Here is a 72,089-nt window from a genome sequence, read left to right as displayed (position 1 = left end):
TTCAACAATTGATTAAATATCTCAAGGGATACTTCACATTACATCATCATATGCATATATGATCTTCCATGAGTCCCAAAAATCAAGATAATGTCAAGCTAGTAAGATGGTTCATGGTGGTTGATCAGAGAAAGTCAACTAGTCAAAACTGGGGTTCCCTAGACCCTATCTCCTACAATGTTTGTTATATGAAAATTATTCCAAGATAAAAGTTACTCATAATGACATTCCAAACAACTTTAGTGTTGAGGTCAAGAGCTAGTTTTTTTAGAAAGTCATTGTTTATGGTGAAATATTATAGGTCATTTTGTTTGAACCCTAGTTTGGAGGTCAACTTCCCAAGACCATAACTTGCTAATGTTTTATGAGTTGGAATCCATTCAAACTGCATGATCAAATTCAATATGTCTAATTCAACTTTTATGTTTGGAGGAAGTGAAAATTCAACTTTCAAATGCATGTGCCAAGAGGAAACATTATAGGTCACTCTGGACCAATACCATTGAACAAGTGATTTTCCTCAACTTCTAAAGTGCATAACTCCTTCATGACAAATCCAAATGAGGTTAAATTTGTGACTAAATTTAAGAGGTTTGAAATAGCTACAACTTTTATGAATGAAAGTTTCTCATTTGAAGTCCATAGAAAAAGTTATTCAAGGTGGAAGAAGTGAATATTTGACTTGGGACTTAGAAAATTTTCAAATATGTTTGATTTTCCAAACTTCCACCTCGAAATTCGTTATGATCCAAGCTTAAAATGAAAAAGTATTCAACATAAAAGTTGCTCCCCTTGATCTCAACTTTCCAAAAAGTCCAATATCATCCCATTTGGATCAAAATTAAAGGACTTGCACATGGGTGCAATGTGAAGTACCATTTGGAAGAATGTCATGATCCAATTCAATTCAACAATGCATGGCTTAATGCAACACCTTAAGCATGACATGTACAGACTTTTGGACCCTTACCAATCATTCTTTAGGCTCTATACACGCCCATGCAAGCATGCACACTTGAATTTATATTTTTGGCATTTGAATGGAAGTGTGTAGAAATCAATTGCATTGGCTATAAATAGAGAGGCAGTGTGATTAGAACTTCATCAATACCTTGCCCAAGCTTTGCTAGACTGATTCAAACCCCCACTGCCATAGAATTTCTAAAGATTTCTCTTGAAATCGAGCTTGAACTTCATCTTATGTTTGGAAGTTCAAACTCTAGAAATTCACTTCCCTTTTTATCTCATTTGGTTCCTGCAAGAAAGAAGAAGAGAAAGCAATCAAATCTAGATCAAGATCAAGTGGAATTGGATCAACTCGAAGGTGATTTTTCAGAAACTTCTTCTCTTCGATTCTCTCTCAATTATCCACCATTCTTTATGATTTTTGGTTGTCTGAAGTCCTATCAATGTAGGCAAGAAGATTAAGTAGCTTTGAGGTCAAATCGAAGTAACTCAGTTCATGATCCTCAAAATTCAAATCCCTGTATCTTTTTATATACTTGGAATTGGACAAAGTTGAGGTCAGATTCGAGCTCCTGAGTATTTTTTCTTTAAATCCATGTCCTTGTTTTTCATTTTGGTGATGGTTGATGGTGGACCAGTCCGGTGAGGTCCACTGGAGAAGAAAACCGGAGCCCTAGCTCCGGTGATGTGTTGTCATGCATCTCAGCCATAGGATCCAACTGAATTGTTTTAATCTTGTGTGTTGGTTTTGATTACCACGTGTGTGGGACAATTGACTGAAGAGCATGTGGAACGCATGTTTCCATTCATCTGATCTGCCACCTCAATTAATGAGGGAGATCAGATGACTTTTTTTTTAATTTCTGAATATTTCATTTAATCCATTATTTTTAATTAATTCATATTAATTTCATTTTTAATCCAAAAAATATGGGACTTTCACAAAAAAAAATTCAAATATTTTGCTCTTTCAGTTTCTGAATTAAAATTATTTTTTGGATTAATTTTGATATTTTTCATGAATTAATTGTTTTTGTGCATATTTTTAATTGTTTAAAAATACTTCTAACTTTTCAAAAATTATGAAATTTTTTGTTCAAGATCCTTTGACCTTGTTTGACCTATGATAAATATCTTGGCCATTTATTTGGTGTTTTGAAGAGGTTTTATGTTTTTGATCAAACATAATTTAATTTAAATGCATTTTAATTTGATTTTTAATTGATTAATTGTGTAGAAATTATGTTGAGCCATTTTTATTGACTTGTGAAGTTTGACTATGTGTTTGGGCCTTGGTCAAGGTTGATTTGACTTTTGTTGGATTAAAATCATTGGATTTAGGGGATTGATGAAATGTACATTTCATCTCCCAAAATGAATGAATGATTTTAATTTGATAAAATTCCTTCCATGACCAATTTGTGTTTATCTCATCTCCCCTCCCTTTTCATCTTCAATCCCATTCTATCTCATCTCTTCCATTGACCAATGAAGTCTCAATATCCTAAGGCTAATTGGTTCATCAATAATTTCATGTTAGATGAACCAATACAAGTATGGATGAGATTAGGTTCATCCTTTGATCATTTTATTTTTGTGTGTGGTATGTTTTAGGAGTATGGTTCATTATACCATATCTCTAACATGCATTAACACCAAAAAACTTATTGTCTGGCCTCAGATAGTTGTGACTTCTACGTAAGTCCAATTACGATTGCTTAACATAGCGCTAAATTTTGACCCAAAGGCATAACATTCTAGTAAGTGAGATTGTAAGTCTCCCCCCTTTCATGATATTGTGTGAAAACTTGGCCTTTTTTCCTTCCTTTGGAAGATGTCTTGGTTCAAGGATCTATGCTTGTGAATAGAGGGTTGAGTGTTCTCCAAAGAATGACTTAATCAATTGAAAAACAAAACTCCACTAACTTCTAATCAACTAACATTTGACTAACTTTTATTATTATTGCTTTTAATTTCAAGTCATTTACTTTATGCAATTTAAATTCAAGTCATTTACCATTCCATTTGCCATTTTACATATCATTTAACTAGTTTATGTTTATGCCATTTTCACTTTGCTCACTTGAGCCATATATTGTGATTGTATATATTTGTTTGAGTATATTGTTTGTGTTTATGGTCTTAGGACCTTAAAATACCTAATAAACAACAAAACCCCTAAAAAATATTTGTGGGGACTGTTGGATTTGATATGAGCCTTGGACTTAGAATTAGGCAACATCCCTTATGCAAAAGGACTTGGCAAATGCCAACATTTCTGAAACCAAGCTATTGTGATTTGAGCTTTCATCTGATACAAGTATTGGGATCCACTTGAGTTCATTTGCTACATGGTCTTGATGCAAATGTTACTTTGAACCTGTGTCTAATGTCTTATTCTGAGCCATTCAAGGAGTATGTCATCTGATACATAGGAAGATGAAGAAGAAGACTGTGAAGTTGCTTGCTTGGGTGTGGCTATCTTTATTTGATGCCTTGCTATTCATATTGCTACTTGTTTATTGATATTTATTGATTTTAAAATCCAAAGGAAAAAGTGGGTTTCTATATGACATTTTTGTCTGTTGGATTGCATCCCATTGGTCAGATCTTTTCAACTCTTAACTTTTAATTTTATGCTTAGGATTATCCTCTTCATCTCCTCCCATTTCTTAAATTTCAAATCTCTCCCCACTTTCAAAAATCTTCTTTGCTTGTGATTTCTAAACTTAGATTTTATTGAAAATTAGAAACCTTTGCCTTATGTCATTGCATTTTTAAACTCTTTTCTTAAACCAGACTTGTAAATAAACTTAACCATATTGACTTAAAATTTCAAAAGACAAAAAGAACTAACACTCATTCAAACTCTTTTAGGCCCTTTGTGCCTCTTTTTAAATTTAAATTTTGTTAAAAGCAATTCACTCATTTTGAAATTGATACTACGAACTACGAGGTTTTGATCCCTCATTTTTATGTTGGTACGTAGGCACAAGTCTGAAGGTCTTGTTAAACACAAAAATATAATTAATGAATTCTTTTCTCATCCCCACACTCTATTTATCGCAAACATCATTTTATACCAAAACACATATACACACATAAAAAAGGGCTCCCTAGGAGTACCTAGGACACTTTGGGTGCTAACACCTTCTCTCTATGTAACCAACCCCCTTACCTGTAATCTCTGGCATTTTATTAGTTTTGATTTGAAAACTTCTTATCTTTGGGTTTTGTTCGTACTTTTCCCTTTTCCTTTGGAAACAATAAAAGTGCGGTGGTGACTCTGGTTTTATTGACGTTAAGTTTATCCATAGCTTAACGGTCATGAATGTACCGCTACAGTGGCCAATGTCTTTGAAATGTTCAAGAGGATTAAATATAACTCTCGATGAGTTAGAAAGGTAGTAAAAAGCAATGACAAGCGAAAACATAGTGAAAGTAAAGCAATAAAGTAAAGACAACTTTGTAAGTTTAAATGACTGATGAATATAAATGGAGGCAAAGGTACATTTTTTATATGGATATGACTCTTTTCTCGTAAACGTTTTGGTACTTCAAGTGTACTCCTACTGCAAATGCTAAAAATGCCATCCCACAAATGATCCCTAACACTTATTTAAATACTAATAAAAAGTAACCGTCAGGGGGTTACGAACATATCTTGAGATGACATGTGTCGACCCACTTCTCTCATGTACGTAGATAACCGCCCACGTTTTTGGCCGCCCATGACCACTCTCTCCATGGAGACCCTTCGACTTCGACCGGAACTCTTGGTGTCGACCCATGGATTGTCCAGCTTCTTGTCGATCTCCTATTCCGACGGGTTCCCTAGTCGAGTGAGTTTGCCTTCTCTGGCAGAAATTTGTCAGCTAGTAATATCAAGATCGTTTTTCCATGTTACTTTCCTCTCCTTTGATGTGACATTCCGCTCGGGTGATAACCTCGTCCACATGGCATGTCAGCTTTTGTGCTAAAGATTCATTGAATTGCCCGACTTTGAGGTCGTACTGAAATGCTCCGACGAACATTTCATGATTCAGATGGGATACCTTAATTGTTTCTTCATTGAATATTTCCATATATTCTCAGATAGATTTCGTGTGCCCTTGTTGGACGTTAAATAAACTGGTAGTCAGCACTTTCATATGCTTACTTTCCGAAAAGTGATGTACCATAATCTTGGTTAAGTCCTAGTAGTTGATGATCGAGAACCCGGGTAGACTCATATATCACCACAAAGCACCCTCTTTAAAGTTTCTAACCATGAGCTCGCACTTAAGTGACTCAAAAGCCCCTACTATTTCCATTTGGTTATTTATGGCAATAATATGCTCATATGGATCAATTTTACCATTGAAAGATACTAATGATGGTGGCTTGAAGTTCTTCAGGACTTGATCATCCCAGATAGCTTTGGATATGAGCTGAGATTCTAGAGGCTCCTCCTTTGTATCCCCATCATGAAGACTTTGTGTTTGCAATACTTGGACACTATCTTGCAAGGCTTCATGTTGTTGACGAAGTGCTTCCACAACCACGAGCAATTGAGTCATATCTGGTGGCAATGGTGGATCGCTTCGACTGGGAGATGATCCTGATACCGTCTAGCTAAAGTATTAACGCTTATGATAATGCTTTTGTATGGCCTGGGCAAGTTTTACCTAGGCCCCACGGTGGGCGCTAAATGTTCTTTCTGAAAAACACTAACTTCCTTGTTTTCAGTTAAGGAGAGACTAAAATGATTTGTTGGAGTGTTTGTTATGTGTTTCTGTCTCATGTTTTTCTGTCATTCACCCTTCAAACATTCTCCTATTTATAGGTCTCCATCTCCTTCTCTCCCCCTTTGCTTGACTATATGTATTCTTCATAAATACATCTGGCCATAATGTACGTCGTCCTTATAATTGTCATGTAACGTCCGCCTCTTCACTAATTATAACTCCCATGTCATAATGTATCATCCTATAAACGTTTCTTATGATCCTTCAAATGAAATTTTAGCCTTATTATCGGATCCAACTTGCGCTAACTGGACCATCCCCGACTTATAGGAAGTTGGATCCGTCTTGCCTACTCTGGATCATTCCCAGCTTATAGAAAATCGGTTCCGACTAGTAGATGTGAACACGACCATCCGACCTATTAGCTTTATCATACTCGACTGTCACACTAACTCGGCTTCATAGAATTCATGTACATAATAGTATTCTCCAATCTTACTCCTCGGTTGGTTAAACTAAATTTTTGGGATGTACATTAACAATTCGATAAAGGGTGGTCGGATGCAAGTGGATATTCAAGAAAAATGAAAGTATTTTTTTATTGAATAACCAATGTATAAAGAAATATTTATGGAAAATGGTTTTACTAAGGTGGAGGAAATTTATTACGATGAAATATTTTAACTTGTGGTAAAGCATCGATACCATTGCCCTGGGATTTACGTCAACTCATACAAAGATTTCTTCAAAAGACGTGTGTTAGACATGTACTCTCCAAAACCCTTTAGTTACTCCATGTAGATTGTGTTTTCAAGGTCTCCATGTAAGAAAGTCATTTTGACATCTAATTGTTCCAAATCAAGATTATATTAATTCATATAAGTCATTGCCTACCTATTTCAATATGATGATGTTATCTTGATGGCAAGCTCTAAAAAAGAAAAGATCGATAAGCTTAAAGAGACTTTGAATGGAGAATTTGAGATGAAAGATATTGGTGAGGCTAAGAGGATCCTAAGGATTTATATCACGAGAAACCGTGAAAGATTTAATTTTTTTATCTCAATTTAATTATTTGAAGAAAATAGTTGAGTGATTTAGAATTCTTGATGTTAAAATCCCCAACAATCTTTTTGGTTATCACACTAAGATTTCGGTTATACAATGTCTTCAAATGGAGATGAGAAGAAGATGATGAAGATTAATCCATATGCTAGTGGATTTAGAACAATCATGTATGGGACAAGTAGTTGTATACCTGACTTAACATATTCCATTAGCATTGTACATCGGTTTATGATGTTCGAGTTTATTGGGAAGTTTTGAAGTGGGTGTTAAGGTATTTGAATGGATCCATAAAGGAATGTTTGAGGCATACGAAGATAGCCAAAGGGAAAGACACTTTGGAGCATGTTTTTGGTATACAAACTATGTGAGAAACATGGACACTAAAAAATTCTTTTCGGATTTTGTATTTACGTTGTTTGGATTATCTATAAGTTGGAAATCAAATCACTAATCATTATTTGTTTTATCTAACACTAAAATGGAGTATATTTTCGTAGTTGAAGGGGTCAAGAAAGCAATATGGTTAAGAGGTGTGACTGGAGATTTAGGATTCACTCAAGTATGTATGAAAATATATTGTGATAGTCAAAGAGAAATTTATATGACTAATAATTAAGTTGTATTATGAGACGACAAAGCATACACATTCTTTTGCACTTAATTAAAGATATAATCTAATCGAAGAATATCGTGGCGGAGAACTTTTTTTCTGGAAGACAATATGACGAATGTGCTCACCAAGTACCTAGGTTAAGGTTGAAGCATTGATTGAACTTGATCAATTTTATCGAATTGTGAATCAAACTTGGAGTGAGCAACAATATGGTTGATGATTAAATTGACATCAACACCGATTTGAAAGAAAAATGGAGACTTGTGGAATTTTTAAAAAAAATCCATTTTCATTGAATAAGTTAAAGTATTTGGTTTCGCAAAAATGCTAGGTGTTTCTTATAGACACTCTCGAAATATGTGTCAAAAATATTTGTCTTTTTAGAGAGAGAAACTTAGAGACACAAGAGAAGTATTCTTAGAGGGTTATAGTCCTAAGAATTGAGATATCTTTGGAGGTTATGTAAGGGTTGAAAAATACTTTTAAATATTTTAGGATTGAGTGATTCATGTATTGGAAGGATGTGGATATTAATCTCTAATAAGTAGAAATTAGGTGATATTTTTATAAATTTTTTGAACATTTTTATAATTCATTTGTAATTTCTTTTTAAAACTCTTGAATGGTAGTGGATCGAGAAGTTATTCTCTCTTCAAAGTAATCCATTGTATATCAAACTTGATAAATAATTTCTTGTTGTTGTTTCTTTATCTTGTTATTCTTATTATGGTTTTGCTTTCAGATTATTTGATAGATTAATTTTGTTTGAGTCTCTTCAGTGTGACTGGTTTTATTCTTTGTCTTATACATCATACTTTTAAGTATGCTTGATCTTCTATTTTCATAATAAATTAATTTGTACTGTTGAATGGTTAAATATGACTTTAAAATAAAAGTCCAATTTAACATGTAAAGGATATCTATTTAACACGACATTAAAACATTGACGTGTAAAAAAATTGAAGTTATTTTTTTTTGATAAGCAAAGTTAAGTTAAAGAATTGTGATGTAACTTTGCCTACTTTTGTACTAAGTTGTCTATATTAGATGGTTTTGCAAGTTATCTATATTAAAGAGTTTTGCTAAATTGTCTATTAAAGATACAAGTGTGAGAATTTATTATTGAATAATATAATATAACTTTTTTTTGTATCATACTCCTTTTATTTTTTATTATAATTAAATTTTAAATTTTTTAAATTTATTAAATAATTAATATATTTATTCTATATAGTCTCAAATTTCAATACATTATTTATTTAATAAATATAAAAGTTTATAATAAAAATAGAGGGAATATAATATGTTGACTTTTAAATGTTGAGTACACAGTTTTTAAAACAAATATTATATATTTTCTTTTTTACTTGCAATATAAAAACACAAATTAGCATTAGCCGATATTTAATAACTCACCTAATTAATAATATATGGGTATCATAGCAAAAAAAATCATGATAAAAGAAATGCAGTAAAAGAGAATATATATATATATATATATATATATATATATATATATATATATATATATATATATGTATGTGTGTGTGTGTCTATGTGAGAGAGAATGTGTGAAATGTTTAACATCTCACATAATTTTGTAGATAAGTAGACATATACTAGTGGTTTGGAACAAGACCTCAGCAACTGTGTATAGTACCACTAGCAAGAACATGTGTGGTTTTGTTGCTAGCCTTTGCTGAAATCACGGAGGTGCATGTCGTTAAAAATTCTAATGAAACAGCACAAAAATTGAAATCATAGGTTAAGATGGGTCCTAGACTGAGGAAGAGGAATTTTGTACATATTGTCTTCAAGTATGAAATGTGTAGTTCTAATGTCTCCCTCGTGCACTACAAAAACTTTATGCAAAGACATGATAAGTAGCCAAAAGAAAACTAGACTAGATGTTTCGTAATTTCTTTCACGTGGAAATATTTTAAAATCAAAGACTAATTACATCAAAAATAGTAATATTATTTATAAGGTTTAAATGCATTTTTATCCCTATTTTTTAATGGTTTGATTTTAGCTCTTTAAATTTTAATTGCTTAGTTTTTGTCTTTTGAGTTTGCCTAATTTGTATTTTATAGTCTCCAATGATATAGATTAGATGTCGTCTGCATCACATTAAAAAAAATTAAGTTAACATTGACGTGGCATAATAAAAGGCAAATGTGGCCCAAAAAAACTTTATAGACAAGTAGTTTGAAATTCTATTATTCTGATGGAAAGATGTCGAACACAATTATTAATTGAAATATTTAGGCATTATGCTTAAAGAAATGTGTGTCATGATATGCATATGATGTAAATGTCATGATGAATGAATGAATTTATTGTTTTATGGACAAAATTGGGGTATGACAAAGACTTGTATAAATTGGGCGTAACAATTATTAATATTTATGAGAGTATCAATGACTTGGATATTATTTAGTTTAGAGCCTTGCACTTGACTTAATTTTATCATTGTCCACGTGTTTCTTTTTTTGGTTGTTTGCGAATTGTTGTAACTCCAAGGCTTGCTCTTTTTACCCTGCAATACAAAGTTTGTTCGCCTTGGTGGGATCACCGGTGTTCCTTAGTTGCTATGTGTTGCCTGCTTGGGTGTTATAACCCTAATCGCATGCTTTATGAGAGAAATAATGCATTTTATTATAATGAAGTGGTTGAGATGCTCCTCGAACTTATATGCCTTTATTATTTGCGACTTAATGCATTGACTGTTGTTTAGCTAGCATTTTTTGTTGCTATATTTGGCGTTCGTTTTAGTAGCGTATTGGTTCAGGCACTATATTTAGCGAGGTGATTCTTGGAATTGGCGAGACCGGCACAAAGTGATCGTATATTTGTATCGCGTTTTGTCTCATAGAGGGTCGTTCCTCAGGCAAGTGTAGGATCCTTGTCCCTGCCCCCGAGGCTTAGATTAGATCGAGGTGGACATCTCCGGGTTCCACCGCCCAACGTCATTGGATTGGCTAGATCTGAGGGGGGGGGGTGCACAAAAATGAATGTAATCTTTGTGTAGTTGCATGTCTCTAATACATTCATGAGGAGCACCCAAATACATTTATTTTATTGCTTGTCTTAACTCTTTCATTTTGATTTACTTTCGATTATTGAGCCTTCTTCATGATTGCACCTCTCTGGATCAAGTATTGAAATGATTCGTTTGTAGCATGCATAAACCATTGGTTAGGTTTGAACTTGATCATGATGCTTTTAATCAATTGCATGAGTCAGTGGAATAAGATCCATATATGTTTTTGATTCAAGTTAGGTGGAAAGAAAAATCTCAAAGTCTTTTGAAAATTATGAAAAATTTAGATTTTGTGTGTTTGATTCGAATCAAGCAGATATCCTTATTCGAATCACTTTGAACATAGGCAAACTATAAATTTTCAAACACTTTGATACAAATCAAATTTTACACATGATTCGAATAAGCCAACTCTAGGTCACCTTTACTAGAATTGTTTCGAACCAAACTTTACACCTAATTCGAATTAGGAAAAAAAATTCACATTTTTCAGTTGGCTCAACTTGATTGATTTGAATCAGAATTAACACATGATTCGAATCACAAAGTCTTTGATTCAAATTAAACTTTGTTCTTGATTCAAATCAACTAAAAAATGGGTCAAAACTCTATTTTTCTTTTATTCCACTTCACTTGTTCAGTTGATTCAAATAATGAAATGTTCTTGATTCGAATCTAACTAACTTTTTAACCATATTTGTGTGTAATCTCAAGCACATATAAAACCTTTTTGTCACAATTTTTCATGTAACGAATCAACAAATCCATAATAATTTTTGTGTAATTTTGTGAAAAGTCAACACCCTATGTTTTTTGAAAGTTCAAAGTTCTTGCCACAAAATTCTTACATTTTCAACTTCAGTTTGACTCAAGATCTTGACAATGAGATATTTGTAGTTGATTGAAGGATATACACCCTTGAAACTAATCATTCTTGAAGATTTGATTGAGATTTTCAGGTAGCTTGCAAGATTGAGGTTGTTGTCACTAATGCTGGAAAAATTCTAGTAAAAAGAAGGAGGTTCTTCTCTCTAGATTGCCTTGGTAGTGATTGTGTGGAAGGCAAGGATAAGGCATAGTTCTTCTTAAATATTCAGACAATTCAGCTCAAGGAATCGATAGGATCAATAGGTTGATTGCTACACATGAAGGCTTGAAGCATATTGGTGATATTGGAATATTCAAGAAGTATTAATCGAGTAAAGATTATGCATAAGAGTTTGACATTATGCTATATAGAAGTCAAGATTATGATAGGAAAATTTTATAATTCTCAACATTATTATGGATTGGTGATTGTATGAACTCTTGAAAATATTTGTCAAATAAAAAGGAACAATGTAGGTTCCAATGAGAAACTATTGAATAATGCACGTAGGAAAAGCGGGGACGAACGCCGAAGCACTATAAATCTCGGTGTTATCTCTCTCCATACTCTTGCATTGAATTTTCGTAGGATTTGTATGCTTAGGTATTTCAATTATAGCGTAGCTTATCATTTATTCAATTAACAATGATTTATTGCGTAAGATTACATTTTGCTATAATCGGTATGAATTGGTGATTAAATTTTGATAAATAATTGAGGTTAGAATTCATTGATATTGAATCGTTGTATAAACACACCTTGTAGAGTATACAATTGAATTAATTGAATACCTTTGTATACCATCATAAAACCATTTATGGTATTTGTGAATCGATTTAGTGTTAATGTGATCAAGTTTTAAAAAGTATTATTTTCATATTTTCGCTATAAACCTTTCGCGTGCACTTGTGAAAAATCTCTTAAATTCAGTTTTTGAAAAAGCGGTTTAATTTTTCAATAAGGGTTTATTCACCTTCTCTCAAGCGTTTTTCTACTTCTATATTCTCATCCAATAGTTTGGCTATGCAAAAATGCATGTAATCTTTGACTATGCAGAAATACGTGTAATCTTTAAGCAGAAATACGTGTAATCTTTTTTATTCATGGCTTGAGTGCTCTAAAGGAAGGAGAGACAAGGAAGCATATAACAAAAGGAAGAAGAAGATGCATAAATATTTATACTAATAATAAAGTGGTTCCGTTATAAGAAACAATAGAATGACTAGATTAATAGACTTTAAGTAGTAATCATATTGTGTACTGGTGATATCTTGAGTCTTGGTACTTGTCCTTCCTTAGAGCTCTAAGAGGTGGTCTTCTCTTATTTATGGTATCTCCTTCAGTCGAACGATACATCAGAGCATCCTACATTATCTTTGTCTGCGACGTATCGTTGGATGGTCGGTTCCATCAGGGATGTAGCTTGAGGATGGTCGTTGAAACCTTAGGACTATATAATTGCTTTTGTCGAATGTCTGGTGAGGCACTTTATGATTATCGGGACAAGATGTTCCGACTCCCATCTTACTATGGAGTGGATATCTACCTCATGCAGTCAACAAATGACCGACAATCCACTTATAGGCAATCCCGCCTGGTGGCCAACTCCCTCTGGACCCATGAGGATAGTCGGATGTGGATGACATTCTTTTAGAGACCCGCCTTTTCAACGTTCCTTGATAGGGAATCCGGCCCGGTAGTCCCCTCTAGACCAAAGAGGATGGTCGGGTGTAGACGATGTTCCTTGAGAGACCCGCCTCTCCTACCTTTGTCGTTGGAACTTAAATTGTTCTTCTCATCCAGTGTGTCCTTTGGAACAACGATGCCTGGGGGGATATGAGATTAGTGCCAATCGGTCTCCTTGTAACCAGAGTTTAGGGTACCTTTCCCCTGGATGTATTCATTGAACCTCTACTAATCGACTGACCCAAGCGATAAAGAAATGATGCAATAAGATTTACTGTGACCTTTTGGATCTGGCATGAGGAAACTTTTCGTTCATCAGAAGAAGATTCTTTGGTACCCTTAGGAGTTGCTTCAGTATTGTATATGTGCCCAACATTAATTATGAACTCGCCGTATCTCCTATGACATTAAATATTAACTCGTCGTATCTCCGACATCGCCGCTGTAAGTACCATATTAGTGGCGGGAAGTATAGGAGACATTATATAGGTTGATGAGCCGTGAATCTCTATCATGGTATTCAGTGAAATAACCTTAAGGTTTTGGTGTAGATATAGATCTAGATCAGTGGTAATCTTTTTTCTTGCTTCACGGAGTTCTTGAGGGAATCAAAGATTTTGAATTTCAAAGGATCCTGAAATGATGGCTTATTGGATCTACTGTGACATATCTATGTGTTTGCTTCTGAACATTCTTGATTCGGTGATCTATAGAGGCTATGAATTGGTAAATTGGAGATTGGATCTGAAATCATAGAAATCGCATGAATCGGAAGTTGATTCCAACAAAAGACTCCATTGTCTCGTTCAGGAACCATATATAGATCTAGTTGGAGAACTGATGATCTTGAACTGGTGTTGCTGATCTCCATCACAACGGCATAGAGTGAACCTGTATGGTTAACACTCAAACACCCAAGTCAGTATAAGATTCAAAATGAGTATATTGAAAAGTGGATATCAAAGAAAATTCATCTTTTCATGAACTGATTTATACCTTGGGTCAAATGGAGTGAATTTGAGATGAATTTGGCCATAGTCAATTGGGCGTTTTGCCGACCCAAAGTAGCTAGTAATACATTTAGGGAAATACTCTTTCCATCCTTAGGGGTACGCCTCATGCCTCTGGAAACCCAAAAATCCCATTCATGAGTTCGGAGATGCATCTCCGGACATACTCAAAATTACACAAGTCTTCGTAATTTCTAAAAGCCACCCCATTTTGAATAAATTTTTGTTCGGAGATACATCTTTGAATATTATTTGGGGTTCGTACTCATTTATGGTATTTTTATTTAATGAGTTTGTTTAATTAACAACTCAGTGATGTTTTTAGAGATGCATATCCGGAAATGTCAAACAGGAAATTGGATAAAACACCATCTTGCATGATCTTCTTGCTCTTTGTGTTAGTAGTTTGACAACATTTGATCAATTGATATGCTTCCCATAAACATGACATCTTATAACAAATGCTTAATATATAGTATGTATTAATTTAACATGATATGATTTCTCCGAAACATTTTTTCCACTTCGAAGTAGGCCACCTCAAAATCCACCCAGACGCATCATGTGTATTGTGTGACTTTCGAAAACACGACATTTTATTTAAGTTTATTTGAAATCGAGATGTGTTATACAAAAGACATTACCAGAGTGGACGACACATTTCACCAAAGCTGCTTAAACTTGGTTGAATCACTTTCTGAAAAGGATGAAAAAGTTCACCAAGTTGAGTGACATTGAAAGGGGAGCAAATAAGGAAAGGTCAAATAAGGAACCACCTGTAGATTTATGTAGTGACACCTATTTTGATACATTTTAGTTTTAATCTAACAATGCAACTTGTTTTTTTTGTATGTCCTGATGAAAGGATATGATTTATAAGTTCCAAATTAATCTCCAACTAATATAAAAAGGGATCTCCCAATCCACTTTATTTACAAAAATCGGAATGAATACATATCCACATCTTGCATTTGTGTATTTGAATAGCGTAAATCCTTCACTTCAATTTAGGATCTCCGAGGATATACTTCTATTCGATTTGAAAACCAAACTGAATATTCTCCTGAGGTATCCAGAAAATCAAAAAGTTATTAAGCTTGAGTATCGTTCACCCTCAATTGACAACGATGTGAAGATACGTTTCACCATGCTTGAATTGAAGACAACTGATTATTTAAAGGTGACATGGATCATATTTTACCGTTACTCAACAAAGGGTTTGATTGAAGTGGATACAAAGATTTCAAGATCGACATAAGATATTATAGGGATGTTGCAACTGTCACGGTGGGAAAAATACTCGAGCGTAAGGGACGCTCAAAATATAAACAAAACAGAGTCGCCACCAAACTTTATTTATTCCCAAAGAGGGAAAGGGAAAATATCGATAAAACCCATGAAAAACAAAAAGAAATGGCCATCGCAACTAAATCGGGTTCAGGAGTCGGTTATGCAAGGGGAAGTTATTAACACCCCCCACGTCCATCGTACTCGATGGGACCCATTTAGTTAGTTTTGTGTTAGAGTGTTAGCATGATATTATTTGTGATCTTCTACTTATTGGGCGAGAAAAGAGAAATAAAGAAAGGAAAGACTTAGGGGTGTTTTAATATTAATGTGCCAGACAAGATTTTGCAATCCGGATCCTACGTATCTTCAGGTGTTATGAAGAACTCAAGGCATATGTGGTTCTACCCAAAGAGAACTATTGGATGGATTGCTTTTAAAGAGAGTGATGCTTGGATCACATTTGAGCGATTAAACATTTACTTGCTGCTCACTCTTGGAGGCTGAAGTCTTTGTTTGTTTCGCATCAAAATAGATGTTACATACTCTTTTCTGAAAATGTTTTCGGAGTCGCACAATGGGCGAAAAACAAGTTTGATGAGTTTGAGTTTATTTTAAGCGGAGACAAGCATCCAAACAGGGAGCTCTATTGTAGTACTCAGATGCTCAAAAAGGAAGAGGCCTAAGCCTAATCACTCTCTTTTCATCCAAAATTTTGTTATGAAAATGTGTGGTAAATTAGGTCAAAGTTCATTAACGGAAGACGATTAATCAGACATAGAGCTCTACAACAGTGTCCAAATAATCGGGAAAGAGAAGGTCGATACCCAATCAATATTTTTCTTCTATAAGAGAAATGACTTAATTCTAGTAATTGTTGTATTTTAATATGGAAGACGGATGTTTGAACATTGAGCTCTACAACAGTATCCTAACATCCGAAATAGAGAAAGTCTAAACTTAATCAGTTTCTTCCATTTTTATTGTGAAAAGCTTTTGAAAATAGGGAGACGACTTGACATTGGATCAAGCGTTTGAAGTTGACTTTATGAAAATAGTTTGGATGTGGCAGGGGCAGGAAAATATAGGTTTGATTTGTTTTGAATATGTTTTAAAATTTAAGACGATTTTTCAAACAGGGAGCTCTACTGCAGTGTTCAGATAATCAGAGACTGAGGAAGGTCTAAACCCAATCAATCTTTTTCCTTCCAATCTATTATTTAAGAAAATAGTTTTTTGAAAGAGAAAACAACTTGACGTTGGATCAAGTGTTTGATTTGACTTTGGTTTAGAAAGTGGTTTGTGCAATGGTTTGAAATTGAAATTGATTGAAATTATGGTGAAACATTAGGGAAATTTTTTACATGTGCAATACGAAACGGTTTAAGACGAATGATCAGATAGTCGCATTACCATGACGCTAAAAACATCGCATTAGATCAATTAATCAACGCGCAAAGGAAAATAATTAACCAGTCCTTTAATGGACAAAACAATAGCTAACTAAATTCTAAGACGAAAGATTAACCGATTACGGGATTAATTACTCGACAAATAAAATCAAGATGATACAAAATACAAAATAAATAAATAAAATAGAAATAAGGCAACAAGGGTGTAAAATCAAATAATAAGGTATGATTTAGCAAGATGCTCTAACCCAAAGCAATAGGCCCAATTGACAAATGTGATTCAATTAAAACAAAACAAAACATAATAGTTAACTTAAATAAACACAATCAGGAAGAAAAAATAATAATAAAAAAAATTAATGGGATTGAAATAGGCGTTGGTTTTTTTTGGGTGAGTGAGTTTTGGTCTTTTTTCAAATTTCTTTACCCACCAATCAGGCCGAGACACGTGACAACCAATTTAATTAACAATTAAAAAAACAATACAAAACTTATGAAGAGAGAGAACTTAGAAATCTTCTTTTAAAACTACTCATCCATTTCCATCGTATACATATCTCTATTTTTTACCATGAAAATAAAAACAAATTTATCCCCACCAATCATCATAATAAAAATATCACACAATTTTTTTTAAAATCCACTACAATGAAATCATAATAAATTATAAAAAAGAAGTGATTACCGATAATGGAAATGGTGGTGGTGAGGTGCTCCCGAAGCGGCGTCGCCGGCGGGAATGCTCGAAGAAATTGAAAAGATGCAGTCGCGCAAGAATAAGCGGAGGTTGCGGCTGGGTCGTTGGCGGTGAGTGAATTTTCGATTTTGATTTCCTGTTTGTGTGTGTTGGAAAGGAAGAACACGGCGAAGGAAGCTCGAAGAGGTGGTTGAATGCCGATGAAATTGGTGGGAACACGCAGCCAGTTTCTGGCGTGACCAAGGTTAATGGAGAAGTGTTTTGTCTCTGTGTGGTGAGAGAGATGAATCTTTAATTGCAGATTTTTCTTTTTGATAAGTTTTTTGAGAGCTTTAAGATATATGTGTCAATGATAAGAGTGAGGTTTGTTGGATTTATGTGAGAGTTGTCACAGCCTCTTGTGTTGAAGAAAAAAATAGAAAAGAGATTTTAATGGTTGGAATTTTTGGTTTATGGTGTAGTTGGTGTTGATAGTAATGGTTTTGATAGTGATGGTGAGAGTTCTTATTATAAAAATAAAAAAAGATTATGGAATTGTTGTTGATGGTTTGAGCATGAATGGTGATGCTACAGTAGTCTTAATGAAGGTGCAAGGTTGTTGGTTGTCACACTATGATGGAGTTTATATATGATTGATATAGAAGAAGATGAATAGTGAAGCATGCGGTGTTTATGATATATAGAAGTAATGGAGAACATGAAGTATGTTCATGGTGTAAGAGGTTCAGTTAATTCAAAAATAAGATAGTATATGGGTTATTTATGTTGTGCTTGGGATGTGATTTTTCATCTCTACTACTCATTTTCACATCAGAGAAAAAAAATGAGTTATGGAAGGAGTGTGTTATATTTTTGTGTGGACTAAAGTTGGAGGCGTGTCCTATTTGTGGTGGTAGAAACTTGGGGACGCATAGAGGTGCATGGCTGGAGGAAGAAAGATATTTTTACTTGTTTTTTTTATAATTAAAACTTAATTCTTACATTTTCAAAAAAAATCTAAAAAATAATAAATAATAAATACAAAAATTTTAAAGATAAAATAAAATTATATATAAAACACATGATTAATTCTAAATAATCTTATTAATAAAATTGGCTAAAAAAATAAAAATAATCGGATAAAAAATAACAAAAATCGGGTGTCAAAATGTTTGAAAAAATAAACTGAATGCACCAAACTTATCAACGCGAAATAAACTTCTCAGAAACATACAAGTTTCAATCAGATTTTGAAATAAAAAATGATCGGTTAAAAGACTCAGACTGATTAAAATACGACCGAAAAAGTAGGCGAAAAATTAAAATGAGCACACCAAATTAAACTACACGAACCGTAGATTAATAAAACTGGCGTCTGCAAGCTCAATTTTAAAATTTCCCGCCCGATAATTCGACCTACAGTTGAGAAACGATTTCACCGTTCTGTCTGTAGATCCGAAAAATTAACTCGAGCAACATTTTAACTATTATGCGAAACAAAATGCATGTTGTGACAAGTATAAAATGTAAACGACTTTTAAATGCATTGAACCATGGATGGACAATTAGATGCAACTGAATCACTCTTGGACCATTTGCTTCTAATTCTTAAACACAAACAAAATCCTACAAAGATTCAGATGACGACAACTCTTGATTGTCACCCTCTGAACCTCTAAAACATGATGCAACAAAAATAAGCAATGTATTGAGGTTGAGAAATCAATTATTTTGACTTCTTAATCAACAGACGACTGAACGAATGTCATCGAAACCAGATAAAGTACCAGAGCTCCTGACTTTTCATCTAAATCCTGATGAGTACTTTTAACTTATGAAATACATGACAAAATGGATAGATTATACTATGTTGATACGAGTGAAAAAACACAGGGTAAAATTTAGGGTATGACAACTACCTCTATTTAAACATCTTTAACTAGAGGATTTAAAGAACTCTTGTCTTCAAATCATCATGGTGAAAGATAGTTTAAATACCAAACATACCCAAATTTTGCCCTTCTATGCAAAAGAATGATATGCTTGTTTATTACAAATGAATGTACACAGGTTAAGAAATACCCTTGATTTCTTAATCAGCAGATGATAATGCAAATGAGTGTAACGATATTTAGGATATGCTCTTGATTTCTTAATCGTCAAGCGACAGGGATGCAATGAAGGTTAAGAAGTACTCTTGACTCCTAAAAAAATGAATGCAAATAAATTAACAAATACTCTCGATTTCTCAACTATATGAATAACAAATGATATGGATGTTAAGAAGTACCCTTGACTCCTTAGAGATGAATGAATTAAGAAATACTCTTGATCTCTTAATCATCATATGGCTGAATGAAAATGCAGATGAATTAAGAAATACTCTTTATTTCTTAATCATCAGATGACAAATGATATGAGAAATGCTCTTGATTTCTCAGATGCTATGCAGGTTAAGAAGTACTCTTGACTTCTTAAATATGAAATGGTATGAGTTAAGAGATACTCTTGATTTCTTAATCATGAATGTAAATGAACTAAGAAATACTCTTGATTCCTTAGATGCTATGCAAGTTAAGAAGTACTCTCGACTTCTTAAATATGAAATGGTATGAATTAAGAAATACTCTTGATTTCTTAATCGTGAATGTAAATAAACTGAGAAATGCTCTCAATTTCTCATATGATGTGAAAATGAGTTAAGGAATACTCTTGATTTCTTAATCATGAATGTAAAAGAATTGAGAAATACTCTTGATTTCTCAGATGATATGAAGATGAGTTAAGAAATACTCTTGATTTCTTAATCACGAATGTAAATGAATTGAGAAATACTCTTGATTTCTTATATGATATGCCGATGAGTTAAGAAATACTCTTGATTTCTTATATGATATGCCGATGAGTTAAGAAATACTCTTGATTTCTTAATCAGGAATGTAAACGAATTGAGAAATACTCTTGATTTCTCATATGATATGTCGATGAGTAAAGAAATACTCATGATTTCTTAATCATTAATTTAAATGAATTGAGAAATACTCTTGATTCCTCATATGATATGCAGATGAGTTAAGAAATACTCTTGATTTCTTAATCATGAATGTAAATGAATTGAGAAATACTCTTGATTTCTCATATGATATGTCGATGAGTTAAGAAATATTCTTGATTTCTTAAACATTAATGTAAATGAGTTGATAAATACTCTTGATTTCTCATATGATATGCCGATGAGTTAAGAAATACTCTTGATTTCTTAATCATGAACGTAAATGATTTGAGAAATACTCTTGATTTCTCATATGATATACCGATGAGTTAATAGATACTCTTGATTTCTTAATCATGAATGTAAATGTACTGAGAAATGCTCTTGATTTCTCAGATGATATGCCAACAAGTTAAAAATACTCTTGATTTTTTAATCACGAGAATGCAAATCAGTTAAGAAATACTCTTGATTACCTAATCATGAATGTAAATGAATTAAGAAACACTCTTTGATTTCTCAATCATGAATGTAAATGAAATATGTATGAGTTAAGAAATACTCTTGATTTCTTAATCATGAAAATAAAAATGAAATATGTATGAGTTAAGAAATGATCTTGATTTCCTAATTATGAATGCGGATGAATTAAGAAATACTCTTGATTCCTTAATCATGAATGTACATGTACTGAGAAATGCTCTTGATTTCTCAGATGATATGCAAATAACTAGGTTTGGATAATCATACTCAGCTGTTCTTGACTGACTGTAGATCTTTGGGATGGACTTGTTACAAAGTAAGTATTTGACTGTTCTTCAGACGTTCTTCGTTGAAGGCAGAAACTCCTGGGGGGACAAATGATCATATTCAGTCGCTCTTGGCTAAAGATGTCATATTCAGTAACTCTTGGCTGAACTATTGCATTCAACTGCTCTTGGTTAAAGCAAAACTGCATAAAATAAAATAGTGTTCAACTGCTCTTGACTGAAACCATTGCATTCAACTGCTCTTGGTTGAAGCAAAACTGGGAGATAAAAATAGTGTTCAGCTGCTCTTGGCTGAAACTACTGCATAAAATAAAATGGTGTCCAACTGCTCTTAGCTGAAACCACTGCATTCAACTGCTCTTGGTTTATGCAAACTGCATAAAATAAAATAGTGTTCAGTTGCTCTTGATTGAAAATAATGAATTCAATTGCTCTTGGTTGAAGCAAAATGCTGGGAAATTAACATAAGACTTTCTTTAGGGAATAACTGCACATTCAGTTACTCTTGGCTGACAGAAGACTCCTCTCGAGAATGAGAAGATCCCGAAGATTTATTGGGGATGGAAATTTAATGTTATCCAAAAGGCTTAGCATTACTCTCAACTATCAGACTGGCAGGTCCAATTTAATGCTTCTTCGAAGAGTAGATCAGCATGGAACACTAACTCTGTCGGGGATTGATTAAAGTAACCTGTTGGGGAATACAAGAGACTCTCTGGGAAATAAACGCATATAAGACTCACCAAAGATATACTGAGAAATAGTAGAGCTTGTTTATCATAAAACTCTTGTCCATTAGACTCACTGGGGGGATCACTAACTTATGAAGAGATGTTCATCTTAGACAGCTACTTCAAAGAGACTTGTTGAAGATAATGTTGTTGGGGATACCTTTCTCAAGGAATCCTGCTGGTATGAAACTCGGTTGGGGAGTTCATGAAGTTTTATCGGAGAAAATAAAATACACGGGAAACTTTGTAGGGAAATATCTACTGGGGAAACCAAGCAGAAATTCTGGTTACACCAGAGTTCCAACGGAAGAAAACCAATCACCTTGCTGGGGAAGAAACTCGTCTTAAGAATCATTACCAACAATGATTGTATTCTGAAAGTACTATAGTACTGAAGAAGATAATTGTTCTACTCTTGAGAACACCTCTTGCATCTTGGTCTGCTGAGGATTACACTGAACTTTCTTGAGAGGTTGCTGAACACGACTGAGGTTTATGCATGTATTCTTTATGCATGATATGCAAAATGAATGTGAATGCATGAATATACTAGTTCATGCATTTTGTGGGTATCGATATCTGATTCCCCGACACCACGTCTTGAATAGCACTGACACCACGAACGAATTTTGCAAAAACTCTGATTTCTGCTTTGTCGTCAAACGAGCTTCAATGAGGACTTCTTGCTTCTAGAAGAAAATCCCTTTCAAAATTGCTTTATATCAAGATGATAAATGAGATGCTTCACACTTTGTGAACTTATTGTGCCCCAGTTTGTTAGTCCTTTGAAGAAAAACTTTCCATGAAAAAGGGAATGACAATTGTTTTCCAAAATATGACTGTAAGACGGCTTGCCCCAGTATTTTGAATTATACAATGGTATGCCCCTGATTGGATAACTTTGGAGTGGAGAGCTTCATTGTACTCTGGAAGTGGCTTTCCCTAGTATAAGCTTTGGAGAGACCTTGCATCTCGAAGTGATTGCCCCATATTCACTGAATCCTAGAGCGACTTGCACTAAGCTGACTACTCTCTGGAAGAATTTCCTTGATGCTAAAATGTCGATTTGAAAATTAAATTATTTATTCAAAAAATGGTAATTTCAACGCAATGCTCATGAAAATTTTGAAATCAATAAATATTGAAATGAAAGGTGATATATAGTGAACAAATCACTAATTTATTCAAAGTGCAACAGACAACAAGATATGATACCAATACAGATGATTTAACAAATATCTAGGAGTCAAGTTAATGCAACCTTGCTAAGTATGCTTTCAAAAGAAACCTTGCTTCAATTAGGTCTTTTGAAGGTTGTAACGTGGCATGGTCACGATTTTGAACAAAAGGATATGAGGCTCAAATTTTAATTTTATCCCACCCCTTCTTCATGATGATCTCCAATCTTAAATTTAGTTAATTTGACAAACGCATTCAACTTCCAAGAGTGTTTGAAAGTGTGAACCTACTGGCTTAAGAATTAATGATGATTATTCATTTGAGGTGGCAGTCACCTGTCTTTGGTAATCATATAAATTTGATTTTGTTCAGGAATTTTGGGTGACCCTTTGGTTCTTGATTTGATGGTCATCCACCTTCATTTTCTATTTCTTTTCTCTTTTTTCATCTTTTCCCTAACTTTTGCCTGGACAGGTTCTTTTGAACTCTCAGTCCACCGGGATTCCCAAATTTTTGCCTAAGTCACCTTCTTGGTATTTAAATTAGCGGGCTCTTTGTCTTTTTTTTTCTTTTTCTACTGACTATGACTGCCATGTCATTTGTTATTGAGGAATAACCACAATATCTTTGGATTTTAATGTCTTCTTTGACACTTCTTGATGTGTAAAGAAAAGCACATGGTTACACCCCTTTAGGTGTTTGGAATGATTCTCTTGAAATTTGAATGCATAGCCAAATTAATTGAAAACTACCCTACCCCAGGTTCAAAATAAAGGTTTTTTTTTAGAAAGAAACACCAAATTCTAGTCTCAAAGGGGTTGACGAGGGATTAAATTCCTTATATCTCCAGTGTTTGGGAGTTGAAACAATGCTTTACATCATCAACAAAGTTACGTTTGAAAGCATACTTGTCAGCAATTTCAGGTATTTTAATTTCATCATCCTCCCTCAAAATTTTGCTGAAACAAAGGTTTGATAAATAAAGGTGAATGGGAGAAATATTTTTTTTGTTTTTGATATAAAAAAATGAGTGAATACGACATGATTAATTCAGAAAATGCATCATCATTTCATTAATATTATCATTTAAAGAAAACAATACTTAAAAGCAAATACACATTCAACATGCAAAGGAAAATACAAATGAAAAACGACAGTACCAAATGATTGCTACTGTTGAGGATGAGCTTTCTCGCTTGATTCATTGTAGGGTTGTCCTTCTTCATAGTTGGTTCATCTGATTATTTATCAAGCCAACATCTTCTAATAACACAAACTAGATTTGATCCCCTAGGTCCATGATCCTTTGAAAGCTTCTTTGAATTGCGATACGGGTGTCAGGAAATCAAGTGCGGGTTATGGACAAAGGATGGAATGAGTTTTTTTGTGAATGTGTGCATATGCATGTTTGATGCATGCAAACTCGATAACCTTTTATGCTCATATTATGCATGTTATGGTAATTAAATGCTCATGTTTATGTATGCACATTTGAGTACATGATCATTAAACATTCTGATTAATCGTTTCATTGAGGAAAAGTTCCAGGAAAAGGGAATCCAACCACAGGTAGGCTCTAGGCTTTAAAAGTGTAGAGTCATGGACCCTATTTAAGAATACCATCATCAGAATGACTAATCGTAAGACAATAATATCTTAAAGAGGATCTATTCTAGGTGAGGTCTTTGTATTAACCCAATGAGTCCTAAGTCTCGTAGGTAAACACTACACAACCATCAACTCCATGATTCTAGACATGGTTCTCAGAGTCATGGATCCCATCTGACGATATTACCATCAGAACGACTGCTCGTAAGACAACAATATCCTCAAAAGGATCTATTTTGAATGAGGTTTTCGCATCAACCCAATGAGTCCTAAGTCTTGTAGGTCAACACTACACAACGATCGGTCCTAAAATCCATATGTTCAAGGTTCTACAAAAGGTGCTCAGAATCATAGATCGAGGTCGAAAGAATCATCGCCAAAATGACTAATTGTAAGACAGTAATACTTTTAAGGGATCTCATCTGAGTGAGGTTCTTGCATCAACCTAACGAGTCCGATGTCTCACAGGTCAATACTATGCAACCACCATCCTAACTTAAGTTTTTCTCATAGCTCGAGTATAAAGCTTTTCCTCACATAATGCCAATAATCAGAGAGTTCTAATGATACCATATATCAATAATACAACAATTGGAAATACAGATAATAAAGGCATATATATATATATAGATAAAACAAATAAGAAGTAAATAAACAGATAAAAGAAAAAACTCAAACACAAAATAAACTAAATTAGGGTTGACTCGCTTAGGAACATATCCGTCCCCAACAGAGTCGCCAGTTGTCACGGTGCGAAAAATACCCGAGTGTAAGAGACGCTTGAAATATAAACAAAATAGAGTCGCTATCGAACTTTATTTATTACCAAAGAAGGGAAAATATCGATAAAACCCATGAAAAACAAAAAGAAATGGTCGTCGCAACCAAATCGGGTTCGGGAGTCGGTTATGCAAGGGGAATGTATTAGTACCCCTCACGTCCATCATACTCGATGTGACCCATTTAGTTAGTTTTGGGTTAGAGTGTTAGCGTGATATTATTTGTGATCTTCTACTTCTTGGGCGAGAAAAGAGAAATAAAGAAAGGAAAGACTTAGGGGTGTTTTAATATTATGTGCCTGACAAGATTTTGCAATCCTGCTCCTACGTATCTTTAGGTGCTATGAAGAACTCAAGGCATACGTAGTTCTACCCAAAGAGAACTATTGGATGGATTTCTTTTAAAGAGAGTGATGCTTGGATCACATTTGAGAGATTAACCCTTTACTTGCTGCTCACTCTTGGAGGCTGAAGTCTTTGTTTGTTTCACATCAAAATAGATGTTACATACTCTTTTCTGAAAATGTTTTCGGAGTCGCACAATGGGCGGAAAACAAGTTTGATGAGTTTGAGTTGATTTTAAGCGGAGACAAGCATCCAAGTAGGGAGCTCTACTGCAGTACTCAGATGCTCAAAAAGGAAAAGGTCTAAGCCTAATCACTCTCTTTTCATCCAAAATTTTATTATGAAAATGTGTGGTAAATTAGGTCAAAGTTCATTAACGGAAGACGATTAATCAGACATAGAGCTCTACAATAGTGTCTAAATAATCGGGAAAGAGAAGGTCGATACCCAATCAATCTTTTTCTTCTATAAGAGAAATGACATAATTCTAGTAATTGTTGTATTTTAATATGGAAGACGGATATTTGAACATTGAGCTCTACAACAGTATCCTAACATCCGAAATAGAGAAAGTCTAAACGTAATCAGTTTCTTCCATTTTTATTGTGAAAAGCTTTTGAAAATAGGGGGACGATTTGACGTTGGATCAAGAGTTTGAAGTTTACTTTATGAAAATAGTTTGGATGTGGCGGGGGCAGGAAAATATAGGTTTGATTTGTTTTGAATATGTTTTAAAATTTAAGACGATTATTCAAATAGGGAGCTCTACAGCAGTGTTCAAATAATCTGAGACTGAGGAAGGTCTAAACCCAATCAGTCTTTTTCCTTCCAATCTATTATTTAAGAAAATAGTTTTTTGAAAGCGAAAACAACTTGACGTTGGATCAAATGTTTGATTTGACTTTGGTTTAGAAAGTGGTTTGTGCAATGGTTTGAAATTGAAATTGATTGAATCATGGTGAAATATTAGGGAAATTATTTACATGTGCAATACGAAAGGGTTTAAGATGAATGATCAGATAGTCGCATTACCACGACGCTAAAAACATCGCATTAGATCAAATTAATCAACGCGCAAAGGAAAATAATTAACTAGTCCTTTAATGGACAAAAAAATAGCTAATTAAATTCTAAGACGAAAGATTAATCGATTACGGGATTAATTACTCGACAAATAAAATCAAGATGATACAAAATACAAAATAAATAAATAAAATAGAAATAAGGCAACAAGGGTGTAAAATTAAATAATAAGGTGTGATTTAGCAATATGCTCTAACCCAAAGCAATAGGCCCAATTGACAAATGTGGTTCAATTAAAACAAAACAAAACATAATAGTTAACTTAAATAAACACAATCAGCAAGAAAATATAATAATAATAAAATCTGATGGGATTGAAATAAGCGTTGTTTTTTTTTTGGGTGAATGAGTTTTGGTCTTTTTTTCAAATTTCTTTACCTACCAATAAGGCCGAGACACGTGACAACCAATTTAATTAACAATTAAAAAAACAATACAAAACTTATGAAGAGAGAGAACTTATAAATCTTCTTTTAAAACTACTCATCCCTTTCCATCGGATACATATCTCTATTTTTTACCATGAAAATAAAAACAAATTTATCCACACCAAGCATCATAATAAAAATATCACACAATTTTTTTAAAAATCCACTTCAATGAAATCATAATAAATTATAAAAAAGAAGTGATTACCGATAATGGAAATGGTGGTGGTGAGGTGCTTCCGAAGCGTCGTCGCCGGCGGGAATGGCGAAAGAAATTGAAAAGATGTAGTCGTGCGAGAATAAGTGGAGGTTGCGGTTGGATCGTTGGCGGTGAGTGAATTTTCGATTTTGATTTCCTGTTTGTGTGTGTTGGAAAGGAAGAACACGATGAAGGAAGCTCGAAGAGGTGGTTGAATGGCGATGAAATTTGTGGGAACACGCGGCCAGTTTCTGGCGTGACCAAGGTTAATGGAGAAGTGGTTTGGCTCTGTGTGGTGAGAGAGATGAATCTTTATTTGCAGATTTTTCTTTTTGATAAGTTTTTTGAGAGCTTTAAGATATATGTGTCAATGATAAGAGTGAGGTTTGTTGGATTTATGTGAGAGTTGTCACAGCCTCTTGTGTTGAAAAAAAATAGAAAAGAGATTTTAATGGTTGGAATTTTTGGTTTATGGTGTAGTTGGTGTTGATAGTAATGGTTTTGATAGTGATGGTGAGAGTTCTTATTATAAAAATAAAAAAAGGTTATGGAATTGTTGTTGATGGTTTGAGCATGAATGGTGATGCTATGGTAGTCTTAATGAAGGTGCAAGGTTGTTGGTTGTTGTTGGTTGTCTCACTGTGATGGAGTTTATATATGATTGATATAGAAGAAGATGAATAGTGAAGTATGTGGTGTGTATGATATATAGAAGTAATGGAGAACATGAAGTTTGTTCATGGTGTAAGAGGTTATGTTAATTCAAAAATAAGATAGTATATGGGTTATTTATGTTGTGCTTGGGATGTGATTTTTCATCTCTACTACTCATTTTCACATCCGAGAAAAAAAATGAGTTATGGAAGGAGTGTGTTATATTTTTGTGTGGACTAAAGTTGGAGGCGTGTCCTATTTGTGGTGGTAGAAACTTGGGGATGCGTAGAGGTGCATGGGTGGAGGAAGAAAGATATTTTTACTCGTTTTTTTTATAATTAAAACTTAATTCTTACATTTTCAAAAAAAAACTAAAATATAAAAAATAATAAATAATAAATACAAAAATTTTAAAGATAAAATAAAATTATATATAAAACACATGATTAATTCTAAATAATCTTATTAATAAAATTGGCTTAAAAAAATAAATATAATCGGATAAAAAATAACAAAAATCGGGCGTCAAAATGCCCGAAAAAATAAACTGAATGCACCAAACTTATCAACGCGAAATAAACTTCTCAGAAACATACAAGTTTCAATCAGATTTTGAAATAAAAAATGATCGGTTAAAAGGCTCAGACTGATTAAAATACGACCGAAAAAGCAGGCGAAAAATTAAAATGAGCACACCAAATTAAACTACGCGAACCGTAGATTAATAAAACTGGCGTCTGCAAGCTCAATTTTAAAATTTTCCGCCCGATAATTCGACCTACAGTTGAGAAACGATTCCACCGGTCTGTCTGTAGATCCAAAAAATTAACTCGAGCGACATTTTAACTATTATGCGAAACAAAATGCATGTTGTGACAAGTATAAAATGTAATCGACTTTTAAATGCATTGAACCATGGATGGACAATTAGATGCAACTGAATCACTCTTGGACCATTTGCTTCTAATTTTTAAACACAAACAAAATCATACAAAGATTCAGATGGCGACAACTCTTGATTGTCATCCTCTGAACCTCTAAAACATGATGCAACAGAAATAAACAATGTACTGAGGTTGAGAAATCAATTATTTTGACTTCTTAATCAACAGACGACTGAACGAATGTCATCGAAACCAAATAAAGTACCAGAGCTCCTGACTTTTCATCTAAATCCTGATGAGTTGGCATGACAACATAACCCGTACCCGCGGGTACCCACCCGTACCTGCCCCGAAGTTGACGGGGAAAACCCGCTTTGATTGGGTTTGGGTTCAAGTATGGGTTTTCCCCGATTATAAAATATGAGGATGGGTCGGGTAATAGGGACACTAGTACCCGTCCCATTTATTTCATTATGTACATTATTATTTATTTTTGATAATTTAGAATATTAAATATGTGGCCAATGTTTTGATATTTTAATTTGAATATACTATTTAAAATATTTGAAATGTATGTATGGAATTTTTTTAGATTGTTTTATTTTATTATTTGTAATGTAATTTTATTTTGGAAAAAATGAATATTTCTATTAGAAAAATTGACTTCACTAAATAAATGATGGCGGGGTGGGGATACTTGAACCCGTTTGGGACGGGTTTGGGTTTTGATTCTCCATCCCCGTTTGGGTTTGGGGCGGGGAACGAGGATTGTTTGGGGATTCAAGTTTGGGTTTGGGGAGGTAAAAACCGTCCCCGACCCGCCTCGTTGCCATGCCTACTGATGAGTGCTTTTAACTTATGAAATACACGACAAAATGGATAAATTATACTATGTTGATGCGAGTGAAAAAACTCAGAGTAAAATTTAGGGTATGACAGCAACGTCCTGAACCACTCGTTTATAATTAAATGTAATGTTAAATCTATGTTAACGTTAACGATTATCTACATAATGTTTATTTTGATGTTAGTTTATGTTCTTTTACCATTATTCTGCGATTGCTTATGGTTGTTTCTGGTTTGAACTAACAAAACATATTCTAGAGATGCATCTCTAGAACATTAATGGTTGATATAGAGATGCATCTCCAGAACATTAATGGTTGATATAGAGATGCATATCCTAATTAATCAAATATGTAAAATAAGACGTCTCATCAATTTGTGTTGAGAAATGTGTAAAAAAGATGCGTCCGAAGATTTTTTTGGTGGATCCCACATTCACTTCTTTCTTTCTAATATTTTTTATAGCTTTCAAACAATGTAAATTTTCTTGAAACTTGTGTTTTCTCTTCTCTAAGAGCATTATTATCGGGTGTTTTGAACTGTTCTTACACATTTTTCAAAGCCACCGTGTCAGCAAACCTTGGATAGTTACCTTGCAAAATTGTTCTTTCATACGCCAAAATTATTGCAGTAAATAATGTGTCATATCTCTCTTTTATTTTAAAAAAATTAAAATTAAAAAATAAAACATAAATATAATTTATTTGAAAATAGTAATGTTTGATATTTTATTACAATATATAGGTAAATGAATCCATTTTATTATATATTTAGTCTAATTTAAACTATATATTTTTTTTTTTTAAAAGTCAAGACATTTAATTTGATTGATTAATAATCTTCAATAATGATAATTATTTATTTTAAATTTATTTTGATTTATTTTAAATATACTTGAAAAATGATATATTCAAATTATTTTATTTTATTTATATATTTTTATATAATAATGTAAAATATGAAAATTTGATGTATAATGGAACTCATTCCAATAATTTTTTTAAATAACCTACTTTTTTAATTAAAACTTTAAAATAATTATTTTTTCAAAATATTTACTAAAATAACCATGTTTCAAAAAACATCTAACCTATACGTCAATTGCATTGGCGCATCCAATGAAAATGTTAGTCATTTGCGCCACATACACTGACACATCCATGGCCAAGGCACCATTAGGAGTGACGCATGCATGTGTAGTCGCCACATGCAATGACGCGTGCATAATCCACTCTATGTGTGTGTCAATGCATGTGACTATTGCTCCACCATCCATCTATAAATATAGAGCTTCACCTCCTATAATTTTTTACACAACTTCTTATCCTTTCCCCCCATTCTTCTTCATTCTCCTTTAATTTTCTTTAAAATGTCTTCATATTCATACTTGTGTCCTTATATTCACAAGAGAAATGCCGATTTAATTTTTTCAGCAATGCAACCTGCGATGAAGATTCGACTTTGAAATGTAGATACGTTCAAACATCTTAACAGGACTTTGAACCGTTGGTTAGATGGAGAAATTTCAGATGGTGAAAGGATTAGAAGAATTCAATGGCTGGATATGACGTTCAACCAAAATGGAGAAGTTCGTTTTTGGGTCAATATTAAAATTGACAGAGACGTTCACATGATGATATATACTTCTCACAAAATTGTTTTGATGATTGTAATCGCTTAGTTATGGTGTTTATGTGTTGTATTTGTTTGTGATGTTATTTTATTTGTTGTAGTTTCTTGTGTCGTTGTTTAATTATTGTATTTGTTCAGCTTATCATATGAAATAAATGTTGTTTTTAATATCAAGAAAAAGAGTTACAATTAAAATTACCTTATTGTGCTTGTTCCTACACTGGGACATTTAGTACGATTATGTCCGGGATGACGATATGAACTACATAATCTAACCATTTTTTTCGTCGTATCCATTTCGGTTAGAATACGAATGCTGTTTGGGCGGCCCTTTTTCTTTCTTCGTATTATTTCATTGTGTTAGAAAATGTCTCCTTGATATGCAGACCAGTAATCCTCTCTTGCTACCACTGAAAAGCTAATTTTGTAAACATTGCAAAGGTTTATGACTTTGTAAACGTCAGATAGTAAGTTGGAAGGATCATGTCGAACCTTTGAACATGCCGCTATGACATGGGGGCAGAGCATACGAAAGGCTTGGAACTTTTCATAGTCACACCAACCTCTATCTAGTTCCACTCGATAGTGTCCCCTTGGTATGCCTTCATTGTGATCCATTGAATCAACAACATAGTACGAACCTTTAGTACGGTCAAACACCGTGACCACATGTGTGTTAACTTTGACAGCTTCCTCTTTAATGAATTTCATTGAAGCATCACTGAACAATTGCCCAGATTGTAACACTGAAAACCATTTGGAACGTCTGATTTCAAACAGCAGCCCTAGCCTAAAATTGGTTGCTTGCACTAAAGCGATTATACGTAGGTTTCAGATGCCTTTGAAGACAAAGTTCATTGATTCCACAAGATTCGTTGTCATGTGGCCCCATCGTTGACTGTTTTCGTATGCCCTAGTCCACTTCTCCAATGGAATATTGTCGATCCACCTTACTGCATATGCATTTGACAATCTAATGTCTTCAAGGTAGTGTTTGAAATAAGGTTCTGTTAATGCATACCCTGCATTGACAACCTTCTTCCGTAATATTTTGTCTTTGATCTCCCGCACGAAATTTTGGGCGATATGTCTAATGCAATAGACATGCGTCGAATGAGGATCCTGCCAGTCATTATCAATGTTTTTATAGGCACTCTCTATTGAAGGGTGTCTGTCTGAGATCAAACATAAGTTTGGTTGAAGAGAAACGTGCAATCAGAGGTTTTTTAGGAAAAAACTCCACCCCCACCAGTCTCCCCTTCACATAGTGCAAAGACGATTGAAAAAATGTTGTTGTTTCCATCTTGTGCCACTTCCATAAGTAGCATTCATTTATATTTTCTGTACAACCATGTACCATAAGTTTGTATAATAGGTTTACAAAAAGCAAAACCTTTGATGCATAGTTGATACGCCCAGAAGAGTTGGTGGAATATGCCATTACCACTAGCACATGTCCTGTCTGGGGTATACGCCGACAACATTTCCAAATTGACAATAGTCCCTGGAGCATAATACTTAAGTGCCACCAAGTATTTTGGAAGTTCTTTGTATGACTCCTCCCAATTGCCAAACACTTTTTCAACTGCCTTAGTCCTAGTTATCCATGCCTTTCTGTATGATGGTGTATAGTTGTATTATGTAATAATATGCAAGATTATTTTACTCACCTTTAACGACGGATTACCGCTAATGACAGACAAAATTTCATCGCATATTAATTAAGAACTTAGTTTGTGATGGTATTGCATTGGGTTCATGATTAAGCATGTGTGAACTGGACCCATAGAACCAATCTCCCAAGAATCACTCCTCTTCCGGTAAGATGCTGACAACCGGAACAAGCAAAGCTTATTTCAACAATAAATCTTATACCTCATTGCATTAGTTCGATCAACCATATAATTATGTAATAATTCCATGTGATGCTTTGTAATGGCTCTGACACTGTCTTCTTTTGTGAGAAATTTGTCTCCTTCTTTCAATGATCCTTGAATTTGCACATAAGGATTGTAAGATATATTTGACGAAGGTTCATCTGTACCCATTTTCAAGCTTGTCATGTGTTGAGGTGGACAATATACATGACTAGCTGGTAGTGTCTCTTGCTGATGGTCGACGGTTTCATCGTTCACCATTTCATCAACCAATAACTCATCTTCTTCTTCTTCCTCGTCAACAACATCAACTTTAGCTTGTTTGTCGTCATCAATTTCACAAAACACTTGTGACGGATCAACAAACTGAGACAATTGATTTTGTTGTGTTAATATATATAACTCAATATCATTGAAACAAGATTGTTCATGACTGAGAAACATATGGTGAACATTGTCATCATCTCGAATCTTCAACTGATAAGAATTTACTTGGTTGTCTATAAAAAACATAGGATTTTTGTGGATGATTTGTCCCACCTAACTACACTGCAAAAGAGATGTGTCGTCATTGAAGGAGTCGACAACAACATGTCTTAAACGAACCAGTCATACATGGTGTTAGACCAACTCAACATTATATGGCATGGTTTAGGTCGGTTACAACACCACCGTTTGTGTATGAGCCAAGGTATTTGATTGATCCATGCAAACGAGCTTCATCATCAAACGCCTAACAACAAATCCCCGCCCAAGAACAATGTCAACCCACCCAAACTCAACGACCGACCTCACACCATCATCCTACCATATACACCCAACCACCAACCACCCAAGCTCCCAACCAATTCATGCCACACACCCAAACTCAAAACCAGGAACCAAACCCTAACCACCAATAACCATACGCAACCACCATATCTGTCTATAGCCCAGATGATTCATATGATTCAATCTCATGCCATCGTAGCCCTCCACTTATGAATACCCAAACATCACATCACTACAACACCGAACAATTATTTGACTTTAATAGACCACATGAACCATTGCTTCGTTTCCAAAATGATTCAATGTCACAATTCAGGCAACCATACCGTCCACAAATCACCTAACCACAATAATCCAACTACGACAACATGGTAACTGAACTCAATTACGAAAGCATTGTTGGTGACAACCCCCCAGCTATTAGAGAGAAATGATGACAAATATGTCAACTACTGTTGGACCTTCCACCGGACCTTCACACCAGCCACCATTGCATCATGTCAGCACTCAAAGACCCAAAACACCTCAGGGAAAACGTGGGAGACCTCAAAAGCAGGCTAGTGCACCAGAATGTGGAACAGATGGGCATTTCAATCGGACAAGTCATTGATTTTCTTGTCAATTGTTATATATTTTAACGTTATATTATAATATTAATAAATATTTTTTATTTACCTATTTAATTTAATTATTTATAAGTATAAAATAATAAAATAAATAAATTATATAGAGCATGCAATGGCGCATACACATGATGTATTGTATGCGCATAATTGGCTTCATTGCATGCATGCATCAATGATATGAGCGCTTATGATCAATGAGAAAATGGATGCGTCAGTCTAACTGATGTATGTTTCATGAAATATGGTTATTCAGGTAGATATTTTGAAAAAGTAATTATTTTAATATTTTAATTGAAAAAGTACAAAGTTTTTGATGTGTTGTTATGTGAATATTTTTTAAAAAAATAGTTGAGTGATTTAAATAATTGGGAAGTGTAAAAATATTTAATAGGACGTATTTAAATAACTAAAGTGGGTTCTTTGGATCCTGCCAGCCATTATCAATGTTTTTATAGGCACTCACTATTGAAGGGTGTCTGTTTGAGATCAAACATAAGTTTGACCGAGGAACAACGTGCAATCGAAGATTTTTTAAAGAAAAACTCCATCCCCCACCAGTCTCCCATTCAACTAATGCAAAGGCGATTGGAAAAATGTTGTCGTTTCCATCTTGTGCCACTGCCATCAGTAGCGTTTATTTATATTTCCCGTACAACCATGTACCATCGGTTTGTATAATAGGTTTACAAAAAGCAAAGTATTTGATGCATGGTTGATACACCTAGAAGAGTCGGTGGAGTATGTCATTACCACTAGCACAAGTCCCGTCTGGGGTATACACTGACAACGTTTCCAAATTGGCAATAGTCCATAGAGCATAATGCTTAAGTGCCACCAAGTATTTTGGAAGTTTTGTGTATGACTCCTCCCAATTTCCAAACACTTTTTCAACTGCCTTAGTCCTAGCTATCCATGCTTTCCTGTATGATGGGGTATAGTTGTATTGTGTAACAATATGCGAGATTATTGTACTCACCTTTAACGACGGATTGTCGCTAATGACAGATAAAATTTCATCGCATATTACCTGAGAGATGAGTTTGTGATGGTCCTGCATTGGGTTCGTGATTAAGCATGTGTGAATTGGATCCCATAGAACCTATCTCCAAAGAATCACTCCTTTTTCGCTAAGATGCTAACAACTGGAACAAGCAGAGCTCATTTTAACAATAAATCTTATACCTCGTTGAATTAGTTCGATCAACCCTATAATCAACTGATAATTCCATGTGATGTTTTTTAATGGCTCTGACACAACCTTCTTTTGTGCGAAATTTGTCTCCTTTTTCAATGATCCTTGAATTTGAATATAAGGATTGTAAAATATATTTGGCGAAGGTTCATCTGTACCCAAATTCAAGCTTGTCGTGTGTTAAGGTGGACAATATACACGACTAGCTGGTAATGGCTCTTGTTGGTGGTCGACAATTTCATCGTTCACCATTTCATCAACCAATAACTCATCTTCTTCTTCTTCCTCGTCAACTACATCGACTTCAACTTGTTCATCGTCATAAGTTTCACAAAACACTTGTGTCAGATCAATAATTGAGACAATTGATTTTGTTGTGTTAATATATATATATATATATATATATATATATATATATATATATATATATATATATATATATATATATATATATATATATATATATATATATATATATATATATATATATATAACTCAATATCATTGAATCCAGATTGTTCATGACTGGGAAACATATGGTGAACACCGTTATCATCTCGAATCTTCAATTGATAAAACTTTACTTGGTTGTCTGCAAAAAAACACCAGACTTTTGTAGATGATTTGTCCCACCTGACTACACTACAAAAGAGATGAGTCGTCATTGAAGGAATCAACGACAACACATCTTAAACGAACCAGTCATACATGGTGTTAGACCAACTCAACATCATATGACATAGTTTAGATCGGTTACAACGCCACAGTCTGTGTCTGAGCCAAGATATTTGACTGATCCACCCCAACGAGTTTCATCATCAAATGTCCAACAATAAATCCCCGCCCAAGAACAATGTCAACCCACCCAAACCCAACGACCAACCTCACACCATCACCCTATCATATGCACCCAACCATCAACCACCTAACCTCACAACCAATTTATGCCACACACCCAAACTCAAAACTAGGAACCAAATCCTAACCACCAACAACCATACACAACCACCACATTTGTCTATAGCCCGAATGGTTCATATGATTCAACCTCATGGCATTGTAGCCCCCCACTTATGAACATCCCAACATCTCATCGCCACAACATTCAACCATTGTCTGACTTTAATACACCACATGAACCATTGCTTCGTTTCCAAAACGATTTAATGTCCCCATTCGGGCAACCATATCATCCACAAGCCACCCAACTACAACAACATGGGCACCAAACTCAATTACGAAAGCGCCATTGTCGATAATTCCCCTAACTATTGGAGATAAATGATGACAAATCTGTCAAATACCGCTGGACCTTCCACCAGACCTTCACACCAGCCACCATTGCATCATGTCAGCACTCAAAGACCCTAGACACCTCAGGGAAAACATGAGAGACCTCAAAAGCAGGCTAGCGCCCCAGGATGCGGAACATGGGAGGCGTTTCAATCGGGCGGATCATTGATTTTCTTGTCAATTGTTATGTATTTTAACTTTATATTATAATATTAATAATTATTTTTCATCTATCTATTTAATTTAATTATTTATAAATATAAAATATATTATTTTAAAAAAATTTATATAGAGCATGCATCACATGCAATGGCGCATACACATGATGTATTGTATGCATGCGTCAATTACATTGACTTCATTGCATGCATACACCAATGGTATGAACGCCTATGCTCAATGAGAAAATAGATGCGTCAGTTTAACTGACGCATGCTTCATGAAATAAAATGTAGTTATTTCGATAAATATTTTTAAAAATAGTTATTTTAGCATTTTAATTGAAAGGTTTTTAAAAAAAAAATCCTCATTCCAAAGTTTTTGATGTGTTATGTAAACATTTAAAAAAAAAATAGATGAGTGATTTAAATAATTGGGAAGTGTGAAAATATTGAATAGGACCTATTTAAATAACTAAAGTGGGTTCTTTGGATGCTCTAAGTTTCTTTCCATCTACTTTTATCTCAAACAAACAATGTTTTAGGAAGCTTTTGATACAAGTAGGTTTCACGGAGCTTGTATGCAAAACAAACACGGAGCTTCGCCAACCCGACCGAAACGCTAGCGACTCCTGTCTTCGTTCTTTTGCTCTGTAACCAGGTATTTGGGTGGATTTCATGTTCGGCACTGTCATCTGTATTTTTACTATCTACGGACATTCATCATCTCTGTGCGCAAGCTGTTTGATAAAATGCTTTATTGTTTTGGAGTGATTGTGTAGAACCATGTGTATTGCTTTTGCTCAGCACCAACTATTGCACTCCATTATACCAAAATTCCTATGATAGAATGAAACAAGTAGGTCTGCACAATTTTTTGCATCTCATCATGTTCTTTTCATTCCTTATGAATTATGATTACTATGAGTAGAACATGTAATAATATACAAGAAATTCTCGTGCTTCTCTCTTTTTATTTCTTTATAATGTGTTCTTACAAGAAAATATTGTCATAACATCATTAGTAACATAGTATAATCATCAAATTCCAAAGTCAAAAACTTCATTCCCAAATGCAAGCATCCTCTTGCTTCTGGTCTTTTAAATTGATGGTAAGAAACTGTACAGTTATTTTACTCTATCACAATTGTTTAGTTGTTTGGGATCATTAATAAGAGGGGACACCGCATAGTGAGAGGGCATACTGTTATTTATACCTATCTTTGTACGATTTGCTATATCATTAGCTACGCGAGCTTTTGAATAAAAAATATAATACATCTTAACACTTATTTTTTGTATAAACACTTTTCAAAGTACACATCCAAACACAAATAGCTTATCCAACATATGCTCTCATGCGATAAACTCTATGCAATAAGTGCTTAAATAAGCTGTTTATCCAAACAGGTCCTAAATCTACGAGTTTGCGCGGAAACGACATCTGCGTTGTAACTCAGTCCTTTTCATATTGAGCCATGCAAGTGGTGTCAAATGCTCGCCGAGTCTCTCGGCTCTTGCAATCTCCGATTTTTCTTTCGTCTCATCTTCGAAGCACCGAAGAACCGATTCTCTCAGGGCTCACACAACGTAATTACCAGCAAGTGAAGTCTGAACCATTGGATTTCTTCGCGTCAAAGGCTTTTTACAGTTCTGGAGCTGATAATGTTGAAGGGACTCCAACAGGTTCCTCATTCATTTGTGAACTGGAAATTTCCTTTTTGAATTTCATTTTTGTGATGTTTATTGATTTGTATTGTTGAATTTTAAATGTAGATGCTGTGAAGGATCTTTATGATAAAATGCTTCAGTCTGTAAATGTTAAACGATCCATGCCTCCAAACGCTTGGTTGTGGTCAATGATTGCTAATTGCAAACACCATCACGATATTAGTCTTCTCTTTGACATTTTGCAGAACCTCCGCAGATTTGTTAGTTTCTATTCTCTTCCCCTCTCACCTCATTATTTTCAATTAATGATTTATTGATTCACTCTCTTTGCTATGGCGATGAATTTAATCTATTTGGTGAGCAGAGGTTGTCAAACCTTCGCATACATGACAATTTTAACTGCAATCTCTGTCGTGAAGTCACTAAAGCTTGTGTTCATGCCGGAGCTCTTGATTTTGGTATGTTTTATTTGCATGTCCACTTTGTCTGTTATAAATCTGTGTTGTTTCATTTGTCAAATTTGAAGATATGAAATGAAATTTTGAGGTTATCTGGCTTAAATGTGCGAGCAGGAAAGAAGGCTTTGTGGAAGCATAATGTCTATGGATTGGCGCCGAGTGTTGCATCTGCACACCATTTACTGGTATACTTAGACGTACAAATGTCCTAATAATTTCTTTGATTCTGTCTCCTGTTTGCAATTGGTAAGCTACTGTCAATTTATTGCAGTTGTTTGCTAAGAACAACAATGATATTAAACTGTTGGAGGAAGTAATGAGACTTTTGAAGAGGAATGGTTTACCATTGCAACCGGGCACGGCAGATATAGTTTTCAGGTACTTTATCAATTTATCTTTTCCAATATTTTGTTTCACAATACAAATAGTCTTCTGTAGAAAAGTATCAATTTATCTTTTTCAATATTTTGTTTCACAATACAAATAGTCTTCTGTAGAAAAGTACTTTTTAAAAATTGAACATGACATCTACCTCTTAAAAAATTGCACAATATTTTTAATCGATATAATTGTTGTTCCGTTTGTTGCTGGCTGGGATGCGTGCATTTCAAATCCTGCTTTATTGTTAGTCCCCCAAAACTCTTTGATTGTATGAAGGCAACTTGGTGCCTCTTTGTTTGTAACGCCTCAAATCTACAATACAGTTAGTTTGCTTGGTTTTTGGAGCTTGCAAAATGCTTAGATGCGTTGTAGTATAATATATAGTATTTGGTACCAAAATAACCAATTTTCGAAGTTGAAACCCTAAATTATGATCCTTTTTTATGCATCTAAAGGTTTATTTTTGTATTGTCTAACACTAAACATAAATTATGATCCCCACATTTCTTTTTATGTTGTTTTCTTTCTCTTCTGTAAATGCTTCTTACCTGTTACCTGGTACAATAATTTGCAGCATTTGTTACAACACAGATGAGTGGGAGTTGATTAATAAGTATGCAAAAAGGTTTGTCATGGCTGGTGTAAAACTACGACAAACCTCATTTGACACATGGATGAAATTTGCCGCCAAAAGAGGTGCACATAGTTCGAGTTTTATTTTTGATTTGATGTTGTTTGTCTCCCTAATTTTGCGAGCTTCTATTGAGTTTTAACAGTTATTTGTCAAAGTGGATTCCTATATTGAACATAAGCTATCCATAAATTTATTGAGATAATAAATTGCCTACTTTCTACTAGATTTTGATTTTTCTCTCTCTTCTAACTTGCATCCTCACCAATGTTGGCAAGCTGTTTTTTCTCAGTTTTTAGGAAATTGAAAGAAACCCAAAATAGAGACTAAAGCCACATTGGCAAGATTTGGAATATAATTTCATGTATAGCAATAAAATCAGAGTCCTAAATTTGATTATACTGTTGATTATTGTATTTTCTGGGGGTTGTTGCATTTGAATCAGTCTTGCACAATTTTCTCCAAATGTATGCCCTTTTGGTAGCCCTAGTTTAAATTCAGAGTTTGAAAATTTTAAATAACTGCTTCTGTTTTGCATACAGTTTTTTTGGTGGTCCTAAAAGGGAGGTGCTTACTTTGTGTATTGATCTGGAATAGATCATATATTTAGGCAAATCATTTGCACTTTTGCGTTTTTGATTGAGGAATCATGCTAGGGAAAGATTTCTTTCCGACTTATGTTTCTTGTCTTGCTATGTCCTTATTTCTTTTGGAATGAATCGCTTCACCTGTAATAATAATCTCTTCATAATTTTGATGGCAATGAATACATGTAGTAGTATCATATGATTTCAAGATCATGCTATATAAATCATTTTTTGGGCTTTCTAAAGTCCTTTCTGCTAATGGTGAACTAATCGTTTAAGCCTTTCATTTTCTTATTTGCAGGAGACACCGAGTCATTATGGAAAATAGAAAAGTTGCGATCTGATTCATTGAAGCCGCATACTTTGGCAACTGGGTTTTCATGTGCCAAGGTAGAAAATCCATCCACACCATTGTTTGATTTGACATTAATTTTGATTATAATGCTGTTACCAAGCTTATATGCTTTGTGTGTAGCATATTGTGTGATGTGTCTGAGTTTTGCTTAATAGACAACATAGACTCTGGAGCAAATATTCCACGTAATCATTTTGCTTTTTTGACATGTTTGTATTCATCAATTTGTATTTTTAAAGAGTCAAGTATTTTTCCAAGAAAAATAACACAAAAGCTTCTTAATTTGCATCATATAAGTTCCCAATGCTGATACGTGTTTTGACTTCCCATTTGCTGGATTCTGTTGTAGAAGAGTTCCACTTTTATAGAAAGTCTAAGCCTGTTTTTATGATTTTCTAGGGTCTTCTGTTGGAACGTAAGCCTAGTGACGCTGTTGCCATCATTCAAGTTCTAAATCAGGTATGGAGTGTATGCTGCTTACTTTTTTTCTATGTTATAAATTGATTAGTTCTTCTGGTTACACCCCCTGTTAAACAAAAATAGCCCTGCTCTCTTCTAAAGTTTTCAATCATCACCATTTTCTAACGTATCTTCATTTTCCTCTCTTCTTCATCTTCCTCTCATATTTCTCTTCCTTTGTCTTTCTCTTCATCTCATTTTTGAATTCCAACCCTTGACTGCCCATTTTTTTTCCAAGTTTTCGGTGTTCTATATTTTTTTTAATGTGATGGGGGTATCCGTGAACTAAATTAACGTACACCCACTTCACTTAAAAATACATTAATTGCAAATTCACGACCATTTGGTTCCAAATTCACATTCGCATACCAGGAAATCCAAATTAACGTAGGGAATGAAATATGTTCACTTATGTTATATATGCTAAGAAAGAAAAAATCATTATTCAGTTACATGAATTCATTTCATGTAGGTTTAAGGGAGTTTAATTTACGTAATTATACGCGAAATGAGTTCACGCACAATTCACAGATGCAGAAGAAAAAACGAAAAAACCCAGATAACCGCTCAAAAGTTCACTTACCTATGTGATGAAATATTAATAGAAGTTTTTCTACTACAGTCTTTAACCTTTCATCATGTTTGTTCTCCTTTAGTGGTTGTTTGAAAAGTTAATATGGGACTAAGGGCTATTTCAATATTATGCTAAAATATTTATGGAATCTTGGGTGTAACTGGATGTTTTAGGGCTTGCAACTATAAAAATTCTGATAAATTTCTTCACGGATGATTGAAACAAAGAAATGCTTCTCAAATAGAAATAAAATTGCGAGATGAAGTCACAAGGTTATTACCCTGTAAAGATTAGTTAACGTACAAATCAGTTTATATAAGAACAGTTGTGAAATTGTGGCAGAAATTATAGCTGTTTGTATAGAAACTTTAGAGTCAAATTAGTTCCACAACATGATGGTGAAGAAATTAAAATCATAGCATTAATTATAATGATGGTATGAATGACTGTGTGCAAACTGAGTGGAATATCTTATCTGTCTTTGGGTAGTCTTTTTTATTAACCCTTGTTTTATTGATTTCATTGTTGCTAGACTTTGTCTGATGCCAAAAAATCAGGCATGAAGGATGAACTTCAGAAGCTTGTATCTGAGTGGCCTTTGGAAGTTCTTAAACACAAACAAGAAGAGGAAAGAAAGGTATACTATCTCATTGCAAAGAAATTTTAATTGTCATTTTAGTTCAACTGTGTTTCTGTTAAGACAGTAACATGTTTTTTCTGCTTTACTGACAGACATTAGCAGCCTCTTTGAAATCTGATATTCTTGCAATGGTTAATGATTTACTGGACATGGGACTTGAGGCAAATGTAAGTTTGGAAGACCTAAACATAAGAGAAGGTGTTCCACAATAGCACGAGTTCAAAATTTGATGAGTTCAAGTTTTTGAATATACCTGTTTGAGGAGTGTCTCTTTATCAAGATGCTTCATAGCCGTCGATAGATACCAAATCTTTGATCATAGCAGATGTTGTTTACTAAATGGAAATTAATTTATTCTTTTGCTTTTACTAACCCGAAGTGCTCAAGGTGTTGGTAGCATATTGGTGGCATTTAGCATGTTTTTCAAGAACTGAAATCTAGATTTCAGCATGTTGGAACTAAAATATTCTGGCTTGTGGTTGCTTCTATAATGTGCAAGCAATTCCTTTCTATCAATACAAGTGAGGATGATACATTCTTGGTTTCTTAACCTCGTTTGTTCTTGTTGATGTAAAACTATTCCCCCCTTCAACTTCAACGAATATGTTGTTATTGATGTTATATATAAATTTGATTTTTATAATAGTAAATGATGTGAAATAATCTCACTAGGGAAATTTTTGGGAAGTGTTTAAATTGATTTCACTGCATAAACTTTGGTGAGACATTTATTGTCTCATACTGTACAGTGTACACCTTAAATCGATGCGTGTCTTTCACCCGGTTTCAAATCTTTCATAGATAGAATTTACATAATTCAATTGCTTAAGGGAATTGCTTATTCCACTTTAAGCGATAGAAAACACTTAAGGAATTCTAAAAATACTCTTCAAACTAAAATATGTTTTAAACGAGTCTTATTCTATTTTTTTTTCTAAAATTTGATTTAGAGAAGTATTTTTAAATTCACTTTATATGCGTCATATACATTCTTAATTGAGATATTTTTATTTTGTCAAAAAAAAGTTTGAAAATATGGATTAATTTGAAAAAATATTTTTGGGTTAGTTTTTTATTTATTTTTACATTTGACTTATGACAAGAGTAGTATTATCCTTACTCATACGACATGTAACTCTCTTCCCAGCATCCAATTAGTAGAAGCACACAAGGATCTCCACCAACCCATTCTTTCATGAACCGTAAAGAAAATCCCTCAATGTTTTCATGGCAATCATTGCACCCAAAATTTAAAATTATCTTTTGCCTTAAATAGTCAATTTGTTATTGTAAGTTTACGTGTTTTTATTTTTCCTCCCTTCATTTTTTGTATGAAAAAATTCTTAAATATTGAATTTCATTTGATTTTAGTCTTTAACGTTAACCCTCTCTTAAAAAAAAAGTGAGGCGGTTAACACTTGACATGACTTTATTTTTTAAGTTTCAATTGCCGATGGATTTTTTTTTTAAGTTTTAATTGTTGATTTGGCCTTGATCGATTGTTCCCCAATTTTTTTTTCAAAATTTCCAAATAGTATTTCACATATAGTCTTTTATTTAGGGTTGAACAAAATCTGAGATTTAAAGAGAGGTGATTATGGTAGATGAAGGAAGTTTGTAACGGAGGTAGAAGAAGACATACATCCATTATCTAAGTTCAATTTTTCTTCAAAACTGATAGACGATGAAAGGTTTTGACTGAGGTAAAGTTTGTTTCTTCCATCTTTTTTTGGTGTCTGTTCTTGAAGATCAAAGATAAAAGTTCAAGGATGAGTTTTAGTTTGAATTTTCATAATGGGGGTAGATTTGTTAAGAACTGTGTATTCTATTACAAAGGGGGCCATGAACGTGTAGTAAAGGACATTGATCTTGATAAGTGGAGCTTCTTTGAAGCTATTGGAATATTGAATGCGATTAGTGATCTTGATTATTTAAAATATAGGTTATGATGATATAAAAGTGATGTGGAAAAATACAAGAGAATGATGAATGATTAAGATGCCGATGAAGTATATAAATATGCCATTGAAATGAAATATGTAGTGCACTTATATGTTGATCATTCTGTTAAAGACATAGTTGGAGTTAATGTTGAAGAAGATGAACAAGATGATGGTGGAGTTAATGTTGAAGAAGATGAACAAGATGATGGTGGAGTAAATGTTGAAGAAGAGGAACAAGATGATGGTGGAGTTAATGTTGAAGAAGATGAACAAGATGATGGTGGAGTAAATGTTGAAGAAGAGGAATAAGATGATGGTGGAGTTAATGTTGAAAAAGATTAACAATGTGACGTTGGAAATTATGTTGAAGAAGATGCACAATGTGATTGCGGAATTAATGTTGAAGAAGATGCATAATGTAATAATGAAGTTAATATTGAAGATGAACACAATGATGGTAGTGATGATAGTGATTATGAAGCTAGTGGTATAACATTTGATGATAGTGAGGAAGAGAGGGATTGAGTTGGATGATGATTTTAATATGAAGGATAAACAAGATGATGACAATGGCAAAAAAGGTAGGGTAAAATGTGTTGCAAAGAAGCACAAGCAAACTCCAAAGAAATTATTGAAAGATGTTGATAATATAGGTTCATCTAATTAAGTGGTTAATGAGACGAGGACTAACTATTCTAGGGACGAGCTTGGTAGCAGTGACCCTGATGCTTTAGATAATGAGAAAAGACTAAAGTATGATAAGTTTAGGGTGGATGACTTGGACAAAAATTATAAGTTCAAAGATTGGAGTTTGTATGGTTTGATGAATTTAAAGAAGAAATTACTGAATAGTCATTCTTGAATGGGAAAGAGATAAAATTTGTGAAAAATGACAAACTAAAAGTAAGGGTAATTTGCAAGGGAAAATATGGATTTTTGTGACTTGTAAGTAAAGTTGAGAATAATCATACATATTTAGGATTATATCTTTATGTTATGTAATTTGAGACAACTTTAAATGTATTTTGAGAATTTTTCGTTATGTAATTTAAAACCTCTTGATTATGTATTTTGATACAAGTTCATGTGTATTATTTGACAAGCTCACATGCCTTTTCGGTTATATGCATTTTGATTATGCTAGACAAGTTCAATTTGCGCCTTTCTACTTCGCAATTCTTGTTATCTTAATTCATTCAGGTCATTCGTTAAGGTACATGGACGAAAATAAACATAAATCCAAACTTCCAGAGATAAAAACCAATTACATATTACCATTAAATTATTACATTCAAACACTTCACATTCACTAACTAGACACCTTTGAATACAATTTGTACATTACATCATACATAACAACTATGTAATTTTTGCAAAATCTTCAACCTCATTCATTAATGAACCATTACTGGGACGAAAGTCATAAACTCTCAAACTTACAGGGACGAAACACAAAAAGATACATGCTCCAATTATTACATCAAAACCATTTTACAAACATCAAGTACAAATCTTTAAGTATGCAAAGAACAATATTCAAGAGGCAATCAACAAAATCTTAAACAACTTGACTTTATTCCTTTCAATGTCCAATTTCATCTTCATCTCCTCATTTTTCCTACACTCAAAGTCTTTCATAATGCTAGTTAAGTTCTTCAGAACCTTTGAGCAATTGCAAGCGGTCGGAATTCTGAGTTCACTTGATATGTTGTGAACACATGAAGGATGACCTTCGAGTTCATAATCCCATATGAAGAGCTTATAACTTCTCACTGCCTACAAATTTGAACAGTGAACATTAACATAATCATATGAACAATGAACATTCACCAATGAACATTATCATAATCAAATCGACAATGAACAATTAACAAGTTGAAGCCAAACTTACCCCCCAAATTTGCACATTTTCAATATCTTATTTTAGGGTTTTCATTGAAATTGGAGATGAACATCCTCTTTGATCTATTGCAATCATATATTGGGATTTGAAACAAGGTTGAGTTTCCAACAGAGGAGTTAGACATGCTTCAATGTGCAGAAATGGAGGAAAGAAAAAGATAATGCAAGATAATTCATAAATGCAAGAAATAAGAAGATGATTTTGAAATATCACTTTATGTTGGATTTGATCATTTCTTTTAAAACCACCAAACCACATAATCCACGTCACCATCTGATTAATCAATTGAGACTTCAAAAAATAAAGTCACATCAACAATGTTAGCCACCTCGCCTTTTCATAAGAGAGGGTTGACGTCAAAAATGAAAATCAAATAAAATTCAACATTTAAGAATTTTTTCACACAAAAAAAAATACAAAGACAAAAACAAAAATCCATCAACTTACAAAGACAAATTAACTATTTAAACCTTATTTTTTTTCCTAAAAACAAAAAAACTTTCACATATCATAATACCCGTGTGGTTTCTCATCAATTAACAAAATTTTGACCACTTCTTACCTTTTCCAATCATTCACATCAATAAATAAAAATTATTGTTCAAAAAAGTGAAGGAATAAAAGATGAAAGAAACACATTAATATCTAATGAGTTTTTTTTTTTTGTCTTTCTTCATTCTATGTTATCAAATAAATGCAACTAAACATCTCTCACTTGCTTGTAAATATCCAAGTCGGATCGTAAGTAAAAAACAAATTTTATGAAAATGTATTTTTGAATTTATTTAAAAATATATTTTTAAATTATTTTTTATTTTTTATAAAATAAAAGTCCGATTTATTTATGAATATATTTTACATTTATAAATTTTAAAGATAGTTTTAATTAAACATGAAAACCGTAACAGTCTTTGCCAATAATTTTAAAAATACCTTTAAATATAACATAACATGAAATTTGATTAAAATAAAAACTAGAGAGTTTAATATAACACCTTTTATCTATTATATAAAAATATCTTATTTGTAAAGATATCAATTCTAAACATTATAATTTTTTAATTGTAAAATATTTTGAATTTTCATGTCACTTAACAAGAGTATAGTGTAATTAGAATCAAAAGACTTTAGATTCTTGATTTTTGACATCATAATGTACGAACGTCATATTGTAAGAATTTCAACAAAAAAACCCTTTTAGATCAGAACATTTAAAGTTGTTGATTGTACAGCAAAAATAAAAATTACAATTTAAAATGAATAAATATGCAATTTAACATTTTTTTCTTCTATTTAGTTTCTAAATAATTAGAATTAATTAAATATTCATAAACTATCCTCTCATCAAAGTGTCAAACTATTTAATCTTTAGAGGAATTTAATAGTTAGATGTGAAAATGATTTAAAGACTTTTAGTTTGATTTAAATAGTATAAAGATTAAATTGAAAAGACTCTGATAGTTTAGGATATCCAACGACTTAGTGTCATCTCAATTAGTGGATTGATATAATAGTACTATAAATTATGTGAGTGAGGTGGATGATAAATTTGAACATTCCATCTGTTATCAACATTGCATTTAAGTGCCATTTGTACTATTTTTATTAGTATGAATAATGTTCTCTTCAACAATTTTCCCCCCTTCATATTTCAAATTCATTTATCAATATATCTATATACTATATAATTCTACAAAGTTTCTATTATTTTTTCCTTCGATCTTTTTGAGTATGTAATTCTACAAAGTCTATTATTTTTGTTTTGTGCCGTTCGCAAGGGCCATAGTAAAAGATTCAAAGACGACATCAAGTGAAAGAACACATGGTTTCTTTAGCCGCGTCAGTTATTGTCTAATTAGAACTAACCACAACGTGCACAACGTGTCTCTTCTAACACGAATGATTTTAATCGCTCACATTATATAAAAAAATTCTGATTTTCAGATGATAATAATAATGAAATAAACGTGCATGTTTTGATTAAATTCATTTGTGTTCACTCATATTTTTTATTAGTATCAAATTGTTGCTCAAGCAAAATTAAAAGAGAATGATGCAATAAAAATGTGCAAGATCACTATCTGTATGCTTTTGAATAAAACCGTTTTGATGATGTAAGACATTGTTTCAAATTCCTAAACACCAGAGATATAAGGAAGATAATCCCTAGTCAACCCCTTTAGACCTTGAAGTAAGATTTTTTCTATACAATAAAATCCGCAATCTTAACTAGGGACAGGGTAGTCTTCAGTTAGTTTGACCTTGCGTTCAAAATTCAGAAGGAGAATATTTCATCAAGTGATCAATCATATCATATCCCTCTCAAGAGGATCAAATCACAAATTCAGAATGGTTATCCCTTACCAATAAAAGGAGTGAGACAATCACGACCCTTGCAACAAATCAAGCAAGCAAATGTCATAGGATTTGCTCCAATACAAAAGAAAAGATGAAAAATCAAAAGCCCGCTAAGTCAGATACTTGAAAACAAGATTAATTTAGGGCATCCCGGTGGACTGCAAATCCCGAAGGATTAATCCAGGCAAAAATAAGGGAAGATGCAAAACAAAAGAAAAGAACAAGAGGATCAACAAACAAAATCCTCAGCAAGAGAAAATCTGTGTGATTGCAAACAAGAGCAAAAGATGAGCGACCGTCACTCCAAACTCTCATGGGTTCCTTAACCATCACTAATACTATTCAAAATCATTTTCTGGAAGATGGACACTTGTTTTAAGCTAACTGAAGATAGGAACGGAGAAACATTGCGGAGAATGGGTGGGTTAGAATAGGTCTTGAGCCTTATATCCCTTCTTTCTGAAACTGTGAACCATGCCACGTTACAACCCTCAAAAGACCTAATTGAAGCAGGGTTTATTTCGAAAGCATACTACGGTAAGATCGCTTCAAAGCTGACTCCTAAAGATTTGCTTGTCATTTGTGTTGATACTGATATGACATTCTAACTAGTGATTCATTCCCTATATGTCATAATCTTAGTGAACATATTTGAGTTTCAAAACTTGCATGAGCATGACATTACAATTATCATTTTCAAAATGAGCGTTTTTACTTGTGAATAGGAACTTGACATCAAGAAAGTTTACATAATGGGAAGGTTGAACATTTCTTCTAATATCCCGCAGCTCAAATATCTTCATGATTTCAATCGATCTGGGGAAACCATGTCGAGTTTCTACAAATCTCTCTAAATCAGCCAGACAGGAGTAAAGTTACTTCAAGGCTCATATTGGAGTAAGTCATCCCAAGAGCATGAGAAGTCAATCACTCCCAGAAATGGTTAATCAAGAGGACACATTTTCAAGATGTTGGGGCAAGCCAGTTTGAAATCTTCAGATGATGAGACTGCTTCATAACTTGTACCTGGGGCAATTCACGCAGATACCCAATAAATTGGGGCAGATGTAAGCTACAAAGATACAAACTCTCTCCATGCTTTAGACCAAGTTCAGAGATGTGGCAACAAATATTGATCTAGAAGTAGGTTTCGGAGAATCGCATCGGTATGACCTTATCCTAGCCCAAAATTCCTATCGTCCGTAACATGAGCATCTAGTGTAACCAGCACGCAAATCATTATCATGCATAAGTCACGTCGTTTCACTCATGTATATCATTCATATATCATATCATGAAACCTTACAAACGAGAAGGGCCAAAAGTCCAATTTTATTGGCACACCCAAAACTCAAATCCTTGCTTGACAAATCACAAAATTCTCGTTACATTACATCCATTCTCAACGGGAAAATTTTCAGATACTTGGTATTTAATCCTCTTCTACTTCGAATACCTGAAAAGCTTTCGCAATTTGTGAGTTCAGGTTTAAAAAGATTAAAAAGGGGCAACTGTCATACCTCAAAATTTTCCCTCCCCTTTTCACCTTTTTATGTCAACCCTTGACTTGAGATTCATCTGCACTCACTCATGTTTCATTCATGTGCATCATTCATTCATTGATACTTGATAGTTGGTTATTATGGATTCAAAGCTCCATGGCTTGCAAAGCTAGGGTTTGTGTGTGGATCAAACCTTAAAGGAACGATTTGGCTCTTTATCTAATCATAGGGGAGGTCAAACCCTAATTTTCCTGGACTTTGAGATGTGGATTCAAAGAGACCTCATCATGGCACTCCTCAGGTAATTGAAGCCCTAATTTCTTGATGATATGGTTATGGGACCTTGTGGGTGTTCTTTGGGCCTTGTCTTGGCTGGCTAAACCCTAGTTGAGGGCTCATAATTGGAGGTTTTCCTGTGAAGCATTTTTTATTTAATTCAAAGACCTTGATTGAAGGGTATGCTTAATTGAAACCCTAATCAGGGAGGATATGGTCCTAAGCTACATTGTGGTTTGAATTTTCATCTGGTGATACTGGAAAGCCTAATTCTTTGGGGAAAGATGTTAACTATCATATAATGTATCAACCATCATCAAATCTACATGCCTACATGGTTGATATTTCATTTGATTCAAACATTGCCTAGGCCATTGACTTAGGTCTCTTGATGATTTCAAATGCATAGGCTCATGGTCCTTGATTCATGTTTCATAAGGGCATTATAGACCTTTGATTTATGATTCATCCATGCGTCTTGGTCCATTCTATTCATTTGATTCGCAAGTTTGTCTTGGAATTTGTTTGTCATTAGTATAGATCGTCTTGTGACATGGCATGGTCATTGATGCAAGATAACAAATGTTAATTCAAGGCATATGGTTGGTCAATTCACATTGTTCATTCATTTTGACCATTGCATTCCATTTTTAGATTAACCATAAGACATGATTGTTTGATTTACATATTTTTAGACTAAGTTGACTTTTGGTCAACTGTTGACTTTTTGATCAACCAGTTGACTAAAGTCAACAAATCAAAAAATTCATTTCTAAGCATAAATCATGGTATCCCTTTCATACATATCTCACATAAGTATTTCATACATTTTGGAACATTTGCATTTGAATAAAACCTTGCATTCACCATTTTCAAAAATCAAATACATCTTTAGTTCATTACATGATTGAACATTACACTAATACATGAGCATTGACTATATGACTATTACACATAACATTGCATCGTACATTATACTAACACATGGAATCCTACTATTTACATGACTTGGTGTTTAGATTGAGTTACAAAATGAAAGAACTTTGGTCATCCTTCATGATTCAATGATGCATCCATTCTCAAATGAAGCCAAATTCCAACCTGCCCTACATAACATTAAGCAGAAAATCAGCATTGACAGAATAAACATGGCAAGGGTTCATCACATACCAAAATCAACCCATCAACATCGACCTAGCATTGCAAATTCAGGGCAGAAACTGGTTTAAATACATTGAACTATTCTGCAGTGCAAGACAGTTTGAATCAAGTTCAGTAAATTCAAAAAAACATTTAACTGCAAATTCAAGCCAAAGGGACAAACCAGTCCATTTTCCAAATTGAATCTAATTCCAATCAAAGACTAACCTCAAATTCACTCTCAAATCAACTTCAAATGCAGTTTCAAATCGACTCAAAATCCATTATACAACTAACACTAACCTAACTGAGCTAACGACTTCAACATTTTATTAGTTTTAACCTACACCAAATGATAATACCATGGAAAAACATTCAGGATTACAATTAATTATAATTTCTAACACAACAATTAAGTAAACAATCACATAACAACTTATTTAACAAAATTCAATAAATGGTGCAAAACTCTAATTGGAATAGTTAATTTCCAGTTTCCTTAATAGAACTAATTTGGGAAGCAGGAGAAAGGAGAGTTTTGAATTTACATCTCAATTTCATTTCAATTTGAATTTCATTTGGAGTTCTAACTAACTAATGCATTCCATAACTAACTTCTCAATTTTAATTTTCATTTAACTCAATTTCATGTGAATCTGTAACCGAATTGGAGTCTATAAAAACTAGCATCACAGTTCAGTTAGAGTTTCATTCATTCATCACTCCCAAAATTTCTACTGAGTCACCCTCTCTTCTCTCTCACTTCTCTCTCTCAACCTCATTGTAAAGCTCGTTCTCCTCCATTGTTGCTCAGAGTCTCACATCGAAGCTCTGAAACAACAAGAGCTAAGCCACTCTCATCTCACACACATCAAGACGCGCATCAACATGTAGGGGAAGAAGAAGAAAGAAGAAGAACATAAGGAAGAATCAACGAATCTGAACATACCTGAATCCCATCGCTGTCGCCGTCTCCAGCTTCGACTTCTTTGGTAAGCTGCTCGATCCTTTCCTTCATTTCTCTTCAATTTTGTTACTGGTATGTAGGTTAGAGGCTAGGGAACCAGAGCCCCAACCTTTTGGGCTCCAATTCATCTGGACCTTCATTTAATTTAGGATTCAAAACCTAGGATTCTTCTCCATATTGGTTCGATTAGAGCATTGGGTTAGGTTTCAATAAAAATTAATGGCATTTCCATGGTTAGCTCGAGAAGAGGAAGATGGTGATGGCTTTGGTTTTAATTTATAGAAATCTCCACCGCCGAGGGAACCTCAAGCGTGGAGGAGACGGAGGTGACAAGTGAGAGAGAGGGAAAGTTTTGAATTTCAGCTAAGCTTCTTAATACTTGTGCTTTTATCCGTTGCAATATCAATGTGCATTCAACACATGGCTCACGTGGCTCCATGGATGACTGAGCGTTGACCTCACCTTTACCATGGAGGCTGACTCGTTTTGCGCTTGGGCTAAATTTGATGAGTACACCACCTCACCTAGGCCTGCACCCCCTGTCCATGTTTGGAATCAACCTGGGCCTTTGGAACTGGGCTCGCCCCCACCGCTTGATGTGCCCTTGGTGCTATTAGCACCCTAATTAAACCGTACACCCCCTCTCTGCACCTCAATTGTTGTTTAACGGCTGGGCCTAGTCTCCTATTAGGCCCATTTTTTTTTCATTTTTGTTAATTGATTGTTTAGTTTTTAATTTTTTATTAGAGAACTTTTAATTAGATATAGATTGATTAGTTTAGTTAGAATGTTAGAGGTTAATTAGAATATTAGTTTAATTAGGATTTTAGATTGTGATTAGTTTAATTAGATTTTAGATTAGATTAGAGTTTTAGGTTGATAATTCGAAGTAATTAGGAGTTAATTGAATTTCTAAATTCTAATTAGGTTATTGAGGTTAGAAAGGTAGATTTAATTAGAATTTTAGAACTAATAGATTTTTAGAATTTTAATTAGGTAGAATTTTAATTTTTTTAATTGACCTTTTAATCAAACTAATTTTTGTTAGACTTTGATTTGGTTTTGTGACTTAATCACCTTTTAACCAATGACATGTGTCCCTTTAGGTTATGGTTGATTTAGGACAATTGATAATTTTTAAGGGATTTTTTCATGTGATAATTAATGCTTGATGGTTAACTTGATCCTAGAATTACATGATCCCTTAGTTAGGGTGTGTACATGTTATTGACCTTTAGATTAGGTTATACATGATTAACCATAATTTTCAATCTAATTCAATCCCTTCGATTCAAGTTGATTAAAAGAAATTTTGATTAACTAAATCCTTTGATTTGTGCATAATCCCTCAGTTTATTCAAGTGATCAAAAGCCCCATGATCACATGATAGGACTAGTTCCCATAATGTTGTGGATCTCAAGGCCTCAAGTTCAGACTTTCATGCAAGGCATCCCAGACAAATCAAGCAGTGGATTATGCAAGGCACGTCAAAGGTGTTCCTTCAAGAGCTTGTCAGTCAAGATTCAAATTGTGTGACATGAGCCTTAAGTAACAAAGAATGATGAGAGTGGAGAATTTCTATCCTTGTCTAGGGTATCCTTGGGTACAGAACGAATGACTCAGTTGCTTGTCAGTCAAGATTCAAATTGTGTGACACGAGCCTTAAGTAACAAAGAATGATTAGAGTGGAGATTTCTTATCCTTGTCTAGGGTATCCTTGGGTACATAATGAATGATCCAGTTGCTCAAGGTATTCTTCTTTGTTCATAGACTTTAATGCAATTCGAATCGAATGATTGATAAGGTTTTTATCATCACAAGGAGCGACAAGGATTCTTCTTTAACAACTTGAAAGTTATAATGATAATCACATGCCATGAGCCTTAAGTAACAAATAATGATGAGAATGGAGAATTCCCATCCTTGTCTAGGGTATCCTTGGGTACATGATGAATGAACCAGTTGCTCAAGGTATTCGCCTTTGTTCATAGACTTTAGTGTGGTTCATATCAAATGACTGCCAAGTCTTCTTCATCTTCCATTATCATATATCATACCTCTTGCCTCAATCTCTTGTTGTCTTCGTTTCATGCGCAATTGACCAAACTACGAAAGCTATGACTTTCTCATTACCCGATGAGAATATGTAGGCACGAGGATTCAAATTCTCCACGAGCTATCTTATTTATTTCTACCTTATTTATTATTTCTCCATTCATCAATCAATACCATATTTTTGAGATCAAATTCAGTTCCCTTGGGATTCCATGCATATCTTTTTAGGATGATTTAATCAAAGTCCACCTTGTGAACCAAGAGATGTTTGGCTTATTTCCAAATGCTTAATTCCTTTGTTTTGGTTATTCCAATACAATGATACCAAGCCTTAGGCCACTCACTTGTTAGTTTACCTTTACTCTTCAGTTCAAAGTTTATTCCTTCATGGATTCAATATACCATTCTTTGGTTTCAAATTGTTTGTTCCCTACAGTGAAATATTGTTCCTTATACCAAACATCATTCTCCCTCGGGTTCAATACTTATCCTTTTAGGACGATTTAGTCGGAGTCCACTTTGTGAACAAAGAGTTATTTGGCTTATTGCCAGACATTTAATTCTCTTTGTTTCCAGTAATTCCAATACAGTGATACCATGCCTTAGGCCTCTCACTTGTTGGTTTTCCTGTTTACTCTTTGGTTCAAAGTTCATTTACCTTTATGGGTTCCCATGCTACCATTGTCTTTTGGTGCAAGTTACACTTTCATCACTTCTAATATCTCATTTTCTTTGTTCTCGTGGTCCCACGAACTACGAATGTTCTGACTTTCTCATTGCATAATGAGGATACCTAGGCACGAGGATGCGAATCCTTGGAGAGAACAATCTTAATCATTTCTTCCACCTTAGGGAACCATCCATATCTTTCATGATCCATTATCTACCTTCAATCACAAACCATTCACCTCAATGACATATTGCTTTTCTTTCGAACTAAACACCACTTCTTTGGAGATCCATATATACCCTTTTAGGATAATTATCCACCTTTTTTTCCAAGAGATGTTTGGCTATGAAACCAACATTTAATTCTTTGTTTTCGGCCCAACCATACAGTGATACCATGCCTTAGGCCCCTCAGTTGTGGTTCAGGCCACCTTTACTTTATGGTTGCAAATGTTATTTCTCTTATGGATTCCAGAATACCCTCACATTTGGTTCCAAACCATACCTTAAGTCACTTTTACCAAAACCTTCATTTCTTTAACTTTGGTTACTTTTCTATATCATTCCATTCATCTCCATGATGCATTCATAATTATATCTTCATTCACTGCATGTGATACATGTAAGACCCCAATTTTGACCCTAAGATCCCTCATGCAATTTCATCACATGCATTAGCATTGGGATCATACCTTGGCATCCTCCTTACCCCTCTCTCATTGGGTTTGTTTTGGGAAAGATAACCAAGCACTATGTGATTGTATCATACTTGTATATTATCATTTTACTAGCCAAAATACCAAAAATATGTCTTTTGCATTTGCCTAACTCTTTTGTAGGAAGGGCATGGTTCCCATTGATCTATCAAGTTCATATCTAGGGTTTAAGACCCTCATGGATAAAAGCACAACTAAGGATTGATCCACAAAGTCTCTAAGCATCATATATGAGTCCCAATTGTTAGACGGTGTGGCTAGTGATCGAGAGGGGGGGTGAATAGATCACCTCTTATAAAATAAACGAATTTAAAAATTCTTATCAGAGTTATTGAAACTTAGCGGAAAATTACAGTTCCGAATCGACTTCCGTCTATTCTGAACCGCTACTAGAAAACCGGACACGCGAATTTATTGCTGGATTTGAATAAGAACGATAGAGATTATTAACACCAGAATATTATCAAATCAAATGCACTTATCACTAAATTCTAATTCCAATGAATAAAACTCAGCTGACAGTTTTGTCAAACATTTGGTGTGTATGTGATCAATGATGAACAATGGTGGAGTTTAGATAAAGAAGTGTTCTTGCCACTATTGTATCACGAAATGTACATCCACACTACACCAACTGAAATCACAAAACTGTTGAAAACGTAAAGAGAGATAAGGAAAGAATACGATACGCAGAGATTTGGTAAGGAAGTTCCCCACTGTCGTCCTCGCGTGTGGGTACGTCTCCCTCTCAATTTCAAATGAAATTGAGAACTGTTATAATCAATAATGCCGAATTCGTTGATGCAAGGTTACAATACAAAGACAGAAATCTAAATCCCAAGATCTTCGTCTTGTATAAAACCTCCACTTGATCTGAGCTCGATCAAGAATTTCCTGCAAGAAATTGCAAACAATTCACCGGTTCCACGACCTGTTTGCGAAATTACCCAATTTCCAAACCCTACGCTACGGCTGAATCTGTTATGCAAACGTGACTAACAAACCCGCAAGAACACTCCAGTTCTTGAAGGACAAACCATTTGGTTTTTCCTCGAAACCCCCTTCAACCTTCAACTCAGCTAGATCCTAGATCGTTCCACTGAACACCTCAGCTAGATCCTTGATCGTTCCACTGAACGTTATCTCGTTGATCCTTTAATCCAAAGAACAAGAATGATTATGTGTTAATGTTCTTGAAGAAAAGAGATTGAGAAGATGAAGAAGATGGAATCTCTTTCAGGTTTCTAACTGCTCAAACAATTGCTGCTACACACTCCTTTGATTTGTGTTACAACTGTTTTTCACTTGTGAATTCGTACTCTTTCACTGAGCTGTCAAAATACTTCTTATATGTGAAAGACAGAAGCTGTTAGTAGACAAAACAGAATTATGTATTGATACAAAAGATTATGCATCGATACATACTGTAGCTTTGATTAATTTTAGAGAATTAATACAAGCATGTATCGATACAAAGCTCGTATGTATCGATACATAGAACATTTTAACTAAGCATGTATCGATACAAAGATCGTATGTATCGATACATAGAACATTTTAACTAAGCATGTATCGATACAAAGCTCGTATGTATCGATACATACTGAAGCAAAAACGTTTTGTGATTTAAAACAAATTTATGTATCGATGCAGATGAACATGTATCGATACATACTGACACAAAACAATTTTTATGAGTTCTTTTAAGAAATGTATCAATGTAGATCTTTATGTATAGACACGAAACAATAGTATAGGCTAAAAACACAGATGAAACATGTAAAATAATGCACAACCAACAATTAGACAATGACCACACAATTTGCTATCATTCAAAACTTATTCAAAGTAAAGAATTTGCTCACAAACTCCCCCTTTTTTATGATGGCAAATTTTTAGCAAGATGTGTGATACTCCCCCTGAGTTTGTGCATATCTGTCAACATCTGCATTTCTCCCCCTTTGTCAACATCAAAAAGAAGAAAAAAAATAGTTTTATCAAGGCAACATGTTGTAGCAGGACACATCAAAAATGATAAAGAAGCTAACAATCACACAGAAGGAAGCTTACAAAGTAAAGAATCACTCGCAAAGAATGACAAATAAGGGCAATAACACCAGAAGTAAGCAGAAGGAAATAAGCATTTAACTAGTAGAAAGTATTTAAAAATTACATAAGCCAAGACATATAAGGTGCAACTAATCTGAAAAGAAAAAAACTCAAGCAACATGCAATGAAATGCAGTGAAATGAGATGATGATGGTTTAATGTGGATTATAGCCATCACAAGACTCCTCGTCATCTCTATCAGGATCTCTGAAGCTTGGCGGAGGCGGAGGAGGAGGCATTGCATCTGGATTGTGGCCCATGAAGGTGTAGTGCCTGAATCGGTCCTGAACTTGAACACTTATGAATCTGTCCATAATACCAGGATTGGCACGACAGTCGTCCATAAAACCAGACATTTCATTGTAGAAGACTTGGTGCCACTTAACCAAGTCCGTGTGCCAAGAGTGTTGGTTATGGTACATCCGTGTATGATCGTCATGCCACTCACAATGCTCCTTATGCCACTCACTTTGTTGTACATGCCAAGACCGTGCCTCTTCATGACGTTCTTGGTTGGTAAACTCCATTTGTTGAAGCATTTGAGTTAGGTGCGCAGTAGGTGTTGAAGATGAAGCACCGCCGGAGAACGGAGGAACCGTTGGTTCAGGTACATAGTTGGTTGGAGACCACCTTTGTGGCACCCAATCACCCCAACCAGCATTGTCATCAGCTGCAGGCACATCTGCTTCGTTCACATCATGCATTTCTTCATCAGGTTGGTCTTCAACTACATGAATTCGTTCAGAAGGCACATCAAAATCATAGATCCTTGTTTTGGATTTCCTTTCAAAGAAATAGAAACATTGACGTTCCTTGTCCCACCGATATCCCATATGAGATAAAGTGGAAGAGTCAAACTCTTGAGCAGCAGATGGTGATATGAGAGGAACTAAAGGGATTGCAACATTCCAGAACGTAAGAATTTTCATGATTTGAGATGCATAACCAAGAGCAACATTCTTGGCACTGTTACGCACGAAAAAGAGACGCTTCACAAAGTAATTTGCCCAATTCAAGGGAACCTTATTTTGAAGAATATACAAGAGATGAATGCATGCCCTGTCTAACCTAGAATGTCCACTGTTTGCTAGACGCAGAATGTGCGAGAAAATCCAATGAAGTATATGAGGAATTTTCTTAATCATACCAGACGTAACCTGTTCATCCTCACCCAACGGTCTGTCCAATTTCAAGATAGATAGAGTAAACTCCTTCAGGTTAAAGTCAGTATCAAACTTCAAGTCATCCCAAGTCTTGAAATTATGCGACGGAAGCGGAATTTGAAACACTGTTTCCCAATCACCAGCCTCAAAAGTATAGGTTCTGACACCAATAGAACACTTAAATATATATCCTTTACCAGATTGTAAGCCAGCATAAAATGCACAGATAAAATCCTCATGGTAATCATCCTTTGTAGTAAAAAATGAACCAAGTTTTTGTGCATTAAGGAGTTCAACCACATCATTGAGATGCAGATGAATAGCATCATGTTTATCGAAGACATGGGGTTTCATAACTAACCTTGTCTTGAAAGAATCCTCAAACTCAATAGCAATTGCAGGATGAAGCAAATCTAAGGCATTGGGAGGAATTTCTGGTAACTGCTGAGAAGTGCCAACCAGTTCCTTTCCTTTTCCTTTTCCCCTTGCTCTAGCCGGAATGATTCTTGGAGGCATGGTGATGAAAAATTGAAGAAAAGTGAGATGAATTTAGGGTTTTGGAAAGAATGATGATGAAGGAGATTAGGGTTAGCCGCAGGTTTTGAGAGGTAGGGGAACTGCTGATACCAAGTTTGTGAAAAGATGTGATGAGAATTGCTGATGTGTCGATCCATGAGTGAAATAAAATGCATTTAATCCAAATAACAATCAGTATGTGTCGATGCATATGGGAATGGATCGATCCATGTCACGCATTTTTGTTTTTAAAGGGTCTATGTATCGATACAAACAACGAATGAATCGATACATACTGAACCAATTTTGACAGATGTGAAATGAAGAAGACATGAATCGATACATACATCTTTGAATCGATACATACTGATGCCAAACCAAATTTTAATTAATTTTTATGCAGTATGGTTATGCATTATGAAGTATGTCATGATAATGATGCCCAAGTATAATTCACAAATCAGATATTAATGTTCAAACAATATATGCAAAGAAATTCACATAAACGAAAATAAGGAATTTTGTTCTAACATACACAATCACATAGTTCTAAAAAAGATATAGAAAGGAGTGATATTACCTCTGTTGATGTAACCTTGTGAGGTATAAATGAAATCTAAAACAAATCTCATCAACCAAGGTGAGGCATAATATAAATAAGAACAAACATGCTTAAGACAACAATGGAGAGAGATCTAAGATCCCTAATTCACGACGAATGTTGAAGAACGGTTCTGTTGCCAAAGGTTTAGTGAAAATGTCAGCAAGCTGGTTTTTAGTATCAACATGCTCAAATACAACGTCTTCTTTTTTAACATGATCGCGAAGAAAGTGATGTCTAATCTCTATGTGTTTAGTGTGTGAGTGTAAAACAGGATTTTTAGTAAGGTTTATGGCACTAGTGTTGTCACATTTTATTGGAATACGTTTGAGTTGAATGTTAAAGTCTTGTAGTTGTTGCTTTAGCCACAAAATCTGAGCGCAACAACTACCGGCTGCAACGTACTCAGCCTCTGCAGTTGACAAAGCCACAGATACCTGCTTTTTGCTATGCCAACTTACCAAGGAGTTTGAAAACAAGTGACATGTACCACTCGTGCTTTTCCTATCTGATTTGAAGCCAGCAAAATCAGAATCGGAGTAACCTACTAAGCTATAATCACTTCCTTTGGAATACCAAAGCCCATATTTAGATGTTCCATGAAGATATCTAAATATACGCTTAACAACTTTCAGGTGTGATTCCTTAGGATTTGATTGATATCGTGCACACATACAAACACTAAACATGATGTCAGGTCTAGAAGCAGAAAGATACAGAAGAGACCCAATCATACCTCTAAACGTTTTGACATCTACACTCTTACCATGCTCATCTTTATCTAGATTTCCGTTGGTAGGCATAGGGGTGTCAATTGATTTTGAGTCGTTCATTCCAAAGCGCTTGAGTAGTTCTCTGCAGTACTTTGTTTGACATACTGCTGTACCCTCATCAAGTTGCTTTATCTGAAGACCTAGGAAGTAATTCAGCTCCCCCATAAGACTCATCTCAAATTCACCCTGCATAACCTTAGAAAAATTTTCAACCAAGTGTGTGTTAGTTGAACCAAAAATTATATCGTCTACATAAACTTGAACTAAAAGAGTGTGCTTTCCCTTGTGTTTAATAAAGAGAGTATTATCCATTTTACCTCTTGAATATCCATGATCAATTAGAAATTTGCTAAGCCTTTCATACCAAACCCGAGGGGCTTGTTTAAGACCATACAAAGCTCGTTTTAATTTGTAAACATAATCGGGATTTTCAGCATTCTCAAAACCAGGAGGTTGTGAGACATACACCTCTTCATTTATGACACCATTTAGAAACACACTCTTTACGTCCATTTGGTAAAGCTTAAAATCATTAGAACACGCATAGGCAAGCAAGATTCGTATAGCTTCAAGGCGAGCAACTGGAGCATAAGTTTCCTCATAGTCTATGCCCTCCTCTTGGTTGTACCCTTGTGCTACTAAACGTGCCTTGTTCCTAGTTATCACTCCGTTTTCATCAAGCTTATTTCTAAAAACCCATTTAGTACCTATGATATGATGATCTCGCGGACTAGGGACAAGTTCCCAAATGTCATTTCTTTTAAATTGATTAAGCTCTTCTTGCATGGCCATTAGCCAACATTCATCAATCAAGGCCTCTTTGGCATTTTTAGGTTCTACTTGTGAAACAAAAGCGAAGTGAGAACAAAAATTACTTATCTTAGAACGAGTAATTACTCCCTTTGAAATATCTCCCAAGATGTTGTCAATAGGATGGTCTTTTGAAGATTTCCAAGCTGGTGGAAGGTCATTCACTTCAGCTGTTCTTTCTTCCTCATCTTCTTCATGGGCAACTGTTCTGGACTGATCAGTTTCTGTAACAGCTTCCTTGAGTATGTCTTCTGTAGATACACCCGTGTCATCAAAAGAAATACCTTTTTCGACACTTTTCAGATAAGACTCATCAAAAGAAACATGGACAGATTCTTCAACAGTAAGTAAACGCTTATTATATACTCTATATGCTTTACTTGATTGTGAGTATCCAAGGAAGATACCTTCATCCTCTTTTGCATCAAACTTCCCAATATTTTCCTTACCATTATTCAAAACAAAACACTTACAACCGAATACGTGAAGATGTGACAAGTTTGGCTTTCTTCCTTTTAAAAGCTCATAAGGAGTTTTATTTAAAATAAGACGAATTAAGATCCTGTTTAAAACATAACAAGCTGTGCTAACTGCATCAGCCCAAAAATATTTTGGTAATCCACCCTCATTTAGCATTGTTCTTGCCAACTCCTCTAAAACACGATTTTTACGCTCCACAACGCCATTTTGTTGTGGAGTTCGAGGAGCTGAAAAGTTATGCTCAATACCATACTTGTCACAGTACTTATCAAAGTGATAATTTTGAAATTCACCATCATGATCGCTACGAATTATAACTATTTTGGAATTCATTTTGTTTTGGGACAGATTTGCAAAATTCTTAAAAGCAGAAAAAGTTTCATCTTTGCTATGAAGGAATATAGTCCAAGTAAATCTAGAATAGTCATCAACGATTACAAAACCATAATAATTTCCACCTAAGCTCTTTGTCCTAGAAGGTCCAAAGAGATCCATATGGAGAAGCTCAAGGGGTCGTGAAGTTGAAATTGCATTTTTAGATTTAAAAGAGACCCTCGTTTGTTTTCCCATTTGGCACGCGTCACATAGGTGGTCTTTTGAAAATTTTATTTTTGGAAGACCGACTACTAGATCCTTAGATACAACCTTATTAAGCAAATCGAAATTAACATGCGCTAAACGTCTATGCCAAAGCCAAGAATCATCATTCAAGGTAACTAGACATTTAGTACTTGTTAAAGATACATCAAAAAGGTCAAGCATATAGATATTGTTTACTCTTACACCCTTAAACACAACGTTCTGTTCAGCATGTTCAATTATGCAGCAAGTTTTTGTGAAAGAAACTTTATAACCCTTGTCACACAATTGACTTATGCTTAACAAATTGTGTTTAAGCCCCTCCACTAAATGGACATCAGAAATAGTAGTGGTAGAGGGATTACCTACACTACCTTTGCCAAGTATAGCTCCTTTGTTATTGTCTCCATAAGTAACATATCCCCTCTTCTTTACTTTGAAGTCTATAAAAAGCGATATGTCACCGGTCATGTGCCTTGAGCAACCGCTGTCAAGAAACCATCTCCTATCTACGGAAGCAAGGCACTCATCCTACAATATCAAAAGAGAGAAGTTGGTACCCAATTTTCATTGGGTCCAAGTGGGTAAGTGCTAACATGGTTGCCTTTTGGCTTTCATTGATAAATACCTTTAGGAACAAGAAATCTCCTAAACTTGCATTTCTCAATGGTATGGCCAGCACGACAACAATAATGACATAAACCATGATGATGTGTTTGTTTATTCTTGTTCATTAAATCCTTTGGAATAAAAGAGTATTTTGCATATGGTGGATTTAATGACTTCTTAAACAACCTAGAGTCAACGACATAAGTAACCTTAGGTTGTAAAGCTTTTTCCAATTTGACCTTGAGAGTGTTTACCTCTTGTTGCCAAATATGACAAGCTTCACAATACCCAACTTTACTACATCCATCAATGTCAATATTTTTTGAATTTTCTGCAATACTAGCTTTTAACCATTCTAAATCTTTTTCAGCTTTGTATACTTTACCTTCCAGAAATGCAAAAATTTATTTATCGGAAGATAATCTTTTAAAAGCATCTACAGCTTCGTTATGCAGTTTTTCAAAAGCTATTTTCAGTTCAGAAAAAGACATAGAAGAGAAATTATTATAATAGGCTTGTTTTACCTTTTTATCATTGATTTTCTTCTTGTGGTAGGACAGATTTTTGGTGTGAGCCATAAGGCACAGATTTGCGGTTTCATCACTATCACTTGAACTTTGTGTGCTTGATAAATCACTATCACTTTCCCATGCAATGTAAGCTCTTCTTTGTTTGCTGTACCCTTTTGGTGGAGCTTTTCCTTGATCCTTATACTTCATAGGATAATCTGTTTTATAATGTCCAGATTTACCACAATTAAAACAAGATCCTTTTCTTCTACTCTTCTTATTCTCTTCCTGTTTTGAATTTGTAGATTGTCTTCGAAACTTCATGAGGTTTTTGTCGGAATGCTTGACTCCATTCTTTCGAATGAATCTATTATATCTCCTTACAAAAAGTCCCATTTCCTCATCATCCGAATCTTTGTCACTACTAGAATCATTGTCACTTTGCTCTTTTCGTGAGGACTTAGAGCTAGAGGCCACAAGAGCTATTGGCTTCTTCTCTCCCTCTTTGTTTCTCTTCTTCTCCTTTTCCTTATTACTTTTGTTCTCAAACTTTTCAAGACTTTCTAATGCTTGCTGATGTTCTTCCAGCTTTCCAAACAGAGTTGTAATCGTAAGTGTTGTTAGATCGTTGGCTTCCTTAATAGCTGTTACTTTAGGTTGCCATTCCCTGCTAAGACATCTCAGAATTTTATTAGTAGCTATTTCATTGGAAACAGGTTTTCCAAGTGCATTCAAACGATTTGTGAGATGAGTAAATCTCTTTTGCATGTCGGAGATAGATTCTCCTTGTTTCATGCGAAATAGCTCAAACTCTTGATTGAGTGTGTTAATGCGGGACTGTTTTACTTCAATAGTACCCACATGGGCAACTTCTAAAGCATCCCACATTTCTTTAGCTGTCGTGCAATGGGATACCCGATAATACTCATAAACACCAAGTGCTGAAATTAGCATATTTCGAGCTCTCCAATCACTCGAACACTTTTTCTCATCTTTCTCATTCCAATCACCTTCTGGTTTAGGAACTATGGCGCCAACCGCATTTGTCATAGTAATTTGAAAAGGACCATTTTCAATGGCAGCCCATACTAGCCTATCAACAGAATTTATATGAACTCGCATGCAGTCTTTCTAGTAGCCATAATTTTCACTGTTGAAAGTCGGCGCTCTACTATACGCCCCCTTTGGTTCAGAATCCATATTGTTACAGGCAGCCACAGAACACCAGCGAACCGATGCTCTGATACCACTTGTTAGACGGTGTGGCTAGTGATCGAGAGGGGGGGGGGGTGAATAGATCACCTCTTTTAAAATAAACGGATTTAAAAATTCTTATCAGAGTTATTGAAACTTAGCGGAAAATTACAGTCCCGAATCGACTTCCGTCTATTCTGAACCGCTACTAGAAAACCGGACACGCGAATTTATTGCTGGATTTGAATAAGAACGATAGAGATTATTAACACCAGAATATTATCAAATCAAATGCACTTATCACTAAATTCTAATTCCAATGAATAAAACTCAGCTGACAATTTTGTCAAACATTTGGTGTGTATGTGATCAATGATGAACAATGGTGGAGTTTAGATAAAGAAGTTTTCTTGCCACTATTGTATCATGAAATGTACAGCCACACTACACCAACTGAAAACACAAAACTGTTGAAAACGTAAAGAGATATAAGGAAAGAATACGATACGCAGAGATTTGGTAAGGAAGTTCCCCACTATCGTCCTCGCGTGTGGGTACGTCTCCCTCTCAATTTCAAATGAAATTGAGAACTGTTATAATCAATAATGCCGAATTCGTTGATGCAAGGTTACAATACAAAGACAGAAATCTAAATCCCAAGATCTTCTTCTTGTATAAAACCTCCACTTGATCTGAGCTCGATCAGGAATTTCCTACAAGAAATTGCAAACAATTCACCGGTTCCACGACCTGTTTGCGAAATTACCCAATTTCCAAACCCTACGCTACAGCTGAATCTGTTCTACAAACGTGACTAACAAACCCGCAAGAACACTCCAGCTCTTGAAGGACAAACCATTTGGGTTTTCCTCGAAACCCCCTTCAACCTTCAACTCAGCTAGATCCTCGATCGTTCCACTGAACACCTCAGCTAGATCCTTGATCGTTCCACTGAACGTTATCTCGTTGATCCTTTAATCCAAAGAACAAGAATGATTATGTGTTGATGTTCTTGAAGAAAAGAGATTGAGAAGATGAAGAAGATGAAGTCTCTTTCAGGTTTCTAACTGCTCAAACAATTGCTGCTACACACTCCTTTGATTTGTGTTACAACTGTTTTTCACTTGTGAATTCGTACTCTTTCACTGAGCTGTCAAAATACTTCTTATATGTGAAAGACAAAAGCTGTTAGTAGACAAAACATAATTATATATTGATACAAAAGATTATGCATCGATACATACTGTAGCTTTGATTAATTTTAGAGAATTAATACAAGCATGTATCGATACAAAGCTCGTATGTATCGATACATAGAACATTTTAACTAAGCATGTATCGATACAAAGCTCGTATGTATCGATACATAGAACATTTTAACTAAGCATGTATCGATACAAAGCTCGTATGTATCGATACATACTGAAGCAAAAACGTTTTGTGATTTAAAACAAATTTATGTATCGATGCAGATGAACATGTATCGATACATACTGACACAAAACAGTTTTTATGAGTTCTTTTAAGAAATGTATCAATGTGGATCTTTATGTATAGACACGAAACAATAGTATAGGCTAAAAACACAAATGGAACATGTAAAATAATGCACAACCAACAATTAGACAATGATCACACAATTTGCTATCATTCAAAACTTATTCAAAGTAAAGAATTTGCTCACACCAATGATCTCTACATGTTATTTTGATCAAGTATTCTTCAATAGTTTGGAGGTGATTTGCCTTGGAAACCCTAGTTTGACTGGGTATCTTGAGTAACTTCTCCAACAAGCTATCTCACCAATTGATCAAATTTCTCAAGGGAAACTTAAAAACTAATCATCTTATGCATATATGATCTACCATGAGCCAAGAAAGTCAAAAGAATTGAAGGTTAGCAAGTTGGTTGATGGTGGTTGGCCAGATGAATTCATTTGATCAAAACTGGGTCTCCCTAGACCCTATCTCCTACAATTTTCACCATATGAAAATGATTACAAGATAAAAGTTACTCTAAATGACATTCCAAACAACTTTCATGTTGATACCTAGAGCTATTTTTGCTTGGAAAATCATTTTTTATGTTGAAACATTATAGGTCATTTTGTCTAAACCCTAATTTGAAAGTCAACTTCCCAAGGCCATAACTTGCTCAATTTTTATGAGATGAAATATTTACAAGTTTAAAAATCAAATTCAAGAGGTATAATTCAACTTTGATATTTGGAGTGAGAGCTAAATCAACTTTTATGAGCATGTGATATGAGGATACATTATAGGTCATTTTTGACCTATACCATTGGACACGTGATTTTTCCAAACTTCAAAAATGCATAACTCTATCATTCTAAACCCAAATTCCATGAAATTGGTGACCATGTTGAATGTCTTTGAAAGAGCTACAACTTTGATAAAGACAAATTTCTCATTTGAAGCTCACATAAAAAGTTAAGCAAGGTGGAATATTGAGATATATGGCTTAACACTTAGAAAAAATTTCAACATGTTGAAATTTCGAAACTTCCACCTTCAAATTCACCATGATCCAAGTTTCAAATGAAAAAGTGTTCAACATCAAACTTGTTCCCCTTGATCTAAGCTTTCCAAAGAACCCAAGTTCATGTATTTTGGATGAAGTTTGCTAGGTCTGCGCATGGCTTTAACATAGCTGCATCATTGGAGAAAATCAACTGTCCAAAATTCCACATATCATTGCCTTGCCACTCAAGCCTCATTTGAACATCAAAATAGTTGGATATGGATCAAAATAGATTGCTTCATGGGCCTGTACACGCACATGCAAGCTTGTGCATGAAATGACCAAATTTAGCAATTTTCAAGTGTGCAATTATCAATCCCAAATGCTATTAATACAAGGCCTCTGAGCTCAATTCAAACACACCTTGCGCGCCAGCTTTGCCCCCCAATTGAAACCCTCACATTTCAAAGGAAAACCTGAGAATTTTCAACTTGAAAATTGAGTTTGAATCTCACTGTTTGGAGATTCAAGAACTCCAGGATCCAAAGCTTTGTACCATTGCTAAACCTCTCCTGCAAGCTTTTCAAGTGTGATCAGATCAAGGTTGAAGCAAGCAACATCAAGTTTTGCATAACATTGAAGGTAAATTTCAGAAAACTTCATCTCTTCGATTCTCACTAAATTCTACTCAATTCTCTTGGATCTTTGGTTGTGTGAAGTCCTACCAATGTAGGCAAGAAGATTGAGTTGCTTAGAGGTCAAATCGAAGCAACTCAATTGACACACCTCAAAATTCAACTCCTCATATCTTTTTATATATTTGGAGTTAGTTAAAATTGAGGTCAGATTCGTGCTCTACGTCATTTTTCCTTTTAGATCATGTCCTCCTTTTTCATTTTATTGATGGTGATGAGTGAACCAGTCCGGTGGACCTCGCCTGAGAAGGTGACCAGAGGTCCAGCGTCGGTGGTGTGCTGGACAGGTTCTGAGCCATCGATCTCATTTGAATTGTTTTAATCTCACACGTTAATTTTAATTACCATCCCTGCAGCGCATTGACTTAGGTATATTGTGGAACGCGCGTTTGTATCCACTTGATCTGCCACCTCATTTAATGAGGGAGATCAAGTGGCTCACTTTTTTTTGATTTTTTGATTTTTTTAATTCATTTGATTTTCATTAATTCATATTAATTTTAATATTGATCCAAAAATATGCGAGTTTCACCAAAAAAATTTAAATAAATTTCTTTTTCATATTCTGAATTAAAATTATTTTTTGGATCATTATTAATATTTTTCATGATTTAATTGATTTTGTGATTATTTTTAATTGTTTAAAAATACTTTTAAGTCTTTAAAAATTCTGAAATTTTTTCTCCAAGGTCCTTTGACCTTGTTTGACCTATGATAAATCTCATGGCCATTTCTTTGATGTTTTGATGAGGTTTTAGGAATTTGGCAAACCATACTTAAATTAAATGCCTTATTTTAGTATTTTTAATTTGAATAAATGCCAAATAATTGTGTTGACCTCTTGTGATGATTTGTGTAAGTTTGACTTATGTTGTTGGGCCTTGGTCAAGGTTGATTTGACTTTGTTAAGTTAATATCATTGGATTTAGGGGATTGATGGGATGTACATTCCATCTCCCAAAATGAATGAATGATATTAATTTGGTAAAAGTCCTCCTTTGACCAATTTGAGTTTTGATCCATTACCCCCCCCCTCTTCATCTATTTCCCATTCTTTATGAATTCATCTCATTTGGCCTATGATATCTCTAAGTCCTAAGGCTAGTTGATTGCAAAATCAACATAAGTATGGATGAGATTAGGCCACCTCTTTTGCATATTCTTTTTGTGTGTGGTATGTTTCATGAGCATAGTCCATTATACTGTGTCTCTAACATGCATTAACACCAAAATTCTATTGCCCGACCTCAAATAGTTGTGACTTCTACATAAATCCAATTACGATTGCTTAACATAGCGCTAAATTTTTGACACAAAAGGCATAACATTCTAGTTAGTGAGATTGTAAGTCTCCCCTCTTTCATGGTATTGTGTGGAAACTTGGCCTTTTTTCCTACCTTTGGAAGATGTCTTGGCTCAAGGATCCATGCTTGTGATAAGTAGGTTGAGTGTTCTCCAAAGAATGTCTTAAAATGAAAAGCAAAAGCAAAACAATACTAACTTCTAACTCATTAACAACTAACATTTAATTTCAAGTCCTTTATTTTAATGCACTTTAATTTTTAAGTTCTATTCATTTGCCATTATTCATACCATTCTAATTATTTATGTTAGTGCAATTTTCACTTTGTCCATTTGGACCATATTGTGTGATATTTCTTGTTTGTATATATATTTTGTTTGTTTGTGTGGTCTTTGACCATTAATGTACATAATAAGAACAAAAACTCTAAAAAACTTTTGTGTAGACTGTTGACTTGATCTTGGGCAAATTGGACTTAAAATCTAGGCAACCTCCCTATTCTAAAGGACTTGGCCAATGCCAACATTTGTGTAACCAAGTGCTTGCAATTTGAAACTTCATCTGATACATCTTGAAGATCCTTTTGAGTTCATCTGTAACATGATCATTGTGAGGCTGTTATTTTGAACCTGTGACTTGAGGAATTCATCTGCTATATGGGCTAATTTGAGTGTTCTGATGTCTGGCACGATGTTGAGTCAGATGTTTAGACATGACAGGCTCATGCTCCCTTTTAGGAAGAACAAAGTTTGTCATATGGCTTTCTCCTTGTTTGTCCAGAGATTTATAATTAAGGCATATCCCCCTCAGATCTCCAGCCACTTTCCCACCTTGCAAAACTTCATCTAACACATCAGAATCCTTGTTCAGCATTCTTACAGACTTTGTTATGTTATCAAGTTTGGAAGTCAACATCATCACCTCATCTTGAAGATCAAAGATGGAAAATATATATTTTTCTTTTTCAGCCTGCAACTGAGATATCATTTCTTCTGTTTTTCTCCCAACTGACAACTTTCTTCGCTTTTGATGCACAATTCTCTGTAGGAGGCAACCAATTCCTCATAGGATACTTCTTCATCACATGAATCTTCATCAGATTCATATCTTCCAACTAAAGCAGTTACATGTTTTGCAAGTTCATCCTCAGGTTCACTTTAAGGGTTAGAATCATCAAACCAAGAACAAACAACCTTTTTTTTTTGTTTCATGAGATATGTAGGGCATTTTGCTCTAATGTGTCCAAATCCTTCATACCCATGACACTGAATGCCTTTACCTTAATTGGATATCTCTTATGTTCTTGTTCTTTTTTGAAAGTCATTGTTATTCCTGATGTCAGATGGGATGTTCTTGACATTTGGTATTGACTTCCTATTCATTATCTTTAGCACCTTGTTGAATTGTCTTCCAAGTAGTACAATATCATTAGTCATTTCTTCATCAGTATCCAAGTCACATTGGTCCTCTTCATCTTCAGTGTTGGATACAAAGGTTATGCTCTTGTTCTTCTTTTTAGATATGTCACTAATACCCAATTCAAAAGTTTGGAGTGACCCTACAAGTTCATCAACTCTC

The 72,089-nt window shown here is 34.4% G+C and overlaps 1 protein-coding gene and 1 long non-coding RNA gene across 4 annotated transcripts; one reads left to right on the top strand and one right to left on the bottom strand.

The window, feature by feature from the left end:
- The first annotated feature begins 37,898 nt into the window (after positions 1 to 37,898).
- Positions 37,899 to 43,809, top strand: LOC127083914 (uncharacterized). 3 transcript variants are annotated; one of them, XR_007788581.1, is made up of 12 exons: positions 37,899 to 38,064; positions 38,814 to 39,089; positions 39,180 to 39,334; positions 39,439 to 39,532; positions 39,647 to 39,717; positions 39,804 to 39,910; positions 40,488 to 40,609; positions 41,433 to 41,521; positions 41,886 to 41,945; positions 43,052 to 43,156; positions 43,252 to 43,563; positions 43,601 to 43,809. XR_007788581.1 is itself a non-coding variant. In XM_051024281.1 (11 exons), the coding sequence occupies exons 2-11, from the start codon at positions 38,882 to 38,884 to the stop codon at positions 43,369 to 43,371; spliced, it is 1,131 nt and encodes a 376-aa protein (XP_050880238.1). In that variant the 5' UTR covers positions 37,899 to 38,064; positions 38,814 to 38,881; the 3' UTR covers positions 43,372 to 43,809. The 3 variants fall into 3 exon arrangements, 2 of the variants coding, with proteins under 2 accessions (XP_050880238.1, XP_050880239.1); XM_051024281.1 differs by having other exon boundaries at positions 43,252 to 43,809; XM_051024282.1 differs by having other exon boundaries at positions 37,900 to 38,262; positions 43,252 to 43,809.
- An 8,170-nt stretch (positions 43,810 to 51,979) lies between these two features.
- On the bottom strand, positions 51,980 to 53,660 carry LOC127083913 (uncharacterized). Its single transcript, XR_007788580.1, has 2 exons — positions 53,231 to 53,660; positions 51,980 to 52,247 (listed from the first exon to the last, which is right to left on the bottom strand). It is a non-coding gene; the product is annotated as an uncharacterized LOC127083913 (long non-coding RNA).
- Positions 53,661 to 72,089: the final 18,429 nt, after the last annotated feature.

This window comes from Lathyrus oleraceus, chromosome 5 (genome assembly GCF_024323335.1).
Source record: "Lathyrus oleraceus cultivar Zhongwan6 chromosome 5, CAAS_Psat_ZW6_1.0, whole genome shotgun sequence".
NCBI lineage: Eukaryota > Viridiplantae > Streptophyta > Magnoliopsida > Fabales > Fabaceae > Lathyrus > Lathyrus oleraceus.
The sequence above is the reverse complement of the archived record's forward strand: the minus strand, read 5'-3'. Positions and strand labels throughout refer to the sequence as shown.

Excerpts from the sequence above, each read along its gene's own strand:
- LOC127083914 (XM_051024281.1), top strand. The coding sequence starts at position 38,882 with ATGCAAGTGGTGTCAAATGCTCGCCGAGTCTCTCGGCTCTTGCAATCT. Across the intron at positions 40,610-41,432 it reads GAAATTTGCCGCCAAAAGAG|GAGACACCGAGTCATTATGG; the intron begins GTGCACATAGTT and ends TCTTATTTGCAG. Across the intron at positions 41,522-41,885 it reads CTGGGTTTTCATGTGCCAAG|GGTCTTCTGTTGGAACGTAA; the intron begins GTAGAAAATCCA and ends ATGATTTTCTAG.